Source organism: Arvicola amphibius, chromosome 2 (genome assembly GCF_903992535.2).
Source record: "Arvicola amphibius chromosome 2, mArvAmp1.2, whole genome shotgun sequence".
In the NCBI taxonomy this organism is placed as follows: Eukaryota; Metazoa; Chordata; class Mammalia; order Rodentia; family Cricetidae; genus Arvicola; species Arvicola amphibius.
Genome location: NC_052048.2, coordinates 21799189 through 21871277, shown reverse-complemented (window position 1 = coordinate 21871277; position 72089 = coordinate 21799189). Strand labels below are relative to the sequence as shown.

At 44.6% G+C, this 72089-nt stretch overlaps 1 protein-coding gene across 13 annotated transcripts; it reads left to right on the top strand.

Annotated features, from left to right (window-relative positions):
• Positions 1–14813: 14813 nt before the first annotated feature.
• Positions 14814–50421, top strand: Parp11 (poly(ADP-ribose) polymerase family member 11). 13 transcript variants are annotated; one of them, XM_038320031.1, is made up of 9 exons: positions 14814–14998; positions 28615–28735; positions 30654–30782; positions 31521–31641; positions 34160–34235; positions 37193–37265; positions 37356–37486; positions 45998–46149; positions 47802–50421. In XM_038320031.1, exons 3-9 carry the CDS (start codon positions 30657–30659, stop codon positions 48116–48118), a joined length of 996 nt encoding a protein of 331 aa, XP_038175959.1. In that variant the 5' UTR covers positions 14814–14998; positions 28615–28735; positions 30654–30656; the 3' UTR covers positions 48119–50421. The 13 variants fall into 13 exon arrangements, with proteins under 13 accessions (XP_038175959.1, XP_038175958.1, XP_038175961.1 ...); XM_038320030.1 differs by lacking the exon at positions 28615–28735; XM_038320033.1 differs by lacking the exon at positions 31521–31641.
• Positions 50422–72089: the final 21668 nt, after the last annotated feature.

Genomic DNA, 72089 nt, shown 5'->3' with positions numbered 1-72089 from the left:
TGGCTTTACAATCCACAGGATTCGGCTACTTTGATGTTAGGTGGGTAGCACAGTGGTAGAGGGCTTGTTTATTGTGCGCAAGGCTCAGTTTGATTCCCAGCTCTGATAAGCAGGTAGATGGGGGAGAAGATAGGATAGGCTGCTGTGGCCCTACAGTGAGCCCTAAACTAGGCTAACTACCAGAGAGTCTGATTCCATCCTGAATCTATTAGTACTTCTGCATATTCTGGAATTTTCTCTGATCACTCTCATAGGGAGGACAGTGACCCAGTCTGAGATTTGCTTTTCTTGTATACTAAAATTGTTTTCTTGTCTTCAAATACATAGATCTATGATGAGTTACTGACTCTTCTTTCTAAGAACCCAAAGACAAAGAGTATAAAATACTGCTGTATGCATGTTGTTTGTTTGTTTTTGTCTTTCAAGACAGGTTTTCTCTGTGTGTTGCCCTGGCTGTCTTAGAACTTACTCTGTAGACCAGGCTGGCCTCAAACTCAGAGATTCACCTGCCTCTGCCTCCACATTTCTGTGTATTAATTACTGAAACACTCTGATTAAGAGGAATGTTACTGATAATGCCTTAAAATTCATGCCATATTCCTCTGAGAATTTATTGAGCATCATCAGGAACAGTGTTCACCTACGGGTAGGGCCAGGGCAGAAAGGCACGTGAATCTATAAGGGTAAAATTCAATAGGGCATCTACACCAAATGCCACAAAGCATTATGACAAATTACCAGAGATGTGCATGGAACACATTAGATATGTGGGGCAGGGGATTACTGCAACTCAGGATGTCTACAAAACACCTCCTACATGAGAATTAGAACTCAGTGTGGCCTGAGAACGGGGCTGGGATCTGGCTGAGAGTGTTGGGGAGATAGTCCACCTCAGGGATGCAACCTGAGCAAAAGGCTCTGAGGACCATACACAGGACATACACATCCTCGGAGTGATATGGGGTGCAGAGGTTTGTCCCCAAAGGAATAGAAGGTAATTGTAATGCAACACAGAGTCTAAATTATGTGGTCCCCAAGTGCCATAGTAAGGTATCCAGATTCTAAATTGAATGATGTTCAGGGCTGGCATGGAAGGAGTTTCCCACCAACCCTGACTGCCTGAGTTCACTTCCCAGACCCACATGGTAGAAGGAAAGGGTCAATCTCCTCAAGACGCCATCTGACCTCCACACACTCGCTGGGTGGCACGTGTGTACACACATGCACATACAAAATAAATAAACAAATGGCTGTAAAATAATGGATTCTCAAAATCAAAGAGGATAGAAAAAAATATTGAGAGGATATTGAGAACCAAGATAAGTGAGAAAAGTTACTAAGGAAATGTTTGCTGACTTAGGACATAGAAGCCATGAGACCTTGAGGTGACCTTCAACTTCATCTGGTCCAAAAGCCTTATTTTGCAGATGGGGCCAAATTTTGTCTAAAACAAAATCAAAAGCTGCCTGTGCGCTCCGGGCTAGTGAACGGCAACGCCAGGGCTGGAAACCAGTGTGGCGTTCTTTTCACCCCTTAATAAATTCAAATCTCCAGACTTAGACAAATCACGTCCCAGGTTCTTCAAAGAACTCTCAGAACCATTGTCAATAACCTCTGAAAAAGCATGGAGAATGGGAGCCTGTTAACAGACAAGGAAAGGACAAAGGTGTCCCCATTTTCAAAAGGGGGGAAGGGGCATATTATAAAAACTATAAGCCAGTCAGCCTGACAATTACCCCTGGCAGAATTCTAGAGCAGAATTTTAAAAAGCTATTTACTCCACAAACATTATTATAATAATAGAAACGAAGGGGAAATAACCCACAATTTTGCCACTTTTAACCCATCAACTGAACAGATTATTAAGTAGACTCTTTGTACATCTTTAGAAAAGCAGAGATCACTCCGAGCCAACCCCAAATCTCTGAAACAAAACATGTCTTCATTTATTCCTTTTTTGATAGGGATATTAGATTGGTAGAGAGAAGAGGCATCAGAACTATCCTTGCTTTCAGCCTGGCCTTTGACAAGCTCCATCATGATTGCAGCGCGATAAGACGGGAACTGGCTGGGCGCCATGAGGACAGGCGAGGCTGTGGCTGCGCTGGGAATCACACCTGCAGCGTGCTGATTAGCGTGGGGGCAGCCCGAGGGAGACGGGCGGGGGCCTTGAGCTCTCTTCTCCGCTTTCAGGAGAATATTTTTTTTTGTCTTAGAGGGGACAGTCATTAGATTTTCTGATGACACAAAGGAGAATGGCTGACCTGAGGACTGAGCTGATAACTAGTAACAGTACCAAGTTCTTATCAATCGCTTGCTAGGTGCTATGGATTGTGGGAAATAGACATTTAAAGTAATTATCACATAAAACTTGTAACCAATTTACAGAGAACGTAGCAATCTCTCTCTCCACTGTAGAGATAAGGAAATTGATGCTTGAAGAAATTAATTCTTTGGCCCAAGATCACAAACAAGGCAGGCATGTGAAGGAAGGAACAGACTTTTGGACCCCAGCAAGGTCGCAGACCTGATTCTAAACAGTTCTCAGTAATTTCTACAACTTGAAACCTTACGACAACATAAGGCTTAACGCCTGTATTCTGCTTTGCAAAGTGAATCTCAGGGGCTGTAAAATAGCTTTGTGGGAAAGGACTTGCTGTGCAAGAGTGAGGCCGAGTGTGGCTCCCTAGCACCTGTAGAAGCTGACGGTAGTGCGCAGGTCTGTAACCCCAGCATTTGGAGGGTGAACAGGGCGAATCTCTGGAGCTCACTGGCCAGCCCTCCTAGCTGAATCTGTGAACTCTGGGTTTAATAAGAAACCCTGTCTCAAAAAAATAAACTAGAGAGAAAGAGAGGAATACACCCGGTGTTGACCTCTGACCTCCAAACACATGCACACCCATGTATATCTGCATGCATCACACACACACACACACACACACACACACACACACACACACGAGTTTATGTACGATGACAGGAACAGTTCTTGTCAGGACATAACCGTATGAATGACACAGGAGGAGTTTTCTCCAAAGAAAAATCAGTGGAGCATAACCATGAGAGTTAACCACATTTTGCCCCTAGTCATAGAAACATAGCAGCTGACATGCCACTGTTGGCAATATGTCCAGAACACATTTTATAGCAAATCAGCCACACTTTGGCTCTAACGGAAGACCATTCTAGCTCTTGGAACCATCAAAAAACTCAATGGGGTGCTTGCTTCTCTGAGTTGACAGTTTCGATATTACTGTAAGAATTTAAACAGATTGGAGGTGGAGGGGGTTGTAATGTGGCAATCTATGCAGGCAGACGGAGGGAGACTGAGGCCAGGCAAACTGTTTTGTCCTCAGGTGTATAAGAACTTGGTTGGTAATTATATATAGTTCAAGTAGTCAACTGACCATCAAACAGCTCATCTAAGAACCCCCAAATGACTCCGCCGTGCATTAAAATAACTCAGTACCTGAATCCACCCTGGCACTATGTGGTTCGACACATTCCATATCAGAATGCAAGATTCATCAAAGTGACTTTGATCAGAGTCACTCAGGAAGTCCTCCTGACCTCCTACCTGCCTCGGATTGTAACGGGTTGTTTCTGACCCTCTACCTTCGTTTTTTAAGGGCTTTCTAGTTTTAGCTAAATATCGTTACTCTTACATACACATTAGAATTATCACCTCCACCATCAAGGATAAAGCAGCATGGCTCACTAGAGCCCTTTGGACACTGACTTCACAAAAGCTGGGTTTGTCCATCCAGAAACCTGACAGGTCTCTGCCGTTTTGGAAAGTTTGTGGTTGTGCTTGGCCTTCACCTCCCAGCAGAAAAGCTGTTGCCTGTGTGCCAGCGCCATCTTGTGTTGGAAAGAAGCAAAATTTCCAGCCAGAGTAAAAAAGGCTACTTCTTTCTGTACCCAGAACATGTAGATTGGAAGAAACCCCCAATCAAATATCGAATGGGCCGAAGTTGTCTGTCTAGGAAGAACTTAACTATGGTCCTTCCCAAATCTGGATGTTTTTAGTTCTCAGTCTGAGTGTAAGACCAGAAAACAGGAACTGCGAGAAACATCCTTAGGATGAATGAAAACGAAAATGTTCCATGCGAGAGATCACAACCAATTTCCCTTCTGATTTCCTTTTAGTTTCATTTTCTTAGAACCCCTGGCATGTTCAGACCGGCGAAAACATGTGACTAGAGGCCTTCGGGAAAGCTCAGAGGTGGTCCTGGAAGATAGGAGCTGGCACAATGACAAGATCCTAACACATAGAGAAGAAGGGTCTTTCTTTCTTTCTTTCTTTCTTTCTTTCTTTCTTTCTTTCTTTCTTTCTTTCTTTCTTCTTTCTTTCTTTCCTTCCTTCCTTTTCTTTCTTTCTTCCTTTCTTTCCCTCCCTCCCTCCCTCCCTCCCTCCCTCCTCTCTCTCTCTCTCTCTCTCTCTCTCTCTCTCTCTCTCTCTCTCTCTCTCTCTTTCTCTCTTCAGTACAATACTTTTAAGAACTGGTTGCCAGGTAAATCTTGTTCAATGCCATACCAAACCATTCCAAATCGTATTTGCTCCACTGGGGTTTGAGAAGTAGATTGTTAAATGTATTCATATTGTAGCTTCAGGCAAGTATCGTCTACCAGGGAGAAATAATATATTAGAACAGGGGTTATGGCAAATTTTACATGTAGGGGGAGGTGGAGCAACTGCTAAGAGCTTTTCTTTGTGACTTGGGGTCATTCATGAAGTATGTTAATAGTGGCTGGTCTAAAGAGCCCAACAGTTGGTGGTTAAGAGTCTCTCCACAGCACGTTAGAGATCTGGCCATTTATTCCTGCAGCTACTTTCCTTCTGTCTTGTTTGGGTGGTGTGTGCCTTTGTAAGTTGTTCGTGTGGGCAAGTTTGAGTTTCCTTCAGTCGGTAGAAAATTCCTCAAAGACAGGGACAGGATCTTTTACGAACATGTTGGCATGTTGGCGCCTTGGTCAGGATGTACCTGAGCCTAGCATCTGATTGTATCATGTTACAGTAAAAGTCTTTAGCCTTCTAGAGATGCCAGCAACCAGGATGACCACCAAGACCAAACCGTTCATCTTAGACAAAGACGCAGGCTCCAAAGAGGAATTCGGCTGGCTCAATATCATGCAGTGGGACAGGCCAGAAGGGCTGGAGGCTCCCGACCCTTTGTGTTCACTAACAAAGCACCCCAGTCTCCTTCCCCCACTTCCACTGAAGCGGCTAGTCACATGCAAGAAAGGGTATCAAGTAGATGAACGTGGCCCTCTGTGTCACGATGGACAGGTTTATTTCAACATGAAAGGTTATATATTTTTGTCTAACAGAGAAAGTGAGAACTGAAAGTATAAGGAAATGCCCCACCCACCCCACCCCTGGCATAATGCTACGAGCCCTGGAGTTCCTACAGAGCTGTAACTGTAGGCAGAGTACCTGGGATCTGGGAACAGTGGGCAGCTTTCAGAGTGGGGCCCTGCGTGCCTGGAAAGCCCTGGGAAGAAACGCAGGAACAGAGGGAAGACAAATGATAGGAGAAAAAAACAAGATTCCAGCATTTAAGAAAGTAATCTTATAGATTTATTGATGTATACTTCACTCACCATACAACATGACTATTCACAAATGCCCAGTCTACTGGCATTAGTATGAAGGTGCCCAGCCTGGAGAGAATAGGTTAAAGAACACCGAAAGCCTGGGGCTGGGGGCAGGGCACTACAAACAACCACCCCTCCATACACACACCTTGGTGTTATCTTTATACTATGGGAACAGGAAAAGACAGCTTTAAACTCAGGTCATGCTTTCTTGCCTCTGACCTGTTGGCATTATTAACTGAAGAGGCACCCCCATCACCCTCACAGACTGGGCCAAAGCTCCTCCCACAGACGTGTGCTTGACTTGGCAAGCAGAAGCTGTGGCCACCAAGGACTGGCTAGCAGAAAGTGTCTCCAGAGCTGAGAGCTGGGGAGAGGAACAAAGGGTGGGGTAAGGGTCACAGGCATGCCACAGCGAGGGAGCAACACGGCTTTCTTTTAAGAAAAGCATATGTTTTTCTTAGGAGGATACCTAGATCCATTTGGGGTTGAGGAGTCAGAAGCAGGTGACTTAAAACCACACTGAGAAATTGTGTAAGGTAGCAATTGGGGGTTTGGGCTCTGGAGTCAAGTACCAAGGTTAAGCTCCTTGCCCTTGAGCTAACTAACTTCTCTGTGCCTCAGTTTCCTTGCAAGATGAACACATGTAATAAGGCAGCCCTTTCATGATATTGGTGGGCAAGTATATTTGCTTACATGCATATACACCTATAAATGCATGGATACATATATCTTACAGGTATGCATACACATGTAAATAAAGGGCTTTTAACAGCATCAGGCAGATGCTTAGTTCCACGTAAGCATTGGCAAATTATTACAACAGGCTCTGTTCAAGTTGCAATCCTCATGCACGCACTCCATTCCCAAAGCATCCACCCTCCGCCCCCATGCACCATGCATTGTGGCTGCTTCGAAGTTTTGCATTGACTGTCTCCTCTGCTTGGAGCACTGTGTTAGAATCTCTGTTAAGCATACACTCCTATCTTCTCTGAGTTGTTCCCAAATGTTACCTTTCCCTAGACCTCTCCGGGGTATTCACAATGCTCTTTACCCTGACCTCTGTAATATACTTATCACACTGTATTGTATTTGGCTTCTGCTCAGTTCCATCTCAAGGCTTTCTGACCCCTAGTAAGTAGCACAAAGGTAGGGTTTTGTTGTTGCTGTTGTTTTGGTTTTTAACAGTTTACTGATCTAAGCAAGAGTGAGAAAGAGAACGAGAGAGAGACAGAGTCTGGAAAATGGAAGGCACACTACAAATATTTGGAGAATGAAGAGTGGAGGAGTAATTGAAGTTAGACCATTGGCTGCAATTTCTCAGTGTTCCTGGCTGTGCTCTTAAGGAACAAGCTGAACTCACAGAACTGGAGTGACCTAGCGTGCGCAGGCCACCCTCCACCTGCTCTTTCTGCTACTCCAAAGCTGTCTTCCCCTCACCTCCTTCTCACATGCTTTTCTAGAATTTCTCAGCCCCCCCCCCCCCCCGTTTGTGCCAGTGAGCTTTCTTATCTCCATATCAAAGCTTCTAGCACCCTTCCCTAAGTCGGTCATTCCTTTTAAAACAAAACAAAACAAAACAAAAAACCAACGTGGTGATGCCCAAAACCTGAACGTGGCATTCCTGGAAGGAAAGCCCCAGCCAGGAATGTGGCAGCTCCAGAGTCTTTTCAGAAGGCTGCATCCTCTAATTAGGATGGCCGCACATCTCAGCTGCTGCTTTTGCCTGCTGCTGTGAGCTGAATGCTGATGCCCATCTTTGTGCTTGGATAATTTCCCCCAGCAGCTCAAGCTAATAGTCACTGGTATTTTCAATAGAGCCCTTCCAGTGAGTGTGGGCGAGTTACTTAGCACTTCATTTTTTAAAAGGTCGAATTTAATTCCTTGTCATGTTTCCTAATTAAAATTTGTGGGGATTGCATTTTGATGGTTTTAAAAGAGAATTCCTTCCCAGGAATGCTTATCTCAGCTTCTGCAAATGTTTCACCTGCTTCTTTCACCTCTTAATTCCTGTTGGGGTTGTTAACTGTCAGACTTCAACAGCAGGGCAGACTCTGGGGCCCGGCCCCATTGTTGGCTCTTTCTCAGACAGAGCTGGGTCTTTACATTCAATGGGTGCAAATGCGCTTTCTCCAGCACTCCTTTGCTCTCTTTTGGCCCCTCCTCTCTCCTTCTGAGCCTCCTACCAGGCCCCTCTTCTCCTTTCTGACACAGGAGCTTGTCCCTCATATCCTTTCCTAGTGCCCCTCAAATTCTTGCTGTGAATATGACCTTTAGAAAAGCAACCAGAGCGAGGGGGGAGACAGGAGTAGACAAGAATGTGATCAAAGTATGTTACAGGCATATGGTAAACCCTTACAAAACCCAGTTAATATGTGGTATTGAAACTATAGCGTTAATATTGGAGAAACTAGACAGTTATACGGAGGTCCTGTGCAGCATTCTCACTAATTTTCTCTTTAATTCTATTAAATCAAAAGTATCCTGAAATTCAGCAGTAGGAATGCTCACTCTGGTGGGAGGCAAAAGGCTGGACTCTGTGACTTGGATTATGAGACTACTTAGATCTTGAGACATAGAAAGAAGGGACTGAATGAAGAATGATAATGAAAGGACTGACAATTATGGCAATAACATTAAAATACTAGGTAATATAGCATCCTATATGCAATATTACTACTTGCTTGGTTCCCTCTAAGATATATTTAGTTATTATGTATAGTTTTCTGCCTGCATATATGCCTATATGCCAGAAGAAGGCACCAGATCTCACTATAGTTGAGAGCTACCACCATGTGGTTGCTGGGAATTGAACTCAGGTCCTCTGGAAGAGCAACCAGTACTCTTAACCTCTGAGCCATCTCCCCAGCTCTTGCTTGGTTCTCTTTTCTCCTTATTGGCTTAGGATGAATTCAGTTTGACTCTGCCTTCATTCATCACTGCACATGACTGTTTTCAGGTCCCCCAGTGGGGCCTCTCCTTGCCTCTGATCCCTCCTTTCCCAGCCTACACTTCTTCCTACACTGCCCCTGGTATTCAAAGATCTAAAAGTCTTCCAGTCACCCAGGAACCTCCGGGCTGAATTTAGCTTGGCTTATGACATCTCCATCAAGGTCAAACACAAGAACATGAGAGACAAAATCAAATGTCTAGTCTTCCTTAGAACAGAGGTGTCTGTGATCAGTACACCTGGCTGCCAGGGCTGTGGCTCTGGACCCTAGCACAATGAAACAGAGAGGTGTTCCCCTGCAGGGTGCTGTGCCACTACAGAAGAAGGAAACTGAAGACCTCACACAGAGAAGGGGGTTCCTGGGAAGGCCATGAGGTTGAGCCTCAGTGATTAGCAACCCCCACCACAAAGAACCTGTGGGAGGCAGTAATGAAGCTGCTCTACACTGAAATATTTTAGAAGGTCTAAGATTCATTTTATTCTTCAGTAAGAGTTAGATCATCATAACCTATGACTCCAAATACCCTCAAAGGGCCCAGGTAAGCCAACTCAGTGAGATAGAAAGCCTCTTCCGAGTCCAAAGGGGTCAGCATGGCTGAAGCCAGTGGTTGGCAAGTAAGAATCTCTGGCAAGGGGAAACTAGAAGTAACACAGTTTTATATAAAATTTCACATTTCTAAAATCATATTTTTATCACATATAATTAACATTACCTATCCTGCGAAAAGTCTATCAGCTACTAACTTGTGACCCAAGGACTAGATATTCATTTGTTCACAATTTGTCCCTATACTCACTCCTTAACTTCTCAAGTCAATAATAAGAAAAAGTAGCTCTGAAATTGGTGTAGCTGTTACTTGGGGATGAGACAGCATATTTTAGAGTGTATTGATCCCACATACATCAACATCAGTCAAGCTCCCTCCCAGCCCATCCCTCTACCAGTAGCCCTGGGAACACTAAGGTTTAAGGAAGTGAAGTTTACCCCAACCCACAAAATACTAAGGACCTTGTCCTAACTTCCCTGGTTAACTTGTTTTATAAAGACACACTACAGTTTTTTTAGGGGGGAGGGGGTCAAGACAGAGTTTTCCCGTATAGCCCTGGCTATCCTGGAACTCAAACTGTAGACCACACTTGCCTCAAACTCATAGATCCACCTGCTACTACCTCCCAAGAGCTGGGATTAAAGGCGTGAGCCACCACCATCCTGCTCCCACTCTGACATTTAAGAAGATGAATTCCAAAGTTGCTTCAATTGCTACTGCTCACTTCTCAGGGCTAGAATCACCATGATATTACAGCTTGTGAAAGGCAATCGAAAGGCAATCAGGCTCTCTTTATGTAGCTCAAGTTGACCTCAAACTCTCCTTCCCCATGCCCCCATCCCCCAAGTGCTGAGATCACAGTCGTGAGCATCACATCCAGTATAAATTATAACCCTAAACAAAGGATACACTAAGCTAAGAAAGTCTTATGAGACTGAAACACTAGGATAAGTAGAATTTGTTTCAGGAATGGGAGGACGGACTAGAGGTGAGCAAATCTATTTATCCAAGTCATTCATTGCACTGGTGATCCAGACTGAAACAGACATAACAATGAAACAGAAAAGTCATGGATAACATTTAATATCTTTTCATGTAGTAAACTAGGTATAGAAAAACTGATTTAGAAATGATTGTGTATTTACAGTATTGAGTATCAGCTAGGGACCTGTTCTTACTTTATTATATTGAAGCTGAATGACTACTATCTATAATCTACATAATGACTATTATTTTATAATCTCTGGAAATTTTCTGATGTTTTAGAATATTATCTTATTTGGAAATAATGTGTATAAAATATTATTACCTATAATATTATGCATAATGATACACAATAATATATACTATTATGTATAAATAATAATATTATTTAAATAATATTTCACAGACGGATAAATTACAGAACTAATAGAACATTTTCAAGGCAGTACGACAGATGACAAATCCACAAAAATCAATAGCTTTCTTAAATTACAGCAAAAAAATCCACTTGAAAAAATTTATAAAATATCCAAAACATAAGAACTGTGCAAATTTCTACAAAAATATCTTAAATGTATTTAAAGATATCATAGAGCTAGGGACTAGAGATATATCTCAGTGGTGGGGTAGGTGTTTGGCATGTATGAGGTTCTGGGTTCAATATTCAGACCTTCCCTCAACACATAACGTAAATACTGGAAGAAGTGTGTTCTGGATGAGAACTCATTATTTTGAAAAAAAATTGAAAAAGAAAATTCAAAGATATCTTTATGAAATAGCAAGTACACGAGGAATCTCTCTATTATAATATCATGGCATAGCATAGGAATAAGCAGATGGCTAGCAGACAGATAAGAATGCTCAGAAATATATGTGTATGCATATACATGCAAATTTAACCTCATAGCAGCAAGTAGAGAACAGATGATGCTATGCAATAAATATTTGGACAACTGGTTAAACCATTTGGCAACATTTTTTTGTTAGTTTCTTATTAAACACTTTCATTTCTAAGAATCAGTTCCAGAGTGGTTAAGGAATAAATGCCTGAATGAAACTAAAGATCACAGTAACTTTGGGGAGCATGGAAATCTTGTGTCTATCACAGTAGATAGTTTCAGATATGTGTATAACATGTAAACTATGGAACACCGTTAGTCTACTTTAATGAAACAGATTCACGCATATGGGAATGGAACGATACCATATTAAAATGTAAAGAACCACATTCTAAATCTGTGGGTATTCTTTTTTATTTAAAATTTTATTTATTTATTTATTTATTTATTTATTATGTATGCAGTGTTCTGCCAGCATGTATCCCTGCAGGCCAGAAGAGGGCACCAGACCTCATTACAGATGGTTGTGAGCCACCATGTAGTTGCTGGAAATTGAACTCAGGACCTCTGGAAGAGAAACCAGTGCTCTTAACCTCTGAGCCATCTCTCCAGCCCTCTGTGGGTATTCTTTTACCTATTTTTGAAAACGTGTGAAGAAAAATCTTTTCTTTTACTACTTCTTTGCCTTAAAGAATTTTCGGCTGTCCTTAAACACATTGGCACAGTAGACAACTTCCTGAATAGAACCTCAGTAGCACAGATACTGCGATAAACAATTAATAATGGGGATGTCCTGAAACTGAGAAGCTGCTCTAAGGCAAAGGAAATGGTCCACAAGACAAAATGGCAGCCTACAGAATGGGAAATCCCACATAGGACAGAGGGCTGATCTCCAAAATATATAAAGAACTCAAGAAACTAGACATTGGAGGCTGGAGACATGGCTTAGAGGCTAAGAGCATCGGCTGCTCCTCCAGAGGTCTTGAGTTCAATTTCCAGCAACCACATGGTGGCTCAGAACCATCTATAGTGGGATGTGATGCCCTCTTCAGGCATGCAGGTGTACATATAGATAGAGTACTCATATACATAAAATACATAAATAAGTCTTTCTAAGAAACTAATCAAAAAACTAAATAATTGAATTAAAAATGGGGTACAGATCTGAACAGAGAATTCTCAACAGAAGAATCTAAGTGACCAAAGTAAACTTAAGGAATTCTTAGCCATCAGGGAAATGCAAATCAAAACGACTCTGATATATCATCTTACACCTGTCAGAATGGCCAAGAACAAAAACACTAATGACAGCCTATACTGGAAAGGATGTGGAGCAAAAGGAACACTCCTCCATTGTTGGCAAACTTGTACAGTCAATTTGGCAATCAATATGGCACTTCCTCAGAAAATTGGGAATCAATCTACCTCAAGACCCAGCTATACTACTCTTGGGCATATACCCAAAAAAAATGCTCAATCCTACCACAAGGACACTTGCTCGACTATCTTCATAACAGCATTATTGATAATAGCCAGAACCTGGAAACAATCTAGGTACCCCTAAACCAAAAAATGGACAAAGACAATATTTTTACATAATGGAGTATTACTCAGCTGTTAAAAACAATGACATCAAGAACTTTGCAGGCAAATGGATGGAACTAGATAAGATCATCCTGAGTGAGGCAACCAAGACACAGAAAGACAAACATGTACTCACTCGTAAGTGGTTATTAGCTGTTAAAGTAAAGGATCACCATGCTACAATCCACAGTCCCGTAGGTTAGGCAACAAGGAGGACACAAAGGGGAAGCATGGATCTTCCTGGGAAGGGGAAATGGAAGAGATCTCCTGGGTAGACTGGGACAGAAGGGGATGGGAACATGGAGGATTGAGCTGAGGGGTGAATGGAGGGGGAGAGTAATTAATGACTTGATGGGGGGCATTTCGGGGTCAGGTAGAAACCTGATGCAAGGGGAAATGCCCGTGAATCTACAAGGATGGCCCCAGCTAAGACTCCCAGTAATAGTGAATAGACAGCCTGACCTGGCCATCTCCTGTAATCAGATTGGTAACTACCCCAAATGCCATTGGAGAGCCTGCGGCCAGTAACTGATGAAAACAGAGGCAGAGATCCACAGCCATGCACTCGGCTGAGCCAGGGGAGTCCTGTCGAGGAGGAGGGAGGAAGAATTTAGAAGCCAGGGGTCAGGGTCATCACAAGGGAAAACACAAGAAACTGGCCTGCTCATGGGAGCTCACAGACTATGGTCCAATGGCTAGGGAGCCTGCATGGGACCAGCTTAGGCCTCTGCATATGTCTGACTTGTAGAACTCTGGTAGTGGGAGCAAGGCCTCTTCCTAACTCTTTGGCTGGCTTTTGGAAACCTGTTTCTGATGCCAGGTTGCCTTGTTCAGCCTTAACACAAGCAGAGGAACTTATCCTACCTCAACTCGATATGCCATGCTTTGTTGGCATCCATGGGAGGCTTGTCCCTTTCTAAACACAGGTGGAGAAGGGGTGGATTGGGGAGAGGGGGCAGAGGGGAGATGGAGGACAGGAATGGGAGGAGGGGGACGGGAAGCTGCGGTCTGGATGTAAAATAAATAAAAAAATTTAATCTATAAAAATGTAAGTAATTAATCTCCCCCCGCCCCAAATGGCTTAGTTCTTTTCACCCACGTGATTTCAGTGTGAGTACCTATTTATGGCCTTAGCTTTCAAGACACTCTAGGTAAATGTGCTTGGAGACCTCTGTGCTTGCCAGGGTGTCTATAATTTCATGTTATACCTGTGGTCTGGATGTAAAATAAATTAAAAAAATTTAATCTATAAAAATGTAAGTAATTAATCTCCCCCCGCCCCAAATGGCTGTTCTTTTCACCCACGTGATTTCAGTGTGAGTACCTATTTATGGCCTTAGCTTTCAAGACACTCTAGGTAAATGTGCTTGGAGACCTCTGTACTTGCCAGGGTGTCTATAATTTCATGTTATACCTTCTTATATTTCCAAATTACTTTTTGCTTTCTTCTCTCATTTCTAAAATCCATGAGGACAGGGACAATATATAGGTCAGTGTGTGTAGTGGCATTTCAATTGTATTTTAATAAAGAAAGACTGCCTGAAAAACTGAGAGTCAAACAGTCCCACTGGTCAGCCTTACAGACCAGGTTATGGTGGTAACACACACCTTTAATCCCAGTAACCACAATGCCACACTAGTTGCCATAGAAATCCGAAGGTGCATGCCTTTAACCCCAGCACTAGAGAGGATTATAAAACGGGAGGAAACAGCTCTCAAAACACAATCTCATTCTGAGATTCCGTGAGGCAGGATTGCCATTTCAGTCTGGGATCGAGGTAAGAGCCAGTGGCTGGCTGTTTTGCTTTTCAGATCTTCAGGATGAATTGCAATTTCTCTCTCTGTTTTTATTAATCATGCTTCAAGTGCTCACTTCCAAGTCCAGCGACACCTGGCCAATACCCCACATATTTTCCCCCTACATTGCAAACACAAAAGTACTTGATATAAGTAAGCTTGCTACATCCTTTGGTAGCATTATCACGATGTACACTTCGAGAGAGAAGGAAGCAAAGAGGCCTGAAGCTTGACCCAAATGCCATTGGTTGAGCGGAGCTCCTCAGGCCTAGCTTTGGGTCACTAGACTCATTATAAGGTGATCTTAGTAAACGTCGATTCTACAGGGAGGAAATACAACCTGCCAAGCCTGAGGACATGATGGCGGAAGATGGCTGGATTTAAACTCCTTTACAACCCAGGTAAAGGCCCCGCCCGCAACGACATGCGCGGAATTTCCGAAGGGGCGGGGCGATCTCTTGTGGTGGGCGGGGCCACCGCTGATTGGCTAGATCCAGGCGGAAGTCGGGAGGTTCGAGGGTCCGAAGACGCCAGCCTGTGACGGGGAGGGGGAGGAGGAAGGCTTCCGTAAAAGGTGCCTTTCCGTCCCTTCGCTCCCGGGGACCCTCGGAAAACGCCCACCATACCGACCCCGCGGCTAACCCCTCCCTCAGGCTCTCTCCGCTTGATTTCGCACCGTTATGTGGGAAGCGAATCCGGTGAGTAGCCGGCGGGACGGGGCGGGCCCAGTGGGCGGGGTTGCCTGAGAGGCGCGGGAGGCGTTCCCGGGAACTCACCCCCGCGCTGCCTCGGGCTCTGGGTTTGCGTTCCGGGTCGCGGACGTCCTGGGTCTCGGGCCTCCTGCCGGCTGGGGTACCGTGGCTTTGAACAGTGGGAACGTTCCATGGCCGCTCCCACGTTTTTGCTTTCCATTTTCTGATTGTTGATTTTACTTCCGGGGTCTTCGCCGTCTTCGCTTTTTTTTTTTTTATTTTTGTATTTTGATTTCTAATTGGAATTACTGGCTTTCGAACCTGCTAATTTGTTTCGGCCCCGCACCCCCATTGCTGCTTCTCCTGTATTTTTGGAGCTACAGAGGTTTCGGATCCTCTTTTGCACGGAGTCTCAGTGGATGGCGTTCTAGGATGTTTTTTTTTTCTTCCCGTGGTTAGAACAATGATCTGGAATCCTTTGTTTGCCTTCAGTAGTTCCTATGTCTGCAGGCATTTTTTTTTTTTTTTTTTTTGCTACTTTGCCTTCATTCATTCATTCAGACTTCAACGCCACGCCTAAGGATATGTCAAGAATATTCAGCTTTTGTTATGGGAATATAGAGTGAGAAAAATGTACACTGACGTTAGAATTTTGTAGTTGACTGGCAGAATCGCATTTCAAGAAACCTGTGGACTATGTGAAACCACCCCAGAGGCTGGGCTAATCAACCATTAAGTTGACTTTTAATAACTCCCACTGTCTATACTTGAAATAACCCACTTCCTGATTCTAGAACGTATTTTCAGTCATGTCTATCAGAAAATTCCCCGATGTGTTAAAGTTCGTACCCAGTGGTAATGAGCCCATTGATCGGGATTCGGGTGCATATGTGATTCCATCCCTTCATGACAGCCATCAGATGTTTTTGATTTGCACATTAGAATACTGTCATCAGTTTGGGTCGGAGGAAGGTACTTGTTTGAATATGATTTTAGCCAAACCTTTAGCATTGGGATAAAACTAGCTTATAGATGTTCATATACTCTTTTACTGTTAACTATTAACGTTTCTTCATTTTTATATTTGTATCCATTTCTATACGTGCATATATGGATAAGGAGTCAGTTTTTATTAGTAGCCTCTTTCTATTGATTTCCCACAAATACTCATCATCGGTTTGGTTCAGAGTCACATATTATAAACCCTCTGAATTATCTCTTTGTGAACGTGAAATGTATATTCAACTAGAGGGCAGATCCTGTTGCGTAACAAATACTTGTTGAGTTCTTGATAGTGACTGGCTCAGTAATGCACACTGAGGCCTCAGCCTACCCTGTTCATCTTTCCTTCTGGGTCACACTTATATTTGCACTATTGGGCCAGTTATACTTTGGGGAGAATTACAAAGGATCTAGTGAATGACTCCTGTATTTGTTATGGCACTATTTCTTTGTAATAAAAAAGGCCCAGTTTTCTGTGGAATCATATGTAAGTCTTAAGTTTTGCCCAGCAAGTTGACTTTTGTCAATCATAATGAACATACAGCCTTGAGTTCTTTTTTGGCCCCTCTGCCATCCTTACATGGCTGAGTGCTGTTGTGCTTTATTACCTGCTAGTACTATTTTTGTTTTTGTTTTTTCCTTTTCCTGTGAACACCTGAATGTTGTCAACAGGCACAGCATTTTATTATATGTATATGGGTGTTTTGACTTCATGTATGTTTGTGCAACACATTCATGTAATGCCCCCAGAAGAGGGTATTGGATCCCCTGGAACATGGAGTGCCCTGTGGGTGCTGGGAAGCAAACCCAGGTCCTCTGGAAGAGCATCCAGTGTCTTAACTGTGGAGCCATCTTTCCAGCCCACACCACTTAGCTTTTATTTTATTTCATTTTTATTTTAAGTAAACTTTACATTTATGGGTTCCACTGATACCCATGAGTTTCTTGTGACAGAAGCGGTATCTGCATAGCTTGTCTAGCTTTGCCAGGGAATAAAATTATCACCCTAAGCCATGCACATCTGGGAAGACTTAAAATCCAAGTAGAAGAGGAAAACAATCCCCCAACCACAGGGTACTTAAAATATCAGTGCGAATAGCATTTGCATTCCTGACTGAATTCTTTCTGTAATGAGGGAAGATTTTGTTAAATGATGGTGAACTGATTTTGTCTAATTTCCCCTTGTTTTGATGGTCTCCATCTCCTTTAAGGTGCAGCCTGTGACCTGAAAATGATACTCCTTCTTCCTCCTATGGGAAAATAGCTGCTTTGTGAAAACTATTTCCCAAATGTTCTGAGGCATCATGAAATAATACTGCAGATTTTGCAGTATTTCCTGGGCCCCAGGGGTGACAGCCCAGAATGAATACCTAAGGAGAGATAAACAAGTCTTACCCCCTTTTACTCGTCTACTTTGAATACAACATAATGTCTGCATTGCTTTGTTTTGCCCTTCTGCCCAGGCAGGTCAGGTTGACAGGGGCAGCAGGCAATTCTGTGAGTTCTTGGTATCTTTCCATCTACTAGGGAGAGACCCTGCGACATTTCCTCACTTACAAAAATGGCAGCCTGAAGGAAAAGTTAGAGGGTTGCTGTCCTTGCTTTGACTCTGAACCCTGACTCTGTCCTTCCTTTCTCAGCTGTTTGTCTGTGTCTTCTCTCTTTGCTGGGAATGGAGTATTTCCCTGGAATTGTTAGTCAAGAGCAGGGTTCTGCCACATAGATGAAGAGGATTGAAAAGTAACACATTTGTTTGAGAGTTGTCGCAGTGAGAGTTGTATTTCTGTAAAGAGACACCCTGACCACGGCAACTCTTGGAAAGGAAAACATTTAATTGGGGCTGACTTTACAGAGGTTTAGTCCATCTAGTCCCTGGCGGGAAGTATGGAGGCGCACAGACAGACATGTTACTGGAGAAGGAGAGTTCTGAATCTGGATGAGCAGGCTGCAGGAAGAGAGAGATACGCTGTGTCTGTCTTGAACATCTGAGACCTCAAAGTTCACCCCCATGACACACTTCCTCCAGCAAGGCCCTACCCCCTAGTAGTGCTCCTCAGAATGAGCGTGTTTTCATTCAGATTACTACAAGAGTACACGGTTTATTACAATGACAATGTCTTTATAGAAATTGTTAAATTCTTCCAAAAGTCATTTCTGTTTATTGATTCATATTGTCAGAATAATCTGAGTTGGCTCAGGGAGAGAAAACGGTTTTCCCAGAATGACGCCACAGTTGTCTTCAGAGCTAAGCCCTCTTTCTGTTCCATTTTGATCCCAGGACAGTCCTGGCTTTCAGATGTCAGTCCCTACTTTGTCTGTAGAACCCACCTTTTGTGTTACTTTTTATTCACAACTGCTTCTCACTTCCTTGGAACTGTGATTTTTGTCTCTCTCCTGTCAGTCTGCTTGAAAGAATGACCACATACTTGTCATTCTTAGCTATAGTCCATTCCTGCAGTCTGGCTTCTGTCAACACTGCTTTCCAGGAAGTCTCCAAGAATCTCTGAATCACCACATACAGTGGTACCCTAGGTACCTTAGGTTGATTCAGCAACTTGGATGCCAACTACAGATTTCCCTTCAAACCTTCCTTTTCATTGTTCCCGGTACTATATCCTCACTGATTTTCTTCTATTTTTCCCTTTTTATTTTCATTTCATTTATGTTTTTATTTATTGTGTGCATGCATGCATACACATACCATGGCACAATAAAATGTCAGAGGAGTCATTTCTCTCCCCTGACCATGTATGTGACTTCTGGGGATTGAATTCAGATTGTCAGGCATGGTGGCAAGTGCCTTTACTGACAGAGCCATCCTGACCTTTTCTGAGATTTGTTTTCAGTTATAGTTCTGGGCTAAAATCTTTGATTTTTTTCCTTTAGCACATCCTCTTTGGCAAGCTCTGAGGCTATTCTGTGAACATGCCTGCTTAGGGTCATCTTTAGTCTTGACCCCTCTCGCTGCTTGTCCCTTTGATGGAACTAAACCCTTGGTCACTGGTTCATTTTACCCAACAAGTCCTCAGGAAGTGTTTCCTACTTACTAAGCATGGTTCTGACACTTGAAGAGAGGAGTGCAAACATGAACTGAGTTGGAGCCTGTCTGCCCCATGACTTGTGAGAAGAAGGTGGGATCTGAGGGTGACTGGCATGCTGGGAAGACCTGTTGAAATAAGTTACATTTGAGTAACTGACATGAGAAGATCAAACATGAGAAGACCAAAGCAGACAAAGTGACCCAAGCCCATGAAATGGAGCATACTGAGACACGGAGGAAGTACTTCCAAGACTAAAGATGGAGGGTATCATAGTCACCTTTCTACTGCTGTGAGGAGACACCATGAACAAGGCAACTCTACAGAAGAAAGCAGTCATTTGGGGGCTTTCTTACAGTTTCAGACGTTTAGTTCCTTTTCATCATGGTCGGGAATTTGGTGGCATGTAAGCGGTGATGGAGCAATAGCTCAGATTTTACATCCTGAAATGTAGGCTGGTGGAGAGAGACCTGGAACAGGCTTTAGAAACCTCAAAACCCATCTCCCTCCACCCCAGTGACACAGTTCTCACACCTACTCCAACAAGGCCATACTTCCTAATCTTTCGTAACCTTTTCAAACAGTTCCACTCCCTTCTGACTAAGCATTCAAGATAGCATGGTCTGTCACAGTCTTAACACTGTGTCAAACCCTGTGATACTAATACTCATGTTTCTAGAACATTTTTTTTTTCTAGTGATCTGTCTCATGATCATGAATAGGAAAGTGGTGTGTCTGCCCTAGGATTGGTGTGGCAGATTCAGCACAGCACCAAAGAAATGAATCTGACAGTTCTCAGTGTAGGGATGATGTGAGGAGTCCTTCTGTATATGTGTTGCTTTTGTTGGTTAATGAATAAAGAAGCTTATTGGGCCTACAACAGGGCAGAATAGAGCTAGGCGGGAAAACTAAACTGAATGCTAGGAGAAAGTAGGCAGAGTCAGAGAGACACCATGTAGCTGCCAAAGGAGAAAGACACCCACAGGAGCCCAATGGAACCTTGACAGTAGGCCACAATTGTGTGGCAATGCACAGAGTAATAGAGATGGCTAATTTAAAATATAAGAGCTAGCTAGAAATATGCTTAAGCTATTGGCCAAACAGTATTGTAATTAATACGATTTCTGTGTGATTATTTTGGGTCAGGGTGGCTGGGAAATAAACAAGCAGCCTCCACTTACATAGGAGGGGTGGCAGATTTGGGCTCCAGATAGAAGACTCGGGTTTGTGGTAGAGATTTGGAGCTATAAGTGGACACCTGGTTGAGTGACTCACTGGGCCTAAAATGCTAACACTGAAATCTTTGGTTTATTTAACTCACACTTCACAAACTAAATCTGTTGTTAAAATAACCCTTGTTGGCACTTATTATTTGTTTATTTTTTGATCCAGCAACCAGTTGGTGAATGTGAGGGTTTTGTATTTGCCCCTTATAGGTTTGCAGTGTGATGTAAATAGGCAGACCTAGCATAAATAACCACACAGATGAACCCTAACTCCAATAATGGAGAAACTATGAAGGAGAAAGAATGACAGTGTAAGAAGAACTTAGGGGCAGGCTGAGAAGTCAGGGAGGTCACTGTGTGAATGTGGTGACTTTTAGAGATACTGAAAACTGATTAAGAGCTAACCTGATGAAGGTTGTTCAGGAGGTGGTGCAGTGGGAGTAGCACCAGTAATGCCTTTGAGGCTGAATGGGACAGGATAGGTAAGCACCAGGCAAGTCTGTGAGGCAGGAACACAGGGAAACAGGAAGTAGGGTCAGTAAGAGGAAGCCAGGCCATACCTGGCTCTATGGAACATGACTAGAGTTTTCAGCTGTATGCTGAAAGAAAATTCCATCAGTTTCCTGCAGTAGTGTGATAGCTATTCTTGGTTGTCAGTTTGACACACTTGGAAAGAGAGCCACAGGTCCCCAAACAGGGGCAGAGCAGCCAGTCCCAGGCAGGGAGCTGCACTGCTGGTGTGAGAGAGAGAGAGACACGGATAGGCACGCCATGCAGAGTGAGGTTGGATATTTATTTAGTGGGTTATGGAAGGGAGAGGGAGAAGAGGATCCTGAAAGGGAGAAGTAGGGAGAGACAGAAGCTGCTTCTTCAAGAGCAAGATGGAAAAAGAGAGGACTCAGGCTGGAAGCTGAAGATCAGCTTGCCTGGCAGATGGAGGGGGAGTGGGCATGGCTTGTCTCTTAAAAGGACAGGATAGATCATTACAAATATGGTTTGGATGAGGTCATACTGTGTCTGCCTCTCCCCCCCCAAAGTTTCATGTATTAAAAACTTGGTCCCTAAAGTGATGCTATTACCTTCTAGGAATTGATTGGGTTCATTCTCTATGCCAGTTAAGAATTTAAAGGCAAGAAAAATCTCAAACTCAACAGGTAGCAGAGGGAAAATCTGACAGAGTAGAGAGAAGCAGATGCAATCAGTGTTAAAGACTTTATTCGTGGCAAGGAAACACATTCAGCAAGCACACAGAGAGAAAGGTTCTCCACAAAGCAGAAGGGTCCTTGGGTAGCCAAAGTCCTTTAGGGCTGTGGTGTTTTAAAGTCCTTGAAGGGTCTTCTCTAATTTAGGGTCTGAGGGAAGACACGATGACTGATTGGCCCACAGCTCTTGTGTGATATGTCTGTTGATCTTGAACTTGTTGAGCCAGTCTGTCATCATGGCCCTCTGGATGGGAGAAAAAGCCCACAAGACCTTTGTTTTAAGCTGCCTGGCTTTTGTCTCAGGTCAGGAGAATAGGGAGGAAGGCACCATCTTGGAAGCTCTCCAACTTTATTATTAACATAGTGGCATTTCATTTGTATTTTAATAAATAAAGCTTGCCTGGGGAAAAATAAAACAGCCACACTGGCCAGCCTTACAGACCTGGCAGCAATGACACACACCTTTAATTGTGGTTGCCACAATGACACCCCCCTTTAATCCCTGTATCCACACTAGTTTGCCATAGAAATCAGGTGGCAGTGGTATACAACCTTAATCCCAGAACTAGAGAGGATTATAAAATGGAAGAAGACAGCTCTTAGTCTCATTCTGAGATTCCTGGAGGCAGGATCGTCATTTCGGACTGAGGTAGTGTCAGGGACCTGCCTCTACAAAAATATCTCTTGCTAGGGTAGGGGTGTTGTAATTTAGAGATATAAAGAATACAAAGACACACTTAAAAATAAAACAGAAATATATAGAATAATACCAGGAGGGAGTTTTAGTGAATACTGAAATCACCCATGTTTAAGTTTTAATTGCTTAAAATATCCCTGACCCCAAAAGGTAGGAGTAAGACAAAAAACTGCATTAACATGATACAAGGAAATGAATGGACCAGTTGAAGGTCATGGGCCACGTACACAGTTAAACATTCTGTTGTTAGAACAAAACAATTCACGCTCACACCCTAGACCAAAACATTCTGTAAGCAAACCACTCCCTAGGTGAAATCCCAAATTATCTCCACAAACCCTTAGTGACCCTTAGTGAGCCTTAGACTTTTCTTTGGAGTAGAAACACATCTACTTCTCTATTCCTGAAATACAAGGGCTGGATGTTAGCCACACCTGTTGACAATAACCTTGAGAGAGCAGAAGTCTGTTCTAAATCTAGGTGGGACCTTTGTTTGAGATAGAAACACAATAACCTTGAAGGAATAGAGGTAACTTCCAACTCTCTGGCCTTTGGTCAACATGGAAACAGGCTCACATTTTGGGGCCTCCACAGTAGAGGTAAGAGCCAGTGGCTAGCTGTTTTGCTTTTTTGACCTTCAGGTTGAACCCCAATTTCTGTCTCTGGGCTTTTATTAATCGTGCTACATTTATGACATAATCATGGCTCCTATATGTCTGCCATCAGGAAATATGTCTCCTAGTCCCTGAATGCTATTTGGATATAGCGGATCCTTTTTAAGAGGTAGATCTTAATAGAAGGTTCTTAGGTCTCTGGGAGGCATGAGGAAGTTGCCATGAGTCCCCTTGAGGTCTTGCAAGAAAGGACCAAGCTTAGTTCTAATTATCCTTTCTGCTTCTCCTTTGGGATGCTTGCTTGCTCTCGTAGCTGCTCCTTCTAACTGTTTGCTATAGTTACAAGACTGTGTCATCGAACCTTCCAAACGCTGAACTTCTAACCAGAGTCAGGTTGCATGTGCCTGTGGGGTATCAAATACTACAATCATGGAGGGAGCTGGGCATTAAGTATTAGTCCCTGAAATTACCAAAGTAGATGCGAGTATCAGAAAAGGGCTCTGCAAACCTTTTGCATGCCTGTATATGAGAGCATTGTGTTGTTGTTGTAAATAAGAGCGTTACGTTATTGTCGCCCTTTGCTTTCATTTTGAAGAAGAATCTTTGTTGCGCAGGCTGGTCTCAGACTCATGGCATCCTCCTGTTTCAGCCTCTCAAGTTCTGTGTTTACACATGTGTGTAATCCTGTTTGGTTTATATTACTACTTTTACATTTTAGATAATACAGGAATAGTTTTCAAATTAGGCTGTTTATTATTGAAAAGGGCTTTTTTGCGGCCTCTTGTAAGGTGCCCCTGCCTGACTTGACTCTGGTTAGCCCAGGATGTAGGTTAGACCCAGGTGCTTCAATGTTTTTTCACCACTGAGGTTTTACTAAAGTAGGACGTCCTTTGTCATAAGCGTGGATTATGTTTGCTTGCCTGGGAAGTGATTTGTACTGAAGATCAAACACAACTTTGAATACTCTGTAGTGCTCTGTCGGTTGTCAAATGACCTTGTGCTATCACACAGCTTCGGGTGTGTGTCAAGCATAGGAGCAAATGGATTCTCCAGTCATTTCTGGACTGCTTCAGTGTAGGGAAGGAGTAATACAGAGGCAGGGATGAAAACCTGATCTCAGCATTAAAATTGGACTGTTTGGGGCCTAGGGGTGGAACTCACTGGTAGAGTTCATCCCTGCATGCACAAGGCCTTGGGTTTCCAAAACTACCTAACTGGACATGCTGGTACATGCATATAATCTCTGGGCTGGTAAAATGGAGGCAAGAGGATCAGGAGTTCAAGGTTGTCCTTAACAATATAGTGAGTTTGAAGCTAGTCTGAACTAAATGAGACTCTATCTCAAAAGAAGAGTATTTGGGCCTTGAAGTTGTAGGTTGGGGTCCTTTAAAACTATGGGCAACATGGGATAGAAGGAAACTCACTCTATGCAGCAAGGCAAATTACAAGTTTGTCTCCATCATAGTCTGGAACTTCAGGAAGTGAGCTTTGAAAATATCTGCCTTGAGAGAAGCACAGTGCAAGCCTGAGGCCCTGGGCCTTGCCACAGAAGTTCGTCCAGATATTTATGCTGGAGTGGTTCATGGGAATGAATGTCTGTTTTCCCTCGGGATATGGAACTTCACGTAGTTCAGTCACGTGGGTACTGTGTGTCAGTGCCCGTGATTCTCAGTAGAAATCCTGCCCCTCAGCTCAGGTGACCTCTCACAACTGCAGTGTTTACTGAGAAGCAGCTCTCTGCTGTGTTCTGGGAAGGGACACTGTCGTGCTTGCCCACGATTTCCTCTGGACTTTATTTCCTGTGCTGTTTGCTTTTTTTCCCCCTTTGCTAATTGTATTCTTTATCCTTTTTCTGTAATAAACATCTACAATTTCAACAACTTCTGAGTACCAGAAAGTCATTCACTCTGAAGCAGGAATGCCCAGAGGCGTAGGTACCATCTGAACACAAGATCTGGCAGTGTAGCCCAGGCTGGCTCCAAGCTAATCCTTCTACCTCTGGCATCCCTAATGCTAAAATTGCAGGTAGGTGCTACCACGCAAAGGGCAGTCTCAAAGGAATGGCCGCTATTACACTGTCTCTTTAATTTTAGCTAATTAATTAATAGATAAAGTTTTTTGTAGTCCAGGCTAACCTGGAGCTTGTTTCTTAGCCTAGGTTGGCCTTGAACTTGCGAACTTTGTACCTCATGCTCAAGGATGAAAGACTGCACCATCATGTGTAGTCACCATCTCTTTAGGGATGGTCTCTATTTGATTAGACATTTTCAGTTTTAATTGCCCTGGTTTTGGTCCTTTCTCTGTATGTTTGTAGAAACCTGGGTATTCAATTAAAGTAATTAATTTGTTTGAGACAGAACCTCCTTGTACTCCTGCCTGGGACTCGTGGCCTGCTGCAGCCACTTGGGGATCCGCAGCATTTTACGTTTACCATAACAATGGGATCATGGGCAAATAAAACCGTGTCCGTCTCTAAAAATAATTATTTTATTTTATTGATCTGACCTCTTTTGGTGGCTGCCATAGCGGGGGCTCCATCGCTGTGTGTTTTGGTTACTTGGCTGAACTTATGTATGAATGTAGCCTTCTTCACACTGTTCTCCTCTTGTCCTCACTGCTCGGGCAGCACTTCAGGTTGACAGTTATGGGTTGAAAGCTGTGCTGAATCCCCTAGGTAGTCAGGCTTTGACTCTTCAGAGGCTGCTGTTGTGTTTGAGTGAGGTTTGGGTTTTTTTGGTGGGGTGCTATATTAATATTTATCCAGAAGTAGGTTTTCCTTTTTTCCTCTTGGTTTTTCAAGACAGGGTTTTTCTGTGTAGCAGCTCTTGTAGACCAGGCTGGCCTCAAACTCACAGAGATTTACCTGTCTCTGCCTCCTGAGTGCTGGTTACTGGTGTGCGCCACCACTGTCTGGCAGAGGTCTCTCTTGGGATCACTCCCGAGAGGACATGATGGTGGGCTTATCGTCTTCCACACTGCTGAGGGTGACTGGGCTATCAGAATGCCATAATGAAACCTGTTATGTGTAAGCTAACTTATAGAATGAGCTCTTGGGATCGGTGAAATGGCTAAGTGGGTAAAGATCCTTGCTGCCAAGCTTGAAGTTTACCCTCGGGAGGCACTTGGTTGAAGGGGAGAAGTGACTCTTAAAAGTTGTCCTCAGCCATGAGCATTTGAGCCATGGCACACATGTGCAGGTATATGCACACACTAAGTAATAAACAAAATTTTAAAAATTAAAAAAAATCAACTCCTGCTTCGCAGCATTTGCCCATGAACCAGAGTAGCTTCCTGTGTAGTCAGTGTTTATCAGCAGTGATGCTGAAGCCCTTTGCCCGCCTCATGTTTCTTCCTGTGTTGATGGGCACATCTGTCATGTGGGAGCATTTTCAGGTCTGCCCAGTGTCTTGCTGTTTGTTCCTAGATGGGTACAAGCTCAGAGCTGTTAACAGCCCTTTCACGTCCAGCAGTGACTGATCAAGAGGCTCTTCCCTGCTGTCTCCTGTCACTTCTTCTGCCATCTCCGCCATTCACTTCTGTCCACGCCTCACGTTCCTTGGTTTTCGTGAAGCTGACCACTGTTTCTCCGAATTCCCTTAGCCTCGGGTCCTCTGTTGTCTCTTCCAAATAGAGCTGCTCTCTCAGGCTGCGATGTGGCCTTCATTCCTTGTGTCCATTTGCCCTTGGCCAGAGTTCCTGTGTCAGGGTATCTGCAGTTCAGGTGGAAGCCCTCTTTTCCCAAGGTGACATTCTACTCCTTGAGAGGACACTAGGTGAGGGAGTTAGCAGCCCTAGAAGTGGACTCTGGGTGGGAGAGTCTGGAATAGAACTTCTGCCTCATGGACTGAGGGGGATGAGGAATACCAGCAGTCTGCCCTTCCTCAACCTGGGATACAGGGGCCCCATCTTTGGCCGCACACAGAAGAGCCAGCAGGACATTTCTTGTGTGTATTCTGTCATTTGTAGAACCCCCTAAGTGCACACTCCAGAGTTAAACGATTTTGAAGAGTTTTACTAGTTGAAAGGCTGATCTTCTGGGAAGAAGGTCCACTTCCAGAATTTCTTATCCTGTTAGTCTGGAAGGTCCGCCCCTTATCAGCTTTGTAGCAGATTTTGGAAACACATGCATGTGCACACACACATAGACACACACACACACACACACACACACACACACACACACCTACACCCCTGATGACCTGAGTTCCATCCCTGGGATGAAAACAGAGAACTGACTTCCAAAAGTTGTCTAATGACCCCCCGCCCCATATTTGCCATGACATATGTGTGCTGTGGCACATGCATGCTCACAAAATGCAATAAACAAAACGTTACTTTGTGTATGTGTATGTACATGTGTATGTTTTGAGACAGAGTCTCCTAAAATACCCATGCTTGCCTTGAACTTGCCTTATCCTGCCTCAGCCCATGAGACTCAGTGCTAATTCTTTATAGAGAGGCAAAGATGCCTTCATCTCCAAGTATGACTTCCTCAAGTATGCTTATGCTAATAAAATAACTATGTAGTAATACTCTCACTAGAAATGATAAGGCTAGAATGCAGCATTGTGTTCTGGGATATGAACCAGGATTTGACTTTGAACTCATCTTTCCTGTTACTTTTCAGTTGCATGATTCAGATGGAATGTGCCCAGGTGCTGTGATTACAGATCTTCGTTAATAAGGATGGCCTTGGAGACGGGCTCCACCTGTACGCACATTTGAAAACGAGAAGGATGCTTTACCACTTGGTGCTGGCTGTTTCTCCTTGGCAGCCTTCTGCACAGGAAGCGTCGTTTCCTCCCAGTTAGAAAGAGGAAAGTCAGGCCGAATGTGGCATTGTAAATGAACAGGCCCTTTCTAACGTGCATTAAATGCCTTCTCCGTGTTGGATAACTTGCACGTGTTCTTTTGATTACCTGTGGGTGTGTCCTAACTAGAGTGAACCATCATTACTATAGTGACAGCATTTTAAATTATTTTATTTAAGCCAGTTTTCTCTTTGAGACAAATTATACAAAATAGCCATTCCTTTGGAGAGGAAGCACACTATAGAAGATGCTGTGGCTTTTGTGGTATGAAATGAATTGTTTGAAAGAAAGCCAGTGCATCTGTGAAGCTTGGCAGCGAAGGAGGACTGGCTGTAGGTGGAAATGAGGCCTAGGGTGGACACCTGGAGGGAGATGGGACCCTCAGGGCTTCTTTAATCTTCTCATTACTGTACGTGCACACCCTGATTCTAGACAAAATAATTATATTATTTTCTGTTTTGTATTTTCCCTGTCTTTAACTGGAAAGTAATGACTTCTCTCTCCTGTACATGAGACTATAGAGGAAAAGAAATAGTGTAAAGTGTGACCAAGAATTGGCCTACCTAGTTAAAGTTCAGTCAAAGCTATTTATCACAGAGAGTTCCTCTCTCTCTTTCTCTCCCTCCTTTCCTCTCTCCCTTTCTCTTTTCCCTCCCCCCCCCCTTTTCTGTTCTCTTTTCCTTCCTCTCTTCCTCCCTTTCTCCCTCAGTGTTTCTCGGATTGGCCTTGAACTGGACTCAAATGCTGGTCCTGTCTCAGCCTCAGTAGCTGGGACTTGGGCTCCAGTGCCTGCTTGTAGACTGGCCTGCAGTGACAGCTCAGGGACAGAGCCAAAGGACAGAACACACTGTGCTGTAGCCATAGAGGGACCCTTTCTGTTGCCTGTTCCTTTTCTGATAGAGAAAATACAGAACCCACAGCCCAGTTCTGTCTTAGCTATTTGCTTCAAGCTTGTCTTTCCAATTTTTCAGGGTGTTTTCCAAACAAAAACTAAGCCTGTGTCCCCTGGCTTGCTTTCTTATTCCTTCACAGTGAAATGGCCAACCAGTGTGAGGAGTGCTGGGAGAGGAGAGTGGACGTTCGGGCTAGTTAACCGCACAGCTGGGTCTACATTTTAAGTCATCGTCTTTATTATCCACTTAAGGCACAGAAGGTAAATAGTGTGTTCTAACCTGGAGCCCAGTCCAGGCTGCTCTGGTGTTGTTGTTGTTGTTGTTGTTGTTGTTCTCAACAGCTAGTCAACTTGTAAAACATGAAGGAGTGAAAACAAGGACATAATCAGAAAAGTATTTCTTGGAAAGCTGCTGGACATGAATGAAAAAATCAAAATTAACTAGCCCCTTCACGGAGCTCAGGTATTCATCCCAACCCCAAGTGAGGAAGGAATTTTAGTTTCTGCTGTGTGGGAGAATGTGGGCTAGACAAAATAATGGGAACTTATCCTGGGTTACACAGTTCCTACATTTTATACAGTGGCATACAAATATTTTTCAGTTTATCAGGAAATACAGATTCTTTGTTAAAAAACAAAGGTATAAGGGAGAGTGTTCTAGCCATATTACCAGTGTAGATGTGTATATACAAGATTCTACAACACACACACACAATGCACACACATGCACCACACCCCTAAGAGATGCATTGTAAAGTGATAGCATTGGTTAACTCTGGAAAAGGAAGGTAAAGAATGTTGAGGATAAAAGTGTTATGGGCCAACAAGTCTTCAACATAAGTACTCTGACTTTTTAGCAAGTCATATGCTAGTTGTACATATTTATTTATTTAATTAATTAATTAATTTTGAGGCAGGATCTCTCTATATAGCCCTGACTGACCTGGAACTCACTGTGTAGACCACGCTGTCCTTGAGCCACAGAGATCCATCCACCTGCCTCTGCCTCCCAAGTGCTGTAATTAAAGGCATGTGATACTGTGCCCAGAAAGTGCTTTGTTTTTTTCCACATTCCCTTTGTAAGAAGCTCCAGAGCTTGTCTCTTGTAGTCTAGACTGGATATCACCCATCCAAGTACTAACTAGGTCTGACCCTTCCCAGCTTTGGAGATCAGGCATGTTCAGGGTGGTATGGCAATAGACTGGACTAGTTGTACACATTTAAATGAATTATTTAAGAACCTTTAGAGAATGATGATAGGAAGTCAAATTGCAAGTGAAATTAAATTAACCACTTGGTCCCTTTTCTGGTGACTTTATCACAATTTCCACCCAAGAACATCAGTTTTTTTCGAAGATTAGGTATATATGAGTTAATGCTCTAGTCAACATTATAAAACCTATTGGTCATGAAGCATAAAACAGTATGTGTGACCTACATGTACAGGTCCTGTGGCCATTCTGCCTGAGCTTAACTTCCCCCTTGTGTGACTGCTGTGCCTCAGTTTCCTAATTTATGTCAGGAGTACCTGTATCATATAGGTTGTTGTTAAGCCTAAGTAAGTTATCCCTGTGGTTCTTAGGCCATCACTGGACCCCTAGTGAGAGCAGATTGTTGTCACTGCTGTCATACACTCTCAGCATCTTGGTGCTTAGAAGACACTGCAACAGCTTTATCTACTCAGACTTCTGTCCTGTGTACATGTGTGCACGCACATGCTCATGCGTATATCCATGTGTTTATGAAAGCAAAGTATAGCTATATTTTAACTAAAATTTTATTATAGTATTCTTTACTGTTATAGCTTTTTTTAAAAGGCCTCACATATTTTAGAAATGTCTCTTTATGCCATTAAATAAGATGACTATTTGAAATAGAAAAACAGATACATCTGATCTTAAGTAGTTGTACCTGACAAATTCACAAACGAATGTTGAATTATTTCTTGGGGCTTCGTGGGCACTGACCTATCCCTCCCGAGGAGGATCATCAGCCTGATGTGCTAAGCAGCGCTAACATTTTGAGTTGCTTATCTTCGGGGCCACGGTGCAGATAGCTGTCAGGTGTCACTGTGGGGAGACATTGGAATCTGGTTCCTGGTAATGAAGTAGAATGGTCCATAGAAAGCACATTGGTCGTTAATGGGTATTTCCTCCTCCACCTCTCCCTGGCTCTCCAGGAGATGTTTCACAAGACAGAGGAACTCTTTCCCAAGAAGATGGAGAGTGACGTGGATGACATGGACACCTCGGACACACAGTGGGGCTGGTTCTACCTGGCAGAATGCGGCAAGTGGCACATGTTTCAGGTACCCCACCCCAGACTTCACAGGCAAGGGCTTGCCACTGTGTAGACTCTTGCTCATGGAGCTCTGGAAGGTTCCAGCCCTGATGGACACCAGTGTAGCTAGAAGTCTGTTTCTTCCCCTGACAATGACCTCTTAGAAGCAGTGGTGAGCTTAGACAGCATGCCTGGGTGGACTCGGCACATACAAGCACATCCAGGTCTGATCTGGTGGCAATAGGGAGGGAGGAGCTCGGGTGTGACGTTAGGTGCTGTGTGTGCCCTGTATGTCCTCACAGCAGTTCTGAAGCGATGGCACTGCTCCATCTTCTGTGGGAGGACAGGGAGCTCAGAAAGTTCACTTGCTTGGTCCAAATTGCCAAGAGAGTTTAACTGAGGTTTGAACCCCCACACAAGAACTTGTAGTTTGGGTTTTTTTTTTCTCCCATTGTATGGTTACCAGGCTGGTGAAAGGTTTACTTTGAGCCACTTAGTGCAGTCATTAGATAAGTTGTGAAACTCGTGGTAATATGTGAGACGGCTCTGGCAGAGCCTATCATAACAGTCGCTGTTTTCCCCTGGACGCCGTTAATCATTTTCCACGTGCAGGCTTGGTTGTGCTCCCTGTGTATGGGGGAGGTAGAGAGGAGGCAGTAGGCACCCTCATTCATCTGTTCTCTGTCACGTGACCTCAGCTCCACTTCTGTGGCCAACCCATTACTGTGAACAGCTGGTAAATGCAACTCTCTGGTTTGTCTTAAAGCCGGATACCAACATTCAATGTTCAGTTAGCAGTGAAGATATCGAAAAAAGCTTCAAAACAAACCCTTGTGGCTCCATTTCCTTTACTACTTCCAAATTCAGCTACAAGATAGACTTTTCAGGTATGTTTCCCCTCCTAGTTGTGTGTTTCTAGAATATTCCTAGACTGTTGGCTCAGTGCAGTCTGCAGCTCAGGATTAGCCAAGATGTCTTGAAGCATGAAGTAAATCCTCCCGCTCTATGCAAAAGGAGCTCTGTAAATCTGCACTATTAGACTCTTGAGCAGCACTGCCATTTATAAAAGCATGTTCTGTGTTCATGTGTGTTAACATACGTGGTGTTGCTGTGTGTTTTGAGTTTATGTAATGCTCTTTATAGCTCTTTTATGTTTTGATTTTTGAGATGAGGTCTCGCTGTATTGCTGGACTGGTCTTGAACTCACAATCCTTCTGCCTCGGCCTCTGGAGCAGCTGGGATTGCAGGCCTGGACTGCTGTGCCTAACTTACAGCGCTTATTTTACTCGGCACTACATCCCTGGATATTGGTTGGAGTTGGGAACCTTTTTACCTTAAACATCAAACTGATATTAAATGATGAGGAAGTCACTGGTAGCTGGTGGTTGTTTCAAGACCAAAGTGAAGCCAGGTGACCTTCCTGTTGATGGTTTGCTTAGATGGCTGCCTCTCGAAAGGATGCTGCTTCCTAGATGAGCCCAGCTAATGTGCAGATCAGCTTCAGTTAGACCCATGCCTCTTTGGGTTCCTCCCACCATGTGGGGTCATGTTATCACGTGTCTCATGGAAACACTGTTGGATTCACTCTGTAAGTTCCAGGCTGCTGTCACCCACTGTTGATGGCTTTGAGGCAAAGGAGATTTGAATGGGGCAGCTTCTTAATAACCGCTCACTTTTAGTCACTCTGCACTTTGGTCTTCTAGCTATTCTTGTCCCGTTGCTGAGTTGTGTCTTTCTGACCGTGGTGGTGCTGATGTGCTGAGGATGGAGTGTAAGTCTGAAATGCTTCCCAGAAGTGGTAAAGGGTTCTCAGGGACGGTATAGACAGAGCTAAAAATACCATCTACCAAACTTGATTTTCTTGTAATTGCTGATTATCAAGAATGATTCAAAGAACAGATGAGTACATTAAATTTAAGAAGAGTGAAAACAATTCTGTTTTTACTATCAATTAATCCTGACTTTCAAAGCCAGCATTAGGCAAGCCGGCTCCCCATAGGGCATGCTGACATTGGTGCTCTGTTCCAGCAGAAGGTGTTTGGTAGATGTTGCTGTGTTCTGCGCTAGTGTTGTACACAAGCACAGTTTTGGTGGCAGAACAGACAGAGTATGATTAACACAAATCAGGCCTTGTAAAGGGGATGCCATTTGTTGAAGTGTGTGGTAGGTAATTCAGCAGGCCACTTCTGACTAAGAATATTCACTAGTGAACTATACTCTCTGGGAGATTCCTGTCAGGAAAAAAGATTAATTCAAAATATTTTTGTAGATGCTCAGAATGTAGTTCACTTGGTAGAGTACCTGCCCAGTATGCATGAAACCCCAGCACAGCATAAACCAGGTGTGGTAGTGCACGCCTGTAATCCCAACACCCAGGATGTGGATAGGAGGATCACAACTTCAAGGCCCGCGTCAGCGACATAATGTGTTCAGGCCATTTTTGCCTACATGAGATTATATATATAATCTTTACTAAATTATGACAGTGGTATGCGGCATAAATGAATAAATGGTGATGTTTTAAGGTGCAGCTACTAGCGTTTTCCATACACTGTTGGAGGATCTTTAACCCAGTCATCCTGCCACTGTCCAGCTTCTCTCTCTGAACGACATGGAAAGTAAACGCAAAGGAGACAGCTGTGAAGATGACTCCACAGGTTTTGTGCCAGGTCCTAAGGTGATCTTGCTTTTCCTTGAATGGTGGCAGTTCCCTAGCGTGCCGTGTCTAGGAGAATGCAGGAGTGGCAGAGCACACGTTTGACAAATGCAGTGACATTTGTTAAGATTTACTGCTTGACTGGGAGGTTAAACGGGACCTGGTAAACACTGCCAAGGCCGCGGTGCAGCAGAAGATGCTACCTAGATAGCGGCCCTTCACCGGGAACTGTGTGTAAATACATGTTGTCTCTGGTTGGGTTCTTTTCCTTTTTCTTTGGTTTAGGTGTGCAGTTAAAAGATGACTAAAGAAACACATTGTTGAAATTATGTGAGTTGTGCAGATGTTACATGGGAATGTATCCCTCTCTAATTTCCAAATTCTTAGGGAACCCAGAGTGCATTTCTCCGTGTAACAAATCCAGTGGAAGATTTAGTATGATGACATTCTATGCTCTTAACTTGGCCGCTTTTGGGCTTGTATTTTAGTGTCAGTTTAGCTGAGGTGTGATGCGTGTGGAGCAGGGTGTGAGGTGAGCATCTTGGTGTGGCCTTAGATCAAGAAGCAGGGCCCCTGCACTAGCACCTTTACAACATGATAAATAGGTCGATGGTGAAAGATCATAACTACCTGGCCGTCCTCTCCTCCCAGAGCCGCATGACTGCCCTGTACTGTGGCTCCTCACGTGCATGAGACCTCGGAGCACTGTGTGTTTCTGTGGCTCATCTGATCTGTCTCTTTGTGCTCAGAAATGAAGCAGATGAACCTCGTCACTGGAAAACAACGCCTAGTAAAAAGGGCTCCTTTCTCCATCAGTGCCTTCAGGTATGGTAAATGGGGTAGCACGAGGGGTGGGCTTCCCCTCTCCCCACTTTCTTACTCTTTGGCAGAAAACCAGGTAGACTAACATTCATCTCATGAACTAATAGCGATTTTTGCAATATAAAACCTCTTATTTGCTGATTAAATAATCACTGTCTTCTGCCATTGTTTCCTTCCATTCTCTCTTGTCATATGTATATATTTTTTCAATTCTTAGACCAGTGTGCATGATAATTACAAGATGCCATGTGGGTTTTGTTTCAAACCCTTAAAATGGCCTATTGAATTTGAACTGGACATACTGTCAGAGAACATTCCAGGTATTTGACCATGAGTCCTAGAGAACTGCCCACGTGGTCTGCCTCTGCACTGATGTAGCTCCCCGTTGGGCAGCTCTGAGCTACAATGCCAGTCCACATCGACTAGAGGGACAGCAGTGCATCTTCCCTGGGTCCATTTTCCTTTTGCTTACTTTTGCCATATAGACTTAAAAAAAGGATTGTTGTGTGTCAAAGGTAAATACACACCTGTCGCGCATAGGAATGGAAAACAAGTGGAGCACTTTAAGAGTGTGTCTCCCATTTTCTAGAATGATTCCTCAAGTGAACGTTGAGTTCTTTCTCTTCAGAGAATTAAGATCCAGCTGGGAAACAAAATGACAGTGTGTGAATTGTAAGAAATGCCCTCATGCACCTTTCAAAGAGCTGCAGAGAAAGGAACTGAAGGAACTAGCAAGGAGAGAAATGCTTTCAGTTTCCTTTCTCAAGGTATTTGGCTGATATTTTAATATCATGACTTAAGAGATAATAAAGGCTTTCCTGCATCTGTGGGACACAGACTATGTTCTTACTTCCTCCATCATGTATGCATTCTGCAGTGCCAGGAATGGAATGCATTTCTTATCTCCTAAGAGTGTACTCTGGGGGAAAGACACAATAGCGGGAAGAGTTTCACATCTGTGTGTTGCTATAGCTGGTATCCCTTTGAAGCTGGTGGAAAGTCCATGCTGGGGTCAAGCATTTTCTTCTGTCCCAGGCTATACAAACTATACAACAAAAACAGAAGGAGCAGGGGGAGGAAGCAGCAGAGGACAGCAATTGAGGCTGTAATGAAAGGGGAGGAGTTAAGTGTGAACGCTAAGGGGATGAAGGTCAGGAGCTGATGCAGAAAGGCTAGATGTAGGGCAGCACTGGGCACTCATCACAAGCCTGGCCAATGTATGTTCTGTCAAGGTTGTGGGTCCATAACAAGTTATTTGAACCTTTCCCCCATAGATGAAAGATACATTGGACAAAGTGGGATGGGGGGCAACTCAGGGTTGAAGTTAACTTAAATAATAATTCCTATAATATTTGAAGTTCTTCTAGAACTCTCCTAAAACAATTTGAATATTCCTACAATAATACACATGATGAAGAAAAATATCAATTTATGCCAGACTCCTTTGTTAGCAAACTGACTGAAATTCAAAAATGGAAGAGCGTGACTCTGAAGAGGTTGCTGGAAGCAAGCTAAGTATCACCAGAAGCAAGCATTTAAATAAATTCTAGTTCTGTCTCTGTTTTGGGCCCAGAATCCTAGGGAACAGCCCACTTTGCTCCTACACCAATGCAGAGCCCCACTGGGCAGTCCCTAGGTGACATGTCAGGCCCGTAGTGACTAAAAGAGGCCTAAGGAAGATGCTCCACTTTAGCTCCCCCTTCCCTGCGCCTGGGCTGCACATTATTTTTTGCTCCCCTGTCCATGTACAGATGATGGAATTGTGTGTGTGTGTGTAACAGAGGAGGCATTTATTTGTTGCATGTTAGCTGAGTGTCTGCCATGTGCTGGGATTCCCCTTGACCCTGGGAATGAGGATATTGATACATTTTGATAAAGATCAGAGTAAGAATTGATTAAATGACCAAAACAACATAAGGGCAAAAATGTGTGCTTTGTGTTGCCGGTTTGTGTTGATCAAAACTTGGCTTTCTGAACCTAAGGGAGCTATAAAGGACACCTGGGTGTAGAGATAGCTGTGAGAAGGAGTGAAGAGTCAGAGCTGACCAGAGCCCTGACTGCAGCAGGAGGAAAGGTTCCCACTGTGTACTTGCTGGTGCACTGAAGACCTTCCTGAGTGGTTTCCAGCACCCACATAGGCAGCTCACAATTGACTGTGGCTGCAGCTCCAGGGCATTGGGTGCCCTCTTCTCCTTCTGCAGTCACATGGACATATGTAGCACACTTGTACACAGATGCACACACATGCAAATAAAATCTTTTAAGAATTGTATATTATATTGTTTTTTTCCAAAAGAATTACGAAGTTTGGCAAAAATGAGCTAAGGATAGGTTTGAAGGTTATTAATTTCCAAGGAAGGTTATTGTGCCTGTCTTAGCATTTTGCTGTTTACGTCCTATGGCTTGACCATATTGTATGGCCTTTAAAGATTTGCTGCCAAGTGTGACTGCACTGAGCAAGTCAGGGGGCAATGTCTAAGGAAACTGAAGGCAGAGAAGAGGGCTGAGTTAGGTCATAGAGGACAGAGGGTGGGGATGATTGGACCATCTTGGAAAACAGCAATAACTGGTAGACTTTCCAGTTTTATTCAGTACAAATATCAATAAACGCTTTAGATTTTCTTTTAAATCAGCCTACTTTTTCTTAGAAATTCCTTTCTTTGGCTAAAATTTTCTTCACATTTTATAGAAATCTCAACAAAAGAAATTGAATTAATGGTTTCTGAAGTGTTGAAGCTATGTAGATTTGTATAGTCCTGTCAAAGTTTATAATTCAGCATTTAAAAGTTAGGAAAGTAGACTTTCAGTAAATATTTCTAAGTGAAGCCAAAGGCTAAACTTTATCATGTTTGTCATAAGTACTTTGCAAACAGAAAACTCAGCCGCGGAGAAAAGGCGAAACCACCAACACTAATTATAACCCGCTTCTGATACTCTGCTCTGTCTTTTGCTGTTTGAAGTTACATCTGTGAAAATGAGGCCATCCCCATGCCAACACACTGGGAGAACGTGAATACGGAAGTTCCCTACCAGGTGAGAGCAGATGACTGTAGGGCAGGCCGGCAGCCATCCCAGGGGCAGATGGGAAGGCCACTGCTAAACTCTGCAAACTTCTTCTCCCAGCTGGTCTCCCTGCAGAACCAAACACATGAATATAACGAAGTTGCCAGTCTCTTTGGTAAAACAATGGATCGGAACCGAATTAAAAGGATTCAAAGGATTCAAAACTTAGACTTATGGGAGTTCTTTTGCAGGTGAGTGGGCTCCTTGTCCCTCTTTCCTCCCTGTCTCACTCTTCCAGACTGCAGGGACGGCTCCACACAGAGCTTAGCTGGCTTCATTTTCAGCCACAGACAAGCTGTTCTTCTCTTGCCATGCCTTAATTTTTTTTACATTGATTTTATTTCATGAGTATGACTGTTTTTCCTGTGTGTTTGTCTGTGCACCATGTGCATACGTGGTGCCTGAGGAGTTCAGAGAGGGCATTCTGTCCCTGGGTACTGCAGTTTACAGAAGTTGTGAGCCACTATGTGGGTCCTGCAAGAGCACTGAGTGCTCTCAACTACTGAGCCATCTCTCCAGCCCTTGCTGGCCTCTGCCCTCGTCTCTGTCCTCAGAGAGTAGGCAAGGTCTTCTCTGGGATACATTCAGTCAGCACAGTGGGAGAGCTCTATCTTTGCTAGGTCCAAGACTGCATCTTGGTTGAGATGGAGCTCTTTAGCTTTGCAAGGCTGCTTGCCTCAGCCCTTTAGATTGCATTAGAAACCTCAGTTGACACTATCCTTCCTGTAGCTCGTTGCTTATTTTGTTTGAAAGAACACTTTAAAATTTACCTTCAAATTTCTATTTCTTGCTTCACTTGGAGTTTATGCTGTGGGTTTAACAATCTCTATTTATTACTAAATATAAGTTAGAAATGACTGTTAGTTTTCTCTGTGTGCCTTTAACCTAAAAATAAAGCTTGTTACCTAAAGCTTGTTACCCAAATTAACTTGTTATGTTTTACTTTTGTAATAATACTTAAATAAGTGGTTCTCTGAAATATATTACATAAAAAATTTGTAGATGAGATTTGATTTCTGGTATTTTTATTATTTTCTGGGTTTTTTGTTTGTTTGGTTTGGTTTTTTTGAGACAGGGTTTCTCTGTAGCTTTGGAACATGTTCTGGAACTCACTCTGTAGACCAGGCTGGCCTCGAATTCACAGACATCCACCTGCCTCTGCCTCCTCAGTGCTGGGATTAAAGGCGTGTGCCACTCAGTTTATTACAAACTTTTAATGATTTATTCAGAAAAATTTCATATTAACACAAAAGTAGAATTCTACCGTAATAAGCCCTGTGTGCTTGTGATCCTAACATCTATCGGTGTTTGCTGCACAGGCCAGATGAGGAGGCACACACCTGCTAGCTTAGCACACAGAAAGCTAAAGCAGAGGATTGTGAGTTCAAGGGCTACAGAGCAAGTTTGAGACCAGCTTGCCCTACTTTATGGTAAGGCCCTGTTTCAAAAAAAAAAAAAAATCAAACAAATAAACATGTGCCCAAAACAGACTAACCATGCATGATTGTTGCTTTATTATCGGAAAGTATTTAAGGCCATTCCCAGCCTGTCCCCCATTTCATTTGCATATACTTGAGAATTAGACTGACTTTCCTTTGGTGATTTTTACAGTTTTGTTTCCTGTTGTTATGGTAAAATATCCTGACCAAAACAACTTAAGGGAGAAAGAGTTTATTTGGCTCACAATTCCAGGTTACAGTCCATCATTTCAGGGAAGTCCAGGTGGTGAGGAAGGTAAGCGTACTGAAGCGACTAGTCACGCCACATCCACCCTCCAGTCCTGCGCTGATGAATGCTTGCTAATGCTCAGGTCGCTTTCTCTACTCTTAACCGAATTCTCCTGCCTAGGGAATGGTGCCACCCACAATGGGCCATTCCAGTTAATCAAGAAAATTCCTCAAAGGCATGCCCACAGACCAACCTAACCTAAACTGTTCCTCACTGACACTCCATCCCCAGGTGACTCTACATTATGCAAAGTCCTCAATCAAAGCTAACCATCACAGTAATGGTATATGGAATTCTCCCATGGGGTCCCAACTCTCTGGGCCTCAGTTTGTTCCAGTTATCCTTGTAGGAAGTTATAATAACAGTGCCTATGCTCGTCAGCTTGTGCTTTTTATAGTCTGGAGTATTCAACCAAAAATCTTATATTTCTGACAGTCACTGAATTTACCTAAATTTAGAAGGTTTTATTCAGTTTATTCTTTAAACAATTAGATGTATTTATTTTGTGTGTATGAGTTTTTGCCTGCTTGTACATGTGTGCACCGCATGCACACCTAGTGCCCATGAATGTCAGAGGGGTCAGATTCCCTGGAACTGCAGCTATAGGTGGTTGTGAGCTGCCATGTGGGTTCTGGAACCTAAAGCAGGTCCTCTGTAAGAGCAACAAGTACTTTTAACTGCTGAGCCATCTCTACAGCCCCTGTTATTATTATTCTAATTCAGGCCTCTGAACTAGAGTTCATATTGGTCTCCTTCAGACTTCTGAGCTCTCAGGAAAAACATAACAATAGAGTGCTGAGTCCTATGCCATTTAATACAAGAATCTAGTAGACTTTCTTTGGTTTATACCCTTTGTGATCTTCCTTAATGTCAACCCACAGACACCTGCCATAACAGTGCAAAATACTGAGGCTTGTGGTATAGGCAGCCTGTCACTCTGACATCTCCCTGCAGAGCTAAAATAGCCTCACCGGTCTCATTGGCATGCGAGCTGTGACTCATCATATGGATAGCCAGGCCCAGAGTGAGTCCACCCTGCTGCGTATTATAATTCCTTTCTTACTTCCCTCCTTCCTCTTCTCAGCAAGTAGTCTTAGCCCTCACTTTGTGATAGGCAGTATTCTAGGTACTTGGGATTTGATGGTGTAGGTCTGTAGGTCAAAGAACCAGGCCACTGCTGACCCGAGGTGTATGGGTGAGCATAGGTTATCTTGGGAACACAAAGTGAGGGTGTCGATTCACCCTTGCCCTAAAGGAGGGTGTGTGTAGTGAATGTGGGTACTAAGGAGAGCTTCCTAAAGCTGGTGTTATTTATGCTAGACGTGGGCTAGGGGGAAGAGGGCATCGCATTATGGGCCAAAATTTATCTAAAAATTGGAACACAGCAAATTCAGAGATTTTCAAATAGAAGAACATTAGGTGAGTAGCATTAGAAACCTAGCCAAGAAGCCAGTATATAGGAGCTAATAGTGCCACTGACTGCAACTTCCCTCCATAGCTCTGAGTCAGATTGTCCAGCCATAAATTAAAATTAGCAGGTGTCTTTCATGCAGCCCTTTGTAAGCTAAACTGGTCATGTTTATTGTTTTGTTTTTTTCTGAAATGGTGGAACGTCTAAAACTTGGGGATGGGGTGGAGAGGCAGAGTGTTTAGAATGATAATTCACCAGGCAGTACTGTAGGAAGCTTTAAAGTAGTGACTCATCTGCGTTTTTCCTACCAGGAACATCTGAGGAGACACTTTTGATTGCATCAGGAAATTGACCTAGACTAGTGATGAAGGCCAGAAGATACAGGAGGGTAGCAACCAGGAATGATAAGATGACCAGAGTCTGGGTCTGGGTTAAGAGAGTCTGGGTTAAGAGAGGAAGACCAGGGGCTGGAAAGATAGCTCAGTGGTTAAGAGCCTATATTGTTCTTACAGAGGACTCGAGTTCAATTCTCAGCACCCACACCAGGCAGCTTACAACTGCTTGTAACTCCAGCTCCAGGGGATGACCCTAACCTCAGGTATATCCATATATCCAGACATACACACATGCACACTTAAATAAATAATAATATTTTTTAAAAAGCCAGGCGGTGGTGGTACACGCCTTTAATCTCAGCACATGGGAGGCAGAGGCAGGTGGATCTTCATGAGTTTGAAGCCAGCCTGATCTATAAAGTTAGTTCCAGGACAGCCTGGGCTACACATAAAAATGCTGTCTTGAAAAAAAACCAAAGAAAAAGAAAAAGAAAAAAAGAAAGAGGACCAAACTCTGGAGAGGATGAGCTGAGGAAAGAAAACCTAAGGAAAGCAGTAGAGTGTGGAGTTGCAGAAGCTAATGGAACCAGAGGGGTGAACTGCAGGGTTGCATCCTGAAGAAGTGCCAGGGGAGATGCATACTGGGCATGTCCTTGGGGTTTGCACCAAACTGTGACGAAAGGGAAGGTAATATAGTCTGTCGTGTCGTGTAGATGAGTGAAGGTTGGCAACTCTTTTAGGGAGCTTGGCGTTGGGAGGTGGAGGGAATGAGGAGTGGGTAGGGAGAAGAGTAGTGTTTCATTGGGGTTTATTATTATTATTAGTTCTTTAATGGTTAACATTATAATTGGAAGAGACTTATAGAAAAGGAGAGGTGAGAAAACAGGACAAGGGGGATGGGCAGTTGATGGATTAAGCACATGAGATTCAGTGGCCATGTGTCAGAGAAGAGGTAGACACGTGTCCAGTTAGACTTACGTAGAGACGAAAGCCTGGCTAGCCCACAGACTCCTTAATCCTTTCAGTTTCCATGGCAAATAAGTGAAGTCACCTAATAGAGTGAAGCACTGTGGAGATGTAGATAAAAGGGATAGAAAAAGGAGAAACTTAAGTGGCCACTGTGGGAAGTAGAACAGAAGAGCCGGGAACCATAGGATTTCCCACACTGAAGGTTAAGCCGAAGGTGAAGGTGGAGTCTGTGAGTGTCTGGAGAAGTCAAGAGGAGTTGCATGGGACTTACTTGAGAGGAACGTGGAAGAACAGCAAGATAGAGATGGCTGGAGCAGTCAGAGTAGCCAGGGTGTTAGAACAGTGAGAGCCCTGTCTTGATGAGGAAGTGGGCTTTGACCAGGCACAGATGCCTTACCTGGCTGTGTATCAGAGCCCTCTCTGGGACTCTTTTAACAGGTAGAGGGATCCATCACCTAATCCAGATCCACTGACTAAGAACCCGTGGTTCTACAGTGTTTCTGATGTTCATCTAGAATGGAAGACCACTGGTCTAAACCCAGGTGAATGTCCTTAGTCCAGAGAATGGAGGCACTGCTGCTCTGAGACAGTGTATGGGCCAGATACTGGGATTTTTGGAACCTTGATCCTTAGAGGATGGGGCTGTTGAGACATCTTTGAGAGCTGGGTGCCACAGCACTTTGTGTAGATTGAGAAGAGACTATGGTCTAATTTGGTGGGCAAAGTTGGGAAGCATTTACTGCAATCTTAGGTCTTTTTTTGAAAGTTTAACTCCTCTGACTCCGCCCTTCTTCTTCCTAGCAGTCTCTGTTTCGCTTTCCCCCTAACTGTCCAGCTATTGACCAGTTAGCTTCTATATTCAGCCAATCACAGTGACATATTTACATGACTCTTTACCCCATGGTTTCTAATACCTGTAAGATGCACATTCCAAGCCACGATTCCCTTTAACCTGTGTCTGGGGTGTAATGACGTGTGTGAGAAGCCTTCTGAGGCCAGAGGGCATCAGAGCACTTGGATCTGAAATTATAAGTGACTTTGAATCACCTGGTGGGGTGCTAGGACCAGAAACTGAGTCCTCTGTGAGAGCAGTAAGTACTTTTAGCCTCTGAGCCCATCTCTAGCCCTAAATATCTTAGTTTTTAGAATGGAATCTAGTCATTACAGCTCAATAACTTGATCTGAGAAGTAAATGTATTAATCAGGTATTTGCTTTAACAAAACAACCATGATACGGATTAATGAATACCATACTCAATAAGTTTACCATTGTGGTGTATGGGAAAGCCTTTTGGATAATTTAACTTGGCCTCTCTAAAGCAGTTGAGAAAGTTTCTTACGATGGAAACAGTATGTTCCAAGCGATGGTACAAAGTAAATGGCTAGAGGCCTTTTGCAGAAACTTTAATGTCACGCTTGCTTGCTGCTTCATCCCCTCAGTGTTATCAGGCACTTAAATGAGTGTAGGTTTGCTGGTCACACTCAGGAAAGATTCAAAACCAGAAAGGAAAGGACAGCTTGAGAGCGGTGGTGGCGCACGCCTTTAATCCCAGCACTCGGGAGGCAGAGGCAGGAGGATCTCTGTGAGTTCGAGACCAGCCTGGTCTACAAGAGCTAGTTCCAGTTCAGGCTCCAAAGCTGCAGAGAAACCCTGTCTCGGAAAAAAAAAAAAAAAGGCAGCTTGAATTCTGAGTGGGAATTATATGTGCATTGTTAAAAATCAGTGAGACAGTTAATACACACAGTCATAGAAAAAGAAACTAGGGATTTCTTAGTGGAAAACTGAATGAAAGAGCCGTTTGGCGCATGTCTTTCTAATATGAGCAGTGGTCTGGAAAGACAGTTGCCCTAGATCAAAGCCCATGCACTGAAATTTGATAAATATTGCTAAATGACTTCTGAGGAATATGCATTTTCATTGCTGTCACCACTTGGATGCATGTGCTTTAGCTGCCTGTTTTGATAAAATTTGTCAATTTCTAGTATGGGTGTTTTACTTTGCTAATTAATTTTTACATTTGAAGCTGAAATATGTGAAAGCATTAGGTTTACCTGTCAGTTGCTCAGATATGATTAGCTGGGAGCGGTCTGATTTGAAAAACCCTGAGAATTTTATTTGACTGCACATAGTATGGAAGGCATTTGATGGCACCGTTCCCAGTGTGGTATTTCTGGTCACACAAGTGTCTGATGCTAGATGTGCTGGGATCTGCTCCCTACCTGCATTTGTAAACTAAGAGGTATCCAGCACATTCTGGTTAAGTAAAGATGTTTGCTGTGTAGAAGGGGCTGGAAGCTTTACTAAAGAGTGAGGAAAAGCTGGGGGGATTATGTGTATTTCCTAGGGAACAAAGCTCATAGCTTTTTGGGGGGTGGTTATCTATGGAGTTATCTTATAAAAGAGAGGAGCTGTTGTGTGTTGAGGAATGGCATAGGCCAGTCAGTGGAAGTGGAGGTGGGTTCTAGCTCGCTGTTGGGATGGATGCCCAATAGTGTTAATCACAGAGTGATCCAGCCACAAGTCCTCCACACTGGAACGGGGTGAAGCAACCCCAGGTTTTTCCAGAAAGCTGCTCTCCTGTCCATTCATGGTTCAGACTACAGAAGAGTTCTGTGCCTCAGCCTTCCTATTGGACCTTGCTCTTTAGAATTATAAAATTGTAAATGCCACTTCTGAGTGTGCTTTTGTATTTACATGCAGTATGTTCTTAAGGAGAAGCTTGGGCACAGCTCAGGTGAGCTAGCAGAGATGTTTAGGCGAAGCATTTCAAAACCCAAAATGCAGCAAATAGCTGTCAAACCCCACAGTCCCATCATCAGACTTGACATTCCAATACTTGGCTCATTGTCTTTATCATACATCTCTCTGATAGAGGCTTATTTCATCCCATTGCTTATTGAGGCTTATTTCTCAAATGGATATGTTCTTTTGCCTGTAGTTTTGTGTTTTTACTTCATGGATATACATATCTATATAGTAAACAGTATTGTTTTGCAAAATACATTGATTTTTAAAATATTCTATTTGGACTTAGTATCTTTTATATTTACAGTGCACCTAGACTTAGTTTATTACATTTAACTTTTGTTTTTGTGAGACAGGGTCTCACTCGGAAGCCACGACTGGACTAGAACCTACTATGCAGACCAGGCTGGCCTCAAACTCACAAACATCTTCGTGCTTCTGCCTACCAAGTGCTGGAATTAAAAACGACTTCTGCCATACCTGGTTCCTACTTTTAATTTTCATATGTAAATAACTAAGTACCTATTTTTCTGTAAAAGTTTTTTAGCTTTTGGTTTTGTCTTTTCTGTTACTAATAGGGCCATTCCTCATTTCTGACACATTGAAGGTGTGTGTATTCACTGAGAAGAATGGTAAACTGGAACTTGATGCTTCTAAAACTTCTAAAACTTCCCGGTTCAGTCAGCTGACAGAATAAAATGTGTTTCCAGCTCAAAGACAGAATTCTTTGTCTAAATATCTAAGAGCTTTGTATTATCTGTTTATATTCTCGTCTGCAGCTATCTGTACTGCTCAGCTGCTTTAGACGATCAGTTTCTCCATCCTCTCTTTTCCTCTCTGTTCCACAGTGCTGGGCTGGAGCCCAGGCTTCCCTGCGTGTCAGTCAAGCACTCTACCATGGAGCTGTATGCCAGTCTTTTTGGATATGATTTCAGCCTTCAGTCTCAATGCTAGCTATACTGTTCGGTTTGTTCTTTTTGTTTGTATGTTTTTTGAAACAGTTTCATGCAACCTGAGCTAACCTCATTTTTTTTTTAGCCTAGGATAGCCTTGAATTCTTGATCATTTTTGTCTCTGACTCTTGTTCTTTTTTGTTTGTTTGTTTTGTTTTGTTTTTTCGAGGCAGGGTTTCCAAGAGCCTGTCCTGGTACTCCTCTGTAGACCAGGCTGACCTTGAACTCACTGAGCTCCACCAGCCTCTGCCTCCCAAGCACTAGGATTAAAGGCTGCACCACAGCGGCCCACCCAGCTGTGTCTCTGTCTCCTGTACCTCGGGATTACAGGCATTAAGTACCACACCTAGCTGATCGCTGTCATATGATCTTTATGTATCCAAGAGCAGTTGAAACAATTTCTTTGCTAGAATTGTTCTGTCTACTTATTTACATTATATGATTTATATTGCTGTTTCACCTTTTCTTTTGAACTTTGACCTTTAACCTTTTAAATTAATAAATAGCACTCAGTAGTGTATTTTTCTGTGTTTTTGTATCCGGATGTTTTGTGATTTTAGGAAGAAGGCTCAGCTCAAGAAAAAGAGAGGCGTCCCCCAGATCAATGAGCAGATGCTGTTCCATGGCACCAGCAGTGAGTTTGTGGAGGCCATTTGCATTCACAACTTTGACTGGAGAATTAATGGTGTACACGGTGCTGTCTTTGGAAAAGGTAACATCCGAATCTCAGGTCCAGCTTCAGTCACAGAAGAGAGTGCCCGCTCTTTAGGGAAGATTGGTTGCTTTGTGATTCAGAGTTGGGCGTGATGAAAAGTTACCAGCCTATAGGCTTCAGACAGAGTGGAAGCGAGACTTGCACATCTGCCATATTCAACAGTTCCCTGGGTTCCCATCACCCTGATAGGATGCTCCATGTTAGAGAAGCCTTGTAGTATTTGTGGTGTCTGAGTCAGCCCTTGCCATGGATGAGCCTTCACAGGGAACTGCTCCATAGCGAAAGCACAGAGTGATAGAAACACATTAATTACACTCCAGTATAATGACTAGTGGCTGGTGTTTTGTTGTTTTGCTTTAGAAAATGATAGGTAAGAATATCAGCAAGCACTGAAGGGGGAAGGTGGACAAAACTCCACCTTATTTCTAGTGTTGTTCATGTCCTGGTTCTCTGCAGCATGCCTCACGCAGGTAGGGAGAGAGCCGAGGAGGGTAAGGGGCAGGCAGGCATTTGTTCTCATGCTCCATCCTTTGTGCCTCACTTCCAGCAAGAGAGCTGACTCCCATTTAAGATTAGGAGGAGCTAATTTTGAAGCAGTGAATTAATTTAAGGATAATTACCATAAAGCTGCTTACTTCAGCTGTGAGAGCTCAGAAAAGTCCGATACCAGTTCTATCAATATTGGGTGGTTATGCGACTTTGCCATTTATGTCCCAATTTCTTAGAAGTAGGTACTTGATTGATTGTGTCAAACATTTCCAGAGAGTTGGCTGTCTTATTGAGTGTTCATGACAATAACTGGCAGTGTTCTGGAGTGCTCAGGCAGGAACAATGAGCTCGCTAGTTTCCTCTTACAATATAGCAAAACCCTGAGACAGCTTCAGAAGAGGAAGGATTCACTTAGACTCACAATTTCAGACGCTTCAGCCTATGCTACATTGGCACTGCGGAACCTATTTTGAGTCTGACCATCATGGCAGAGCATGTCGTATAAAGTGAACTGGCCCCTCCTGGCAGCTAGACCATGAGAAGTATGAGGAAGGCCTGTGGTTCTAATTTCCTCTAAGTCCCACACCTCTCGTTAGCACCAAGTTCCCAGAAGACTAAGTCTGTGACACTCAGGCCCAGGGAGACTGAAGAGCCACGGCACAACTGTGTACCGTCTCAGAACTTCATTCCCGCTTCTGGAGTTCCTTTTGGATTGCCCCCATGTCATAGCTGCAGCTTCTTGGGTGTGAGCTCTCAGGTAGAGCAGAGTTTGGCTGGATGCTGGGTGAGGGCCACAGGGCACAGGCTGAGGATGGGTACAGCTGGGAAGCATGACCTCCAGTGAAATCCAAACCTGCTGCACTTCTCACCATAGGATGGTTTTGTATTTTGTTTATTGGATTTCTTTGCAAACTCTCTGGGAAACACAAGTGTGGCACTTAATTTATCCAAGGCACAGGAGGGCACTAATAAAGCCTGGTACACCCATAGTTGCCTCATGTGGTAAGCATGGGAATTGTGTCCTGTTTTTTAGGTGTGCAGAGGAGGAGGTCCCACATCTGTCCCTGTGGTATGACCCGCGTCTGTTCTCCTGTCAGTCAGAATGTTGTCCCCTGCATTTCGTCTTCTCTCCTAAGTAACTTTGGCCCTTTCCGTTGCAGGAACCTATTTTGCTAGAGATGCCGCATACTCCAGTCGCTTCTGCAAAGATGACATCAAGCATGGTAACACGTTCCAGATTCACGGGGTCAGCGTGCAGCAGCGACATCTGTTCAGAACCTATAAATCCATGTTTCTTGCTCGAGTACTAATTGGGGATTACATAAACGGAGACTCCAAATACATGCGACCTCCTTCCAAAGACGGGAGCTATGTGAATCTGTATGACAGCTGTGTGGATGACACCTGGAACCCAAAGATCTTTGTGGTGTTTGATGCCAACCAGATCTACCCCGAGTACTTAATAGACTTTCACTGACCCCGCTTTCTAGGCTCTGGTCAAAGCTTTGCTCTCTCATTGCAGGCGGATTTGGCCCCCTGTCTTCTAGCCGCTAAATATAAATATTGGATACTTCTGAAAGAGATGCAGGAAAGATGCGGCTCCATATATAAAGAAGTACCAGCTGTCAGGTTGGTTATGTGTTGTTCTGCTTCTGTCAGTTACAGTTTTGTTAAGACCAATACTGTTGCCATTTTAACATACAGCAATGAGAGATGCCACTTAAAACCAAATGGGTTGAGTCTCATTACCGAAGCCAGGCGGTCTTTAAAGTTCACATGTTTGTGATCAGGTCAGATGATTATAGTTTGTGTTCCCCATTTGGAGAACTGGCCCTTGAGTTTTGACTTTATTGTCTGTCAGTGAGCATGTCCCTTTGTTGGTCTTCTGTGGGGGGGGGGGAGCATTTAAAACCCTGAAGCAGCCCCGGGTGCTCCAAGAAGAAGGAAACAAAGACATTGTCTGCCATGCTGGCAGCCAAGCTGGCAGAAGAGAGACGAAGACAGAGGGCTGCAGTTCACACCATTCTCACCTACCTCCCACAGGTGAGCTGACCACGGCTGCCCATGGTCACTGGCTCACAGTTCAGCCCCCATTGCTCTGTGGTCCCTGCCCCCAAAATGTTTATCTTCTCTTCGTTTTCCAGGCCCTGCAGTGATCGATCATTCCTAAGAGGCTTTATCTGTGTCTGTCCATGCTCTCCTCCCCCAACACACACACCTATAGCTGTTCCATGGTGATCCCTAAAATCCACATGTCTTAGTAGTTGGGTATCTCTGTTTTGAATGATTGTGGAGAGTATGGGATGCTGGGAAGAAGTCTGGTCTCTTTAGAGTAGTGACTGACAGTTTCCAACACCTGAGCAGCCGTCCAACTTAGAGTTGTGCTCATGGCTTTGTGTGCCTCTCCGCTTACCTGCTTTGCTGTCCTGAAGATGAAGTGGACAGCACCAGCTTCTTGCTCGTCGGTGTTCTAGCAGAGGTGAGACAACACCCAGGCGTGGTGCTGTCTAGGTGTTTAAGTATTAGACAAGGAGCTGCCTGTCTGATTGTCTTCTCATTGCTTTTTCCATGGTTCCTCATGGGAAAGATCACTCCCCAAGCCGTTCACCCAGAACCTTGTCCTAACTCTTAACACTGCGCTTTGTCTCTGTTGTCCCATCCAGCTTTGGCTGAGAGAAAGTGAGCACAATTTAGTGTCTAGAGCCCATGCCTGCATTGTTCTCTTCTACCATTTGAATTGGGAAGCACCTAGAAAGAATGAATGCATGTGTAGAATATGATTGGGGATGGCGAATCTTTCATCTTGGATATCGCCAGATTTTCCTTATAGCCCCGAATATGTGTAACAGCACAGTGGGCACATAAACAACACACGGGAAGCTGTGTGCACATCCTTCGGGAGCTTTCTGGCAGCAATGACTTCCTGGCTACAATGTGTAGGTCCACTATTGGTTTAAGAAAAGACACATTTTAAAGCCATCAGTGGTCACTGCAGCAGTGCCTGGAGGCGAATTGGCTAGACTGCCTACCTGCTCACCAGAACCATTGTTAGAGGCATTCGGCATTCAGGATCCAACAGTCTCTGCTAGCTAAGTTCATGTGAAGTATTGGAGCCCCTCTTCTTTCTAGGCATCTCCCCCGTTGTCCATGCACACTTCTCTCAATACTTGAATGACTGTTGTAGTTGGGGTTGTTTCCTTTTAGACTTGTGTGTCCGTGTGAAGGTGACTGAGAAAGCAGGCAGCCTGTACCATCGGTCTCCTTCGTTGGTTTGCATGAGGAAGGCAGGGCACGTCCTAGGGCGGCCATCAGGCAGCACTGCATTGCTGCTGGACTGCCAGCCCCTTTTACAGGAAAGATGTGATTTTGATACATGTTTTAAATATAATAATATAGAATTCACTCGTGTTAAACTTTTACTTGTTTTGTCTGATAAATGTATAGTAGAGCATTGTTTCCTCTGCTCATTGAGTCCGGTGGGAGGGAAGAGTAAGGGAAGCCATTACATAGAGATGAGCTGTGTTACAGAGGTGGCTGAATAAATCCCATTGAGTGCAAACTTGTCTTTTCCCTGTGTGGAGTCTAGACTTGGGGTAAAAAGAATTGTGTTTATGGAAAACATTTTCCTAAATCTTTTATCTCCCACCAGGAACAGTTGAGATTAGTGGATCATTTTATTTCTAGACTGGTGGTGGTGGCAGTGACAATGGAGAATTCTGCTATTTAATGTCTTGAGTGTATTGTTTCCACAATTGCTGATTAAAGTTTTCTGTATCTGGACTTGGCTTCTTGTGTGTGCTGTGTATATTTCTGATTCCTGGGTCTCAGATCCGACTGGGATTTTCCTCTCAAACTTCATAGTCTCTCTTGGATTTTGCTGCTTGTATCTGCCATGGACCCTGTCCAGTGACACCTCTTGGTCTTAGTTTAGATTGTTTTGAACAATGGCTAATGAAATAACCTGAGGATGAAGTCACATCCTCTGGCCCGTTAGGAATTATGAAGAGATCAAGGCCTGGTCACCGCATCACCCTTCCCTTAAGCGTACAGACCCAGAGGGTAAGTTCTGGGGGTGTGCCAGGTACTGCCGCTCACTAGCGCTCCCAGCTGTCTATGATGCCTTGCTAACAAACAAAGGGCAGCAGGATGGACACACCTACAACTGTGTCTTCCTGTCTAAAAGCTCAGCTGGTAGAGAGCAGCATGTGATAGCCATTCAGTTGACCTTCGGTTGGCAGAAAGCAAGCCACCTTCATGTGGCCTTTTCCTGGCTCAGCTAGGCTGTTGAGTCTCCTTGAATGTTTGGAGGGTCATCTAAGAGTCACCTGAGAAGTGATCATCCACTATCCCTGCGGCGTGCTTCCCCAATTTCCTTCCCTCCTTGGCGGAAGGGGCTCTTGTTTAGTCATCTTTATTTCATTATTTATTTGAGATAATGTCTTACTTTATAGTCCATGTGGCCTCAAACTTTGTACACAACCCAGGCGAGTTAGCTAACTCACAGTCATCAGATTACAGGATATGCCACCATGCCCAGCCTACTTTTTATTAATACTAAAAAAACGCTTTTGGGAGCCTGGAGAGATGTCTCAGTGGTTAAGAGTGCCTACTGCTCTTCTAGGGGACCTGAGTTTGGTTCACGGCACCCAGATGGCTGCTCACAGCCATCGTAACTCCAGCTCCAGAGCAGTCCAGTGCCTCTGGAATCCACGGGCATCTGTACTTTTGTGTTCATACCCCCCCCACACACACACATACAGTAACAATAAAAACAAATGTTTAAAAAGTCTTTTTGGGACCTGGTGAGATGATTCAGTTGGGAATGCGCTTGTCATTCACGTGGGGAGACCTGAGTCCAGACTCTTAGAACCCGAGTGAAAAGCCAGGCATGGTGCACACGCCTGCATCCCAGTGCCGAGGAAGTGGAGACAGAGCATCCTGGGATTTGCTGGTCCTGTAAACTGACATGACCGCTCCATGGTATGGTTAAGGGGAAGTTTTTTATTGTAGATCTGAGAGAGAGTGAGAGAACAGCCAGAGACATCTGGAAGGGTCCAGAGCAGAGAAATAGTGGACTGCACTTGGACAGCAGACTGGACCTGGCCATAGGAGAAGCAGGAGCAGAGCCGTGATAGAGAGGGGACTGAGGGAGAGGGAGAGGTGAAGACAGTGAGGACAAACAAGGGAGCAGAGCGGGAACAGCAGTGCTACAGGGAGAATGAGTAGCTAGCTGGCCTGGGGAAGCTCCTCAGCTGGGGAAGTTTAGGGTAGGAGGGGAGGTGAGAAGAATCAGGATGCCAACATGGACTCTGAAATGTGTAACAGGTACTTGTGATGCTGAGGAAACCTGGAGGTCAGCATGTGCTTTGGTGTGTTAATAGGCACCATTGTAGCCATTTGTCCCTTTGCCAGCGATAAGGGATGTGTGTCCAGCTTCACAAGTTCCCTGAGGAATGCTGGCTTTTGTCTAACTGCCAGAATTTGGGGAAATGGAGTTTCCATTGGTCCTGACACTGGTCAGCTGCTTCTGTTGAGTCAGTGAGCTTTAGGTTCAATGAGAGACCCTGCCTTAAAGAAGAAGGGGAAAACTGATAAAGACACCTTAAGTCTACCTGTGGCAGGCTTTCACATGCATGCATATGCACACATACACACATGCACACCTTCAGATGCACACACACACACACACACAAAATGCATACACACCCAAATGCTTTTGCTTAAGATGAGAGATAATATCTCAGTGAAATTGTATCTTCAGAAAGAGAGGAAACAAAAGGTCATGAAAGACGGCAAAGAGAGTTTGCTAAATTCCAAGTACCATGGCTGCACATGGAGAATTAACTGGAAGCCAAGTCCCTGTAGCCTGCAGCGCTGAAGAGTGGGAGCCAGGCAATTTAAGAGAAAAAGGACAGGAAACTTAGATCAGTCACAAGCAGAACCTGCTGCCTGGTGTTGGGAACCCCATAGGCACTTCCTTCCTGGGATGGAGCAAGCCCAGATCAGTAAGGGAAGAATGGAGTAGACAGAGAGCAAGCAAATGTTCTTGGAGTCTCATTGTCTTGTCCAGACTGTTCGCAAGAAATCCTCCTGCCTCAGCCTCTGGAGTAACTAGACTAGAGGTATCAGCCACCATGTTTGAAAATGGTTTTGGTGGGGAACGTCAGCAAAGTGGTGTGTGTGTGTGTGTGTGTGTGTAACTTTTAATGTTTACTTTTATTTATATCTGTGTTGAAATATATGCCTTGTGTATTCAGGTGTCCTCAGAGGAGGGCAGTAGGGTCCCCTACAGGGGAGATGAACCACCTGATGTGGGTGCTGGGAACTGAACTCGGGTCCTCTAGAAAAGTGACAAGAGCTCTTGACCACTGAGCCACGGTCCAGCTCTGCTGTCACTTGTTTGCGACCCTTCTTTTAAAAAGATCTCTTCACACGATACATCCTAAGAATCTTGGTGTTACATAGCCCACGGCACTTCCCCCACCCAGACAATTTCCTGATGTCACTTGGGGCAACAGGTGAAGACGTGGACATAGCAAAGAAACGAAGTAGACAATGATGTGAGAGCTTCAGGTTTACTGTGGGTGATCACAGGGAGGGCCAAGCCCTGAATCCTGATCCACTGGATAGCTTGTATCTTTACTTTTTCCCAGGGCAGTTTCCCTTCTCGCCCCATCTGATGGAAGGACAGAGAACTCCCGGGAGTCTAGGCGGTCTCCCTCTCTACCCTGACCTTTCCCTTACAGACCTGGGCTTGCTCTGTCCCAGGAAGGAAGTGCCTATGAGGTTCCCAACACCAGACAGCAAGTTCTGCCTGCGACTGATCTAAGTTTCCTGTCCTTTTTCTCCTCTTTAATTGCCTGGCTCCCGTTCTTCAGCGCTGCAGGCTACAGGGACTTGGCTTCCAGTTAACTCACGCTGTGCAACCATGGAACTTGGAATTTAGCATTGGTCTTGCTCATTTCCAAGGGGCTTCTCATGAGAGCAGAACATGGGTTTTATGCCAAAGACACCAGTATTTCCTGCAGCTTCCTAGCTTTGCTGTGCCCTCTACCGAGCCATCAGACAGCAGGCTGCTTGCTTCTTCCTTGGAGGATGCTGACTCCACTATGTGATGTAGCTTAACAGAGTCCCAGTCCAGAATTGAATTCAGCTCGCTTTGCTGTGTTAATTATAAATCCAGATGGCTCGCCTTGTATTTTTCCATCCCTTTTTAAAAATACCTTTTCCTGTGGGTCTTATTACGCTGCATTGTCTCCTAAATACCAGGGAAGCAGCAGGTTTTATAAGCTACACTTGATTAAGACTCTCAGAGAATCCATGGCAAACCTGCTCCCTCCACTTAGATCAGGTACCAATTTGGGAGCCAGCTGATCTGAATTTTATTTCTGGCTGTACTGTTTGGCTCGGTGTGACCTTGGATAACTCGCCAGAAGGCAAAGGTGAAACTGATGAAAAAAAAAAAAAAAAAAAAAAAACAAGCAGAAAAAGGCCAAGGCTCTGGGCCCTCAGCTGGATGTTGCTCGGTGCTGTCTGTTCAGCAGGAACATTCGCCAGTTTGGGCAAAGAGAATACAGCTGGAGGCACCATGGACTGCGCAGAGAAGGAGTGCTTGCTTTTAAATATTGCTGTTTGAATTACTGACTTGAGGTCATTAAAAAATCATTAAATGCATTTTGATTTGGATTGGGACGGAATTCCGGCAAGGACTTAGAAGAAAGACTGCCCTGGGTCTTATTCAGAGCCTGCCACTCAGCAGCCTCCCAACTCTGGGCTCCTCTCTGTAGGGTGCCAGGTGGGAAACCCGTTGAACTGGGTCTTTACTCTCAAATTAGCAGGGAGGGCATGCAGCCAGACTTCACGCTTGCCAAAGGTAACAGTCACTGGCCCCCTAGAGAACCTGGGACAAGGGTGGTGTGCAACCTATTTCACAGAGATCTTTAAAAAAAAAAGTGTGTGTGAGTGTGTACGTGTTCTCACACGAGTGCAGGTTGTGCAAGGAGACCAGAAGAGGGTGCCAATATCAGATCCCCTGGAGCTGGAATTACAGGCAGTTGCAGTCAGACCTTGGTGCTGGGAATTGAACTCCAGTCCTCTGCACATGCTTCTAACACCAAGCCAGCTCTCTGTGCTCCTGATGCCCAGCCAGCTCTCCAGCCCCAGGGAGGACTTTTAAAACTTTGCTTACTGTAATGTAAAAATTAAAAATGCTGCAGGATCCCCAGCGGAGACAGGCTGATCTTCAGCTTCCAGCCTGAGTTCTTCTCTTTTCTGTCTCCCTCTCAAAGAGGCAGTTTCTGCCTGTCCCTTCTCTTTCCCCTTTCTCTCCCCCTCTGCCCTTCTCCCCTTCCCCCTCCATAACCCACTGAATAAATATCCAACCTCATTCTGCATGGTGTGCCTATCCATGTCTCTGTCTCTTGCCCACCGCCCTACCCTGGACCAGCCACTGCTCTGGGACCTGCAGCCGTCCCTGCCTGAGACTGGCTGCTCTTGGGACCCCTTGCCCACTGCCTGCTGCCACATGGCCTGCTGCCTGTCGCTGCCGGGGATCCTGCAGCATTTTTAATTTTTCCATTACATTTTTTACCCAAGAAAATGTTAGGCAATCCCAGGTGTATAGTTACATTAAATAGGTATATAAATCAAATGTATACTGATAATCATAAAGAGATTTATTTTCAAACAATTCTGTGGGATACATATAATCTTACCATTTATTAAAGACAAAAGTAGATTTACATACCAAAAAAATGAATATGTTTATTTTTGCATAGACATGTAAACCTGGGCTAAATCCTCAATACTGCAGGATGTGGCACATCTTCAGCAATATTCAGTTGATCAATATTTTGATTTTATAAACGTCAGTGCTGAGAATTTCACTTTGCATAGCTGGGTAGCACAGAATGGGCAGGAGTCTGTTTAGGGCTGGCTATTTTAAAATTGCTGGAAATTCTGTCTTAATCCAAGGCCAAAATGTATTTAATTAACTCAAGTCAGTAACTCAAACAACAGTTAAAATTAAGCAGTTCTAACACAGTCATATCCAAAGACAAACCAATCTGAGCTCTCTCTGCTAAGCAACGGTGGAAGGGAAATATTGAAAGTTCTTGTTTTCCATACATTAATCCATCATGATTCTGTAAGTTCAGGGAACTTTGTGTAACACTATGGGGTATATGAGAGAGGAGAAGGGATCCTGTAATGGGGGCTGGGGAGATCGCTCAGTGGTTAAGAACAGTGGGTACTCTGGAAGAGCACCCAGGCATGATACCTAACACCTACATGGCTGCTCACAACCTTCTCTAACTCCAACCTCTGGAGGGCACCAGCAAGTACATGCTACATATACATGTACATGAACATATCCACAGGCAAAATACTCATACACATAAAGTCATTTTTAAAAAGAGCACTGTAATGTATGACATTGCAGATGTGAGCCGAGGTGTAGCAAGCAGTGTTTACCAGCATTTTATGGGGCATCAGCTTCAGACGTTGCAGTGTGATGCTGTGTGTGCAGAACAGGAGCCGTCGTGATGCCATATGACGTCGGAAGTACCTCGGTTCATAACACATCTGATTTTGAACTAATGTTTCATCATTGCATGTTTGCAAACATCTTACCATATTTTCTACAACCATCACATTTGTTTGTATGACTCTGATGCTCACATTCCGTTAGGAGGCCCTATCTAGAGTCACCGCCACAGTTTCTGAGAAACAGTCCTGGGGAATGAGAGAAGGTTTCCCTGGGGAGTGGCATTGGAATGTAGAGATGGGAAGAAGAAGCTTGGACACCCTGGCCACACCCACCTCATCCGCACCCTTGATGAGAAAAGAAGCCGAAGTGCAAGGTAGCCTGGAGCATGTTTTTTGTTGAACTGAAGGTCCTAGAGTAAAAATCATCACAATGTCTTCCTCCCAAAGCCCTGCACCTGCCTAAGGCCTCATTTCCCAGGGAGCTTTGATGAGCACTGAGAAGTTCATCGGGAGAGCAGAAGGGATCCTGTAGATTTTTGGGCAGCTTACTGTCAAGATCTTGATGTGTCTAAGATCAGTCTCAGGCTATCAGCCACGCCTTTCTGCTTTGGACACGCATTCCTTTCTTCTGTCTTGCAAACTGTGTTTATCAAAGTGGTGGCTCTGGAGTCAGGTAGTGGACTCCTGGCTGTACCACCAGCAGACTATACCCCTGGCCTTGAGGGGACTGAGCCTCCCTGTGGCAGCAGTGCCAACGGTGCCAACCCCAGAGAGTGACGAGGAAAAAGACTGTATTATACCTGGAAGGGCTCAGGACATGCGAGTGGGGGGTGATATCAACGACCCTCCTCTTTGGGAAGGATGCTGCCTTAGCCCAGCCCTCACACAGGCTGGCTAGGGTGCCTTCCTGTGGGAACCACACAGCGCTTAGAGTCATGAGCAAATTTTCTCCCTCCACCCTGCATTTTGTTCGTTTGGTGTCTTTCAGCCAAACCCTACCAGAAGCAACTCTGTAAACTAATCAGTCCAGCCTTAATGCTTACCACAGCAAAGGGGCCACACACCAGGAGCAGTGTGGGTATTCCAGAGAGGAGAATGAGGAAGCTTCCGGGAGGGGTCTTGTGATTTGTGGGTGGTCCGGGTAGCTGAGATTTCACATTAGATTGGATACTATCAGAGAGCCAGATTTGATGTGTCTAAGTGTCATCTCAGAAGTCTGGCTCCAGATGAACCGTCATTGATAAGAGCAGACATTTAACATTTGCCTTCAGTGGTGGGTGCCACAGTGACCTTATTTGTGTCTGCTTAGACAAAATTAAGTGGTGTCCTTGTCTTGTCTCAATTCCTCATGGGCTCAGTAACCTTGTCTGACTGGGGTGTTTTCGAGTTTGGGGTGTCAGATGGCTTAGCAGTGAGTGCCAGGCCATTTCCAAATGTCAGGGCTCTTTTTGTCCTTGTTTTCTTTCTCTATTTATCTTATTATCAGCTATTTTTCTCCCTGTGTGGAATTGTAGGTGAGTCTGTTCATTCGCTCCACAAAGGGCTTTGTCCTCCGCACGTCACCACGATGCGCATACCCAGGCCTGCCCTGGAAGGACTCCAGGGGTAGAGGAGGGAAGCGTCAGAGGATGTTTGGTCACCCAGCTGCTCTGCTAGTGTCAATGCCTTGCCTGACTCTCCACAAGACTCTGTGTCTAGATTCTGCCCAGGTAGGAGACTCCTGCCTGCTGAGGACCGCACTGAAGAGTTAATGCATTCATTCCTGGATCTGGAGTCTCTCCCCTTGTGCATTCCAACAACCAGGACCCAAGTCTACCCCTCAGGAGAGTTCCCAGTGTTTGCTATGGTTTCTCTGCATGGTTGGTCCATGGGTGATGTCCCCATTTGCTTCCCGTGACTCTAATGAAACACTGCTCAAAAGAAACTCAGGTCGGGAGAAAAGAGTCCGTACCATCTCTCAGCTCTCAGCTCTCAGCTCACACTCCTGTCACCGAGAAAACTCAGGTTGGGAGAAAAGAGTCCGCACCATCTCTCAGCTCTCAGCTCACACTCCTGTCACCGAGGAAAGTCGGGCCAGGAACTCCAGGAGGCAGGAGCTGAAACAGGCCACGGAGGAGTGCTGCTTACTGGCTTGCTCCAAAGTTACCTTATAGCTGCCAGGACCACCTGCCCAGTGGTGGCATCACCCCTAGTGGCTGGCTCCTCTCATGTCGATCATTAATCAAGAAAATATACCACTGATTTGCCTACAGCCAAACTGATGGAAGCAGTTCTTAACTGGCATTTCTTCTTCCCAGATGACACTAGCTTGTGTCAAGATGATCAAACAAACAAACCCTAAGCAGCACGGGTGACACAAACCAACCATGATGCCCTGCCTACTCTTACTACAGTCTTCTCAAAAGAAGGCTTTATTTTTCAAGAAAGAATTGTTTTAAGTAATTTAAATTTTTTTCTCTGTGTGGGCACACGTACACAAGAGCGTGTGTGTGTGTGTGTGTGTGTGTGTGTGTGTGTGGTGTATGCCGTGTGTATCCAGGTGCCCCAGGAGGCCAGAAGAGGCCATCGGATCGCCTAGAGGTCTAATTACAGGTGGTTGTGAGCAACCCAATGTGGCAGGTCCTCTGGAAGAGTAACATCTTAACCGTTGAACCACCTCCCCAACCCCAAAGGGACATTTTAATTAGGTACACGATTTGATGTTGAGCGCATCTTCTGACTGCTTTTACGGTTTGGGTTTGTTTTGCCCTCTTAAAACGTTAAAGAATGCATCCTGGGAATAGGCTTTCAGGCAGGTGTCTAGACAAGTCCGTGCTGTGAGAGCAGCATCCACTAGGTGGCAGCATCTAACTTGTGGACCGAGTCAGCAAAACACCCCCTCCCCCTCCACACTTTCTAGAAACCATGTCGGTTTCCTGCCATCAAGCTGCAGAGCCTTGCTTGTTTTGCCTGAGTTGTGTGTTTATGCCATTTGTAGCACTTACTGGGGGAACTGAACCCTGCCCTAATAATAACCCAGCCTTATGGTTGTCAATCTGGCCAGTTGAGTTTTCTTAAACCACCTCATATACTAAATACCGCCTGAGTTCACTTGTGTGCTTTCCTCATGTGAGATGTGATTGAATCCAGAAAAATGTTTCTGGCACTTTCTGAGCCAGTGAACAATGTGTTTGCTGTCTGTGAGTCGCCTGCCCTCCAAGAAGCCCTCCTCCCTCTGTTCCACTTTAATCCATCGCTCTTCTTCCCAGGACTGCTTATGGTGCTGCCCCTTGACTTCACTTAAAGAGCCCGCAAGCTTTACCATCCTCCTAATGCAGAGAAGACACCTGGCTCTGGGTTTCCCACTCAGCAGTCCAGAGCCCCCGGGCACTCAGGTTGCACGTCCCGCAAGATGAGGTCGTTTGCTACAGCGAAGAACTGAGTGTCTGACATTTCCATGTCAGAGCCAGGCATAAGTCCCTCCCCCTCCCCTTCCTGTATCTTTTTTCCTCTTGCTATGATCTTGCTCGCTTTGTGCCTTGGTTGCTCTGTGGCCATGCTACCTACACTTTGTAGCAGTTTGTGCTGAAAAGCCAGGTACCCCAATCAGGCCCTGGCACCTGTCAGAGCACCCTACTTACAGACCCTGACTTACGACTTACCAGCCATGTAGAAGTTGACCTGATTTTTGGAATGGCTGCTTCTTCACCCCTTAGTGCTATTGGAGATCCCGGAGGCTATTTGAGGGTGCAAAGCCCTTGGCATAGGGTCTGACACTTGCTAACTGCTCAGTACTTAGCGGGACTATTCCAAGAACAGGGCCTCTGTGGAGCGATGGTTAAAGGCCCAGAAGGTCTGGAGAAGCTGGTGTGTGAAATCTCCCATCCGTCTGTCCCTTTGAGACAGTATGGATGACGGGATGCAAGGGAGAAACGCTAAGTCAGAGAAAGGCCAGGCAGCAGAAACTAGAGCAGAAGTGTACTTCAGGGTCCTTACTGTCCACACCCCTGGCATCGAGACATATGTGTACCTTACCCATTCCAGAGAGTGGACAGCAGGCAGGACTGGTCACGGGTATGAAGAGTGTGGACGGGCCTGCATCTTTAAACTGCCACAGTGGCGGGAAACGGCTTCTCTCACAGCATCTGGAGACTTGTACCAGACGGCTCAGTGACTTGATGCGTTCTTCTGGAAAGTCCTGGGCTGTGTCTCTACAGCAGCTCCCCAGTGCCTCAGATATCCACATTTACGTAGATGGTTTTAGAAATACTTAGATTAACTTGGATCTAATCCTGGCTCTTCTATCACCCCCTTGTCCCGAGCCCTGGTTCCACATCTGTGAGATGAAGGGTGGGCTTCGCTGTCCCTCTCAGATATAATTTGCTGTGACACACAGCTTTTGCCCCCTCTACTCCTGCGGTGATTCACGGTGGGATTAAGACAGTAATCCTGCAAAGAGCATAGTGTTTGTAGTCATTCTGGTTTAGGGTCAGACTTGGGCCATACAAATGGAGAGCAGAAAAAAAAAACCTCTAGTATGTGAAATACTCCAAACTAAAGGTTCAGTAATGGAGGATGCTTTCAGGGTAGCCTCCTGGGTGATGTCTAGAGAACAATAGTTCTTGCTCTTGCCAGAGTTGGAGAAGTCTACTCCATTCTAACCTGAGGATTAGACCAGAAGGGTCATGGGGCCGTAGTGCCATTTATGATTGCTCCCACAGTGTTCATCTGGACCTTCGCCTTTCTTTAATAGCTGAGCCATCTCTTCAGCAGATTAGGTGACCACAGGCAGAAAACAGCCACAGAGGTATTTGGATTTTGAGAAAATGTCCCCAAATGTGTTATAAACACAACAGAAGCTGCAATTGACCCTACTTGATGGTAAAAAAGAAACCGCAGTGGGGATACTGTAGTGGGCTCATAGGAGACTAGATCATCCATGTGAAAACAAATGAGGGAGGCGGAGCCAAGGACAAGCCTTATTTAATGGCAGTGTGCAAAAGGCTGCCTTCAGCCAGTGAAACCAGCAAAGGAGCCCATTGGGCCTTCTGCTTTCTGCTGGTCCTGGGTATCCTGAGGCTGGGTTAACCCTTGCCGTGGTCTGGTTATTATGAACCAATACATTACTGTTTCTAAGATGAGGGCTGTGCTTCTAGCCTGTATTCCCAGCTCTCAGAGGCTGAGGCGGGAGGTTCATGAGTTCAAGACTAACCTAGGCTACATAGTTCCAGGGTAGCTTTGAGGTTATCCTGAGACTCTTTTGTCCAAGCTGGTTTGGGTTCCTGATGCATTCAGCCAAGAGGCCTAACTGGTGAAGACAGGAAGACAGCTCTGATTTTGATATAGTACATTTCAAAAAGACTCCCTGAATAATTGAGCACAACAAAAAATTCAGAAAGCCTAGTAATTTCCCCTCATTTCTGGCTTCTAGGTTTTGCATAGATATATAATATCATGTCTGTACGGCATGAAAGTAGAAACTAAACTGCCTGGAGCAATGGTTCTCAACCTTCCCAATGCTGTGATCCTTTGGTACAGTTCCTCATGTTGTATTCTCCAACCATAAAATTATTTTCATTGCTACTTCATAACTGTAATTTTGTTACTGTTGTGAATCATAATGTAAACAGCGGTGTTTTCTGATGGTCTTAGGCAACTCCTGTGAAAGGGTCACTTGACCCCAAAGGGCGTCTTGACCCATGGGTTGAGAACCACTGGTCTAGAGGAACAAAGCAGGCTAAAAAGGAAAGGGAGAAGAAAGGAGAGGAGGAGGATGAACATGATCAGCATTCATGTATGTACTTAAAAAATAAAGTTTTAAAATGGCAGGGATAACTTTCTGTGTGTGTGTGTATGATAGATAGATAGATAGATAGATAGATAGATAGATAGATAGATAGATAGATAGATCATCTTCAGAAAAGTGATTTTTTTTTAAGGCATGGAAGTGGCAGAGTTACCCTAAGATTAAGAGGGAAGTTGTGGGAGGCTAAGGAGCAGAGGAGAACTCCAGCTCTCAAGTGTGTGGAGGAGGGAGCAGTTGGTGGGCGCTCCGGCCCTCTCAGCCTCATGCTTCACAGCCCGAAGCAGATAGATTGAAACCCACTGGGGCATTGCTAGTTCTGGGGTTTCTTAACTGCTGTAGGTCACATCTTCTATGAGCTGTCTCAGAAAGCTTTCAGGGAGGGGACAGAGTCCTGTCTTTATTGCTCAGCCATCAGCCTTCCCTCACAGAGGTGCCATCCAGAAATCCAGAACCTGAAACCTCATGACCTTGGGGCTAAATCTCACTTTTCTCCAGCACCCATCATCTGATAATACCGTGCTTTTGGCTCTGAAACTCTCCTAAGATCTGCCCATGTGGCCTACGGGAGGTGCGGCCGGGCAGACATGCTGCAGATCTGATGTAGATCGGTGTGGGAAGACTAAGATCCTTCACCTGAGCACCACACTGGCTTCCCTGCAGCATCGTTGTAAACAATCACAACAAAACCCCAGACTTCTTTTCTTTAAAAATTGAAACAAATGAAGTAACCAAAGCAAAACTAAGTCCACAATCTTACAACATTATGTAATTTTACAGTTACATTTTTTATTTTTTTATTTTATTTAAAAAAAAATCTTTTTTCATTTTACATGTCAATCCCAGTTCCTACTCCTTCCCCTCCTCCCGTCCCCTACACTTTTCCCACCCCCCCCCCATCCACTCATCAGAGAGGGTAAGGCACATTGCTTTGAGGAAAGACCAAGGCCCTCCCCACTATATCCAGGCTAAACAAGGTATCCCTCCAAAGAGAATGGGTCCCAAAATGCCAGTAAAAGCAGTAGGGATAAATCCTGGTGCCACTGCCAGCCGGTGGCCCCGCAGTCTGCCCCAGCCATACAACTGTCACCCACATTACGAGGGTCTAGCTTGGTCCTATGCTGTTTCCTTCTCTATCAGGCCAGAGTTGGTGAACTCCCATTAGCTCTGGTAAGCTAGCCAGTGGGTATCCCCATCATGGTCTTGATGTCTTTGCTCATACTCTCACTCCTCCCGACAGTAACATTTCTTAATTAATGATTTATTTGTGTGTGTGTGTGTGTGTGTGTGTGTGTGTGTGTGTGTCCCTATGGAGGCTAGCTATGAAAAGGTGGCAAGCATCCTGGAGCTGGAGTTGCAGGCAGTTGAGAGCCAACTGACAAGTGCGCTGAGATCCCAGCTCAGGACCTCTAGAAGAATAGCAAGTGCTCGTAACTGCTGAACCATCTCTCTGGCTCCCACAGTTTTATTTTAGAACCTAAATAAAGGCTTTTCAGTTGGCTCAGATCTATTTTTTTTTAACACAAAAGATTGTAGCACAGCACATGGGTTAGTCGCTGGAAACACACCAGCCCTCAAACAGGGAAGGGTTAAATTTCATATAATCCACATATGACACAGTGTCACATATTTATGAAAAGCATCTTTGTGAAGAATAGTTGATGTCATGGCCATGTATGTGCTCATGATAATACCATTAGGAAAAATTCAGAGTTCAAACTACATGTAATACTAACAGGTCTAAATTCCTTCCCCTGGAAGGAAGGAAGTGTTTCTGTCAAATTCTGTCTGACTTGGATGAACTTATGATTCCATCTTTAAAAAATACTTTTTCACCTTATTTTTTTCTCAGCCATCAGCCATCTTTCATGCCTTTGTGTCAACCAAAAATTGGTCCACTAAATAGGAGGACATAAAAGTGCTTACACCATTGGGGAAGTAGAGAGGAGACGTTAGGAAATGCCCTGCATTTAGTGTCAAAGTAACCCAGAACCGCCTAGAGGCGTTATTGAATGATTACTTTACTCTATTACAGTGCATTACTTGGAAAGGCACCTGGGCTGAAAGCCTCTTAAAGGGCCCCATCAGGGGCTTAGAGCTCAGTGGTAGCGTTTGCTTAGCATGTACAAAAGCACAGAGTTCCATCCCCCAAACCAAAAAGATTCATCCATCTCCCCAACGCTTGCCAGGCTTGATGCTTTAGTTTGGTTCGTCATCTCAGAGAGCTCTGTGCCAAGGCATAAACAATAGAAACCCACTCTCCTTGGTTCCAGAGGCTGAGAAATACAAGTTCAAGGTGCTGGAGAGTCTAGTAGTGTGTGGTGAGGCTCTGTACCCAGGTCCTCAATGGTTGCTAGAAAGGACAGACATGCCTATGTCTCCTAGAAGGGCAATAATGTCCCTGAATTCATGAATACTCCTCATGACCTCATGACCCTCTACAAAATGGGATTTTCTCCTCTGGAGCTCTTCATGTGGTACAAACGAGACACCCTTGAATTCTGCTGCCAGAGAAGACAAGTGGATTAGAGTCCAGCTCTTCCATCTTACAAGCTGAGTCCCTGGGAAGAGACTCAGGTGGGAATTCAGCTCCGACAGCACAGTGTGGAGGATAACAAAGAGAAGCCAGAGAGGAAGATGGGTGTTCCGACAAATGGAGACAGACAGCACCTACAGATGCTCTTTGTCTGGATGACAGCGAGAGTGATCATCTTACGTGTCATGGAAACATTCTTTGTCTTTAACAACCCCTTTATTTTCATGGAGTTCCTGAAGACGGAAGAGATCCACATGTCTGCACACTATCAGTCAGGGAACAGCTATGTCAGTGACCTTCTGAATACTGCCTGAAGGCTGGTGTCTATAAAACACGGACTTCCAAGAGGGGTGTGTGTTTAAAATGCAAGGATGCTTTATGGTCAGTATTTTAAAACAAAAGCATTTATGCATTTATGTTCCTTTTTCCCTTCTTTTTTCTTTCTATTCTTTTCTTTTTCCCCTTAAGTTTCTCTGTGTAGTCCTGGTTGTCCTGGAACTCACAGTGTAGACCAGCTTGGCCTTGAACTCAGAGCTCCTCCTACCTCTGTCTCACCAGTGCTAGTATTAAAGGCACAAGCCATTAATGCCCAACAGGAAAGCATTCCTTTTTAAATAATTTATTTAACTTTATTTTATGTGCATTGGTGTAAAGGTGTCAGCTCCCAGGGGGCTAAAGCTACAGGCAGTTGTGAGCTGCCATGTGGGTGCTGAGAACTGAACCTGGGTCCTCTGGAAGAGCAGCTAGTACTCTTAACCATTGAGCCATCTCTCCAGCCCCAGCAAAGCATTTCTTACTTTGAAGTTACTACTCCAGAGACTGGTATTCTTGTCCAACAACATTCTATATTGTGTAGCTTACGATGTTGACCACCCAGGACATTCTCTCGGGTGATTTAAGAGACAGTAAATGGCTGCAAGGTTTCGCCCAGTTGTTTCCTTTAAGTTCACATATACAAAGCTTAGTCTGCAATGTAACAATGGTGGGAAGTGGCACCTAAGGACGGGCGTTAGGTCACCGGGTTAAAGCTACATGTCACTGTGAAGGCCTTTTGAGATTGTGTTCAGTCACCAGAATTTGCTCTTATTTCAACTTGGGCTTTCTAGCCTTTGGAACTGTGAATAACAAAGGTTTATACTTACAAGTTCCTCCATCTAGGCCATTTTGCTATAGCAACACACAGCAGCCCATAGTGCTCACGGTCAGATTAATCAGTGTGTTGAGGTGTCAGATGGAGAGGCCAAGGCCGTTGATAGAAGAAGAGGATGCCATGCATATGAACTTGTGGTCTTTATTGTGGTTTTCTCAGGCTGGAAGGATCGACACAGGTAAGAGAGACAATTTAGGACATTTACCAAGTGTGGGATTGGGCAGTTTGAATTTTATCAGATTCTGGGGCGGGAGAGTGGCCTTTGGTATCTGGTCCCGTGGTGTTTTGGATAGGGGAAGTGTTGTTTGCCTGCATGACAGTTAAAGGGGTCACTGATATTGGGCCTTGGCATTGGTCGGTTTACATGTGGGAAGAAGCCTTTGCTTCTCCAGAAACCAGTGCTGGGGAGGGCAGTCTCCTTGGCCAGCAAGGTTCCCAGGGTATCTGTAGAAGGAAGCGGCAGGCTGTGTCCCGCCACCCGGCTAGCTTTGCCCAAAATAATTACACGGAAACTGTATTCTTTTAAATCACTGCCTGGCCCATTATCTGCAGCCTCTTATTGGCTAATTCTCACATCTTCCTTTAACCCATATTTAGTAATCTGTGTAGCACCACGAGGTGTGGCTTACCAGGAGAGATCTTAACCTGCATCCATCTCGGAGAGGAGAAGCATGGAGACTCACTATGGAGACTGCCTGAAGCGTCTCCCCACTCCTGCTACCCAGCATTCTGTTCTGTCTACTCCGCCTACCTAATTTTCCATTCTCTTAAAGGGCCAAGGCAGTTTTCTTTATTAATTAACCAATGAAAGTAACATAGACAGATAACTCTCCTCCATCAGGTGTCAGAGCACCACTGAATACAGAATGCATGTCATTGAGTGTGAGATCAAATTAGCATTAAAGTAAAATGAAATCTCTCTATTCCTTATTTTGTCACCTATCCTCCCTAAGAAAATGGTTGGCCACATATGAGGGGAATGATGGGTTTCTCCCCCTTTGGTACCAATTCTGTAAGTTTTGATAGAGGTAATTATTTGATGGGGTATATTATAGCATGGCCTATTTACTGCTCTTGGGAGAAAAATCACTGGCTACCTGGTAGCTACTACCCTGATGTCACGTCTGTGCCCAAAGGCAATGTTTTTTTTGTCCCTGCTGACACCGTATTCCCATAGGAGCTCATCATCCATGAAAATGAAGACTGCATTCAGTTTTCTTGGCAGTCAAGGTGGGTCCGACTTTTAGAGCTCTAGAGAAACAGAATAGCCTTTAGGGGTAGAAGTTCATGTGAGGTAACTCTTTCAGAGAACACAGGGACTCTTAAAACTAGTAGCCAGATGGAAGTTGCCTTCAGAAGTCCTCTGTCTCTCCCTCGCCTTTCTTTTTTCACCGTAAGCATTTTCCTACCCAGGGCTATCCCTGAGATCTCTCTCAGTGCAGACCTTGGAGTATGGTGGGTCAATTTGTGTCAAACCATGCTCCTGTCTTTGGAAATGCGACTTTTAAAAATCGTACCTGAATGGGAATTCTGTACTAGTGGGAAAGACTGTGTCTTGGCTTCCCTCCCCCTCTCTCTCTCTCTCTCACACACACACACACACACACACACACATGTTGTCTCACCTCACCCTCATCGTGCCTCAGGCTTTATTCACACCACCACACAGCAAGCAAAGGAAAGCTTTGAACTTGGCGAGCTCAAGGTCACAGAGCTAATAGTGATGTAAATCTCCATCTTCCCAACTCCACAGCCCAGCACCCATGATTGCTCCCTTGCAGGATATATACACACACGAAGACTGGAAAGAGAAGAGCCCAGGCACATAAATCTCCAAGGGACCAGTGAACCCTGTGGAGTGGAATAAAAGAGGCACAAATTGATGTGTGAGGAGCCGAATATTCCACCTACAATCAAGTCAGGCCTGAGGCTGGAGAGATGATGCCTTAGTGCTTACGAGAGCTTGCTTCTCGGGCAGAGGACCAGAATTCTGTTCCCAGCACCCACATCAGGAACCTCATAATAGTAATAGCTCCAGGGGATCCAACACCCTCTTCTGGGCTCCGTGAGTATCTGCACACACATGCACACACACATGTAGTGAGGAGCTGTGGGCTGCATTCCTGCCGCCTGGATCCCAGCTGCCAGGCTAGCGTATGCCCTGAAATAACAACACACAAACTGCATTCATTTAAACACTGCCTGGCCCATTAGCTTCAGCCTCTTACTGGCTAACTCTCACATTATGATTAATCCATATTTAGTAATGTGTGTAGCACCACAAGAGGTGGCTTACCAGGAAGATTCTAGCCTACGTCCATCTTGGGTCAAAGCTTCATTGCATCTGACTCACTTCCCTTCTTCCCAGCATTCTGTTCTGTCTACTCCACCCACCTATGTTCTAACCTATCAGGCCAAGCAGTTTTCTTTATTAATTAGCCAATGAAATCAACAGATTGATAGAAGACCCTCCTCCATCGCACACACATGCATGCACACACATGCACACACACACACCAAATACCTAAAACAATTAAAATTCCAAACTGTCCTGGTGTTCTGCGGTGCATACCTGTCTCACCCCTGGCTACTACTTACAGCCTGCAGGGTGCAAGGTCCCCATTGTTACCAGGGCGAGGACATAGCAAGCTCCAGGAGCTTTAGTGGTGCTGAGGGCCCTGCAGTTGTTTTCCATCTGTTGAAAGAGTTTATTTTTATCCCCTTTCTGGCACATGACCAGCTGGGAGTGGGACCTCTCTGTCAACAGCACTCTGACAAACCGGCTGCGGCTTGCGCTCACCTTGAACCATCCGACCCCGTCCCAGAGAGCCTAGTGTGTTTAGCTGCTGTACCAGAAGTGGCAATATTTCAACATGAAATGTGCTGACCTTCTGTGATGAGTCCTCCCAGTGAGTCTCCTGCCTTCTACCAAACACGAGGTTTCTTTTTATAGAACACAGTCAGTTCTCTCCCTAAAGGTGTGCTGTCATTCAGTGAGAAAGGATTCTGTGATTTGTGTACCATTTCTGGGCTTAAATAACACTAGGGCAACATTCAGCTGAAGTTTGGTTCTTACGGAGCCTAAGAAGACTGTCTGCTATTCCTTAGAGTGGACAGTGGCCTGGGTTGCGGTGGGGAGGGAGAAGGGGGATGCAGGCTGATTTTTGGCGGCTCTAATCTTCCTTTCTGGCTGAGGCACGATAAAAAGACAAAAAAAAAAAAAAAAAAAAAAAAAAAAAACCTAAGGGGACATGAAAAGGAAAAGAAGCCCCTTGCCCTGGGATCTAGCTTGCCTTTCTTGTCGAGAGTTCAACACAATTGATAAAGCCATAATGGCCTATAGAGATGATGTGTGTTTTCAGCATGCGTCTTCGTAACGACATCTCAAGCAAGGATGTGGACGACAAGTGACCTGTGCTTCTGAGGGCAGACTGTGAACGTCTATAGTGTTTGCACCGTGGGAAGACATGAAAGTCTTACCATGTTAGTGCTCCTCTCTCACCCTTAAATCCAGTGTGCCTCATAAAACCACCTTAACGATTTCATTCACAAAGGAAATTCTTTAAGATACGAAGAGTAAGTTAAGGGGCTGAAGAAATGGTTCAGAGGTTAAGAGCACTAAATGAGCTTCCAGGGGACCCAGATTTGACTCTCAGCACCCACATGGCTCACAGCCATCTGTAACTCCAGGTTCAGAGGATCTGATGCCCTCTGCTGGCCTCCTTGGGCACTGCATGCAGTGGTTCACTGTAGAAGAAGCTGCAGGTAGGCCTGCTTTTCGTCCCGCCCAGCTCCTGCACGGCTAGCTTAGCCCCAGAATAATTACACGGAAACTGTATTCTTGTAAACACTGCCTGGCCTGATGTAGGTGTGTCTTCTATCTATCTGTTGATTTCATTGGTTAATAAACTGCCTTGGCCCATTTGATAAGGCCGGCCCTCAGGTGGGTGGAGTAGACAGAACAGAATGCTGGGAAGTTAGTCATATCGCCATGCCTCTCCTCTCTGGGACAGATGCGATGAAGCCAGCTGCCAGATCAGACATGCTGAATCTTTCCTGGTAAGACACCACTCATGGTGTTATACAGATTATTAGATATGGGTTAGTCAAGATGTGAGTAAGAGGCTGAAACTAATGGGCCAGGCAGTGTTTAAATGAATACAGTTTGTGTGTTGTTATTTCGGGGCATAAGCTAGCCAGGCAGCCAGGAGCAGGGCGGTGGGAACGCGGCCCACAGCTCCTCACTACACTGGCCCATTAGTTTCAGCCTCTTATTTGCTAATTCTCACATCTTGCTTTAACACATGTTTAGTAATCTGTGTAGCACCATGAGGTGGTGGCTTACCAGGAGAGATCTTAACCTGCGTCTGTCTTGGAGAGGAGAGGTATGGCATCTGACTGAAGCATCTGCCTCACTGCCTTCTTCATCCCAGCATTCTGTTCTGTTTACTCTGCCTACCTAATTTTCTGTCCTATTAAAAGGCCAAGGCAGTTTCTTTATTAACCAATGAAAGTAACACATAGACAGGTGACCCTCCTCCATCAGTTCACAGACATCCAAGCAGAACACCCATATACATAAAAAAGATAAAAAGAAAATGACTCAAACCAGTTCATATATTTTACATATTTTTAAAGTTGTAATTCTTTTCTCTTTCTTTCTTTCTTTCTTTCTTTCTTTCTTTCTTTCTTTCTTCCTTTCCTTAGCATTTAAACTTTATAAATGATGCCCTCTGAGGAATATAACTTGGAAAGCCACGGGATCACATATAGCCATCTGGAAAAGTGCACCTGGCCTTTCTGGTAATTCTATCTAAATGCTTGATAAACTCGCTGGCATTGCTTTACCCTGAGTCCTCTTGAAATCTTTCCTACAACTTAGTTACAGAGACACAGGGGAAGGAGACTACTCAGGCTGTGAGTGGCTGTGGGTCTGGGTCCTCTCACCTTTGCTAACACTACCGTTGCCCTCTCTCGTAACTGAGAGCTGATGCAGTGGTAGGGGCCGGAGCTTGGAGTCCCTGCTTTGAAAGGATAATCAACTCTGGACATGCACTCATCAGACTGGGCAGTCTTTGGGGATAAGGCCTGTGATCTGTCATCTCTGCAGAGTCTGGAGCTGAAGCTAGGCAGTCTGGGTTTCAGTCCTGCCTGCATCAGGGGCTGACTGAGTCTCCTCTCTCTACTTTAGTTTCCCCACCAGTCAAGCGATGTTTCCTCCCAAGTGCTGTGTTGATGGCTACATGAGCTCACATGTAAGGAATGCTCAAGATGGAGCCTGAGCCTACACATCAAGTGCCGAATGCCGGACCTGAAGTCTGGCAGGCTCCGTGGATATCAGACTAGATATGACATGCTGTCTATAATAACTCTATTATGGCATCCATACCAAAAGAGCTGAAAGAGGGCATCAAGTTCTGGAAAGAAAATAGTAGCTAGCTAGAAGGATTGATCACGGAAGAAGGAAAAAAGATTTGGGGTGTGATTCTTGTAACAGTATCTTGTTTAGGGGCTCCCTTGCACAGACATAAAGGCCTGGGAGTCAGGGGTTGGGGAGATCAAGGCGTGGTCCCTGGCTCATAAGCTCTATGTGCTAATCCTATTTGTAAGGGCACCGTTGGGCTCACCAGGGGGTGCTGCACACTTTCAGCATGTTTGTTAGTTCTGAGATGCCTGTCTTGAACTCAAGACCCTCTAGGTTGGCTGGTTTCTCCCACTTTTGGGGATCTCCACTGTGATTCACGCTCTCTAACTTCATCTGCCTGTGTCTGCCTCAAACAATGCAAGTTCCCTTTGTCCTCCTTCATGCGATTTCAGTCATTAATAATTGGGCTGTTCCTGCATACATAGAAACTACAGAAAATTTGAGTCTGTGCTCACCAGAGGGGAGTCACCTGGCTGTCCCCTAAATATCATACATACATCTGCACTTCTGTGCATCTTTAATATCACGTGTCTGAATGTATGCATGTTCACACCCATGGGATCAAACATTTAAAACAATGTTTATAATTATTTTGCCCTAAACTATATGATGCCTTGCTTCTCCTCTTCCATGGGGCTTTCAGCTTCCTGGGTTCATTCTGCATTCCTATAATTGTCCTGTCTAGAATATTTAGTCTCACCCAATGCCAGGCATGCGGCAATACCTGAAAGTTCAAGAAAGAAAAGGAGAAAATGGTCCCATCTCATAGTTTATGATCATGTGACTATACCATCGCCCCTTATCTATACTCAAGTCTTCCTGCACTCTGAAGGCTCTCTAGGAGAGTAGATGATAGATAGATGATAGATAGACAGACAGACAGGCAGACAGACAGACAGACAGGCAGACAGACAGACAGACAGACAGACAGACAGACAGATAGATAGATAGATTGATAGGTAGAGAGATAGATGATAGAGCACTTTTCAACTTTTGTCTGTGTGTGGTATATGCTGTGTGCGTGTGTGTGTGGTATGTGTGTGTATGTCTGTTGGGGGGATGGTGGTGC

Bases quoted from the DNA above. Each gene is read 5' to 3' on its own strand.
- Parp11 (XM_038320030.1), top strand. The intron at 30,783-31,520 runs GTACCCCACCCC...TTTGTCTTAAAG, and splicing joins GCAAGTGGCACATGTTTCAG to CCGGATACCAACATTCAATG. The intron at 31,642-34,159 runs GTATGTTTCCCC...CTTTGTGCTCAG, and splicing joins CTACAAGATAGACTTTTCAG to AAATGAAGCAGATGAACCTC.